Source organism: Stegastes partitus, unplaced genomic scaffold (assembly GCF_000690725.1).
Source record: "Stegastes partitus isolate 25-593 unplaced genomic scaffold, Stegastes_partitus-1.0.2 Scaffold350, whole genome shotgun sequence".
Classification (NCBI taxonomy): domain Eukaryota; kingdom Metazoa; phylum Chordata; class Actinopteri; family Pomacentridae; genus Stegastes; species Stegastes partitus.
The window spans coordinates 140,347-204,013 of record NW_007578081.1 but is presented as its reverse complement, the minus strand read 5'-3'; the positions used below and the strand labels follow the sequence as shown (position 1 = coordinate 204,013).

General features: G+C 42.4%; 4 protein-coding genes across 4 annotated transcripts; 3 read left to right on the top strand and 1 right to left on the bottom strand.

Moving 5' to 3' along the window:
* Nucleotides 1-14,198: 14,198 nt before the first annotated feature.
* Nucleotides 14,199-15,395, top strand: htr1fa (5-hydroxytryptamine (serotonin) receptor 1Fa). Its single transcript, XM_008284181.1, has one exon. The coding sequence runs from the start codon at nt 14,199-14,201 to the stop codon at nt 15,393-15,395; it is 1,197 nt and encodes a 398-aa protein (XP_008282403.1).
* A 6,374-nt stretch (nt 15,396-21,769) lies between these two features.
* On the top strand, nt 21,770-35,149 carry LOC103359008 (uncharacterized). Its single transcript, XM_008284178.1, has 13 exons — nt 21,770-21,892; nt 22,741-22,886; nt 23,858-23,939; nt 24,211-24,346; nt 24,948-25,150; nt 25,332-25,468; nt 26,926-27,067; nt 27,443-27,727; nt 27,834-28,994; nt 29,298-30,088; nt 31,152-32,218; nt 32,302-32,406; nt 34,462-35,149. Exons 3-12 carry the CDS (start codon nt 23,874-23,876, stop codon nt 32,304-32,306), a joined length of 3,993 nt encoding a protein of 1,330 aa, XP_008282400.1. The 5' UTR covers nt 21,770-21,892; nt 22,741-22,886; nt 23,858-23,873; the 3' UTR covers nt 32,307-32,406; nt 34,462-35,149.
* LOC103359009 (uncharacterized) lies at nt 34,503-43,424 on the bottom strand. The gene is made up of 11 exons (XM_008284180.1): nt 43,248-43,424; nt 41,811-42,050; nt 41,559-41,682; nt 40,046-40,198; nt 39,728-39,922; nt 38,554-38,627; nt 38,152-38,349; nt 37,834-37,971; nt 37,651-37,740; nt 36,857-37,000; nt 34,503-36,729 (listed from the first exon to the last, which is right to left on the bottom strand). The coding sequence occupies exons 2-11, from the start codon at nt 42,048-42,050 to the stop codon at nt 36,601-36,603; spliced, it is 1,485 nt and encodes a 494-aa protein (XP_008282402.1). The 5' UTR covers nt 43,248-43,424; the 3' UTR covers nt 34,503-36,600.
* A 1,293-nt stretch (nt 43,425-44,717) lies between these two features.
* Nucleotides 44,718-49,568, top strand: cunh3orf38 (chromosome unknown C3orf38 homolog). Its single transcript, XM_008284177.1, has 4 exons — nt 44,718-44,844; nt 46,114-46,289; nt 47,308-47,552; nt 48,296-49,568. The coding sequence occupies exons 1-4, from the start codon at nt 44,718-44,720 to the stop codon at nt 48,657-48,659; spliced, it is 912 nt and encodes a 303-aa protein (XP_008282399.1). The 3' UTR covers nt 48,660-49,568.
* Nucleotides 49,569-63,667: the final 14,099 nt, after the last annotated feature.

The following is a 63,667-nucleotide window of genomic DNA, read 5'->3' as shown; positions in this document are numbered from 1 at the left end:
TCCGTAGGTGTGAACATTGTGTGCTTGGTTGTCTGTCTCTAAGTGTAGCCCTGTGATAGACTGGTTACCTGTCCAGGTGAACCTGCCTTCACCCTGAGTCAGTTGGGATAGACTCCAGCCCCCCATGACCCTAGTGAGGATTAAGGTGTAGAGATAATGGATTGAGGTTAATTGGTGATTGTAAATTGTCCGTAGGTGTGAATGTGAGTGTGCTTGGTTGTCTGTCTCTAAGTGTAGCCCTGTGATAGACTGGTTACCTGTCCAGGTGAACCTGCCTTCACCCTGAGTCAGTCTCTTCTGTGACCCTAGTGAGGATGAAGCGGTGTATAGATAATCTATGGATGGATGGATGATGTAGCCTTGCTGCAAACTTTGTTGGCTCCAACTTCTCATCTCAGCTGTAAGCGTGGAAGTCCACAAGTAATTACAACTAATGCGCTCTCTGATAAGTCCAAAGTAGAGCACAACAGAATGAAGTAAACAAATAATAAATGATAGGAATCTAAAATGTAAGAAGCTTTGTCTCCTGTATCTTCAGATTTTGACCAACAGCATGAGCTGACAAACAGAGCAGAGTGTTGCACGTCTTTGGCAACGTGTTGTCAGCAGTTTTTTTAAAAACAGAAAATTTATTTCCTTTCTTGCTTTAAATGTTTTAGCTGTTAGCATGAAAAAAAAAAAGTTGTAAATGCTTTCTTGAAAAACCTGTTACTTACTGCTGTTGCTGTGACAACTGCAGCCAATTGTCAATACTCCATATGTCCACTTCTTCTTCTCCGTGGGGACAGGAGAACCACATTCCTACATTTGGAAGCAGCCTGTCCATTTTGAGATGACTCCAGTCTGCACAAATAAAACTTGGTCCACTAACGCAGTCGAGAGCTTGTGTCAACGCAGTAGTGAAGTCCCAATAATAGAATCCATCCCACCACCATAAGGAGGCATGTTATTGGTCCAAAATTTATTCTGCTGCTTGACAACGACCCCAAACATAGAGACACGAAGAACAAGCGAGATGAAGAACTCGGAGTCCTGCACCAGATGGTGTGACTCCCGCAGAGCCCTGATCGCAGCGCTGCCAAGTCACTAAGGCATTACAATAAGAAACAGGAGTGACTGAGACAGCTCGCATCCACCAAAGAGCTTGGCGAGTTCACCAAGATAATTGGAACAACCTGCCACGTAAAATGCCATGATTCAAAGGGTGCTCACAACAGATATCGACTGATTTTAGTTCTTAGTGGTTCTTAGTGCTGCACTGGCCAGCGCTGGCCCGTATAGAATTTATTTAAACCAACAGGTGCATATTTATTCTGTGAAAACGGGAAACGATAAAAGACTTGTGGATCCGTTTGCAGTGTGAGCGTAGAGACTGTGCACGCCTATTCACTGCACTGCAATGATGTAACTGTTGTCAAGTGTAGTAATTCCATTTCGGGTCACTACCAGTTCAGTGGCCAATGCAGGTCAGCACTGGGTACATTAGTTATTTTAGACAAGTGCAGTCTAGGAAAAAGAAAAAAAATCCTTTATATCGTACATAAGCACAAGTCAGGCTTAGTCTTTAGCCTGTTGAGTAATAATGCAGAATTCTCTTCTCTTCTCTTCTCTTCTCTTCTCTTCTCTTTGAAAAGAAGAAAAAACAAAGAGTATATATCATTGCATCATGTTTTGTCTGGAGGCCCTTTGTCTATATCCAAGCAGCAGGGTTCAGTCGTCTTCTGATTCCAACCACATACAAGACAGTAACCTACAAATCCACAACTCCAAGAAAGAGAGACGACAAAAACACATAACGAGGAGCGCTTTGTTCCTCAGCTTGCTTACTTACTGGGAAAAAATAAATCGCTTCGAAAGCCAGAAATCTCTTATCAAGTAATTCAATTGGTAGTTTGTAATTTATTCAACCCCCTTGCAGCTATGTCATTCTTAGCATATTTCAATTCCAAAGCTGCATGTTTCAGCACTCGCAGTCTTTTTCCCCTCACCTTGCAGGTTCTAATCATTCATCTGTTTCCAACAGTGAGGAGCATGCAGCTCGAGTCAGCAGGAAATCCAAAGAAAATTCGATCATCCTTCTTACCTTTTCGGAGGCTTTTATCATTTGTTTTCTATCAGGATATTAGTAATGCTTCGCGACGAGCCCTGTATCAAAACATTTGCATCTAATTAAAGACACAAAGGGTGGCAAAAATCAATTTTATTGCCCACCTCCTGTCAGGCGTTAATGCTTCTTCCATCATCACTTAAATTAAGATGTGATTTCACCAGAGTGAGGGTGTGACTGTAACCTCGATCCGTACCGAAAACCTGAAACTGAAAATACTGGTTAGTTTTCAAGCAAACTCTGGTGTAGTGAGCAATCCACCAGGCATGTGTCTAATACAAAAAACATCTAAATGATCCTTCACATATTTCTGTTGGGATGTTTCCTTGTTGTCTATATGAAACAGAACAAGATTAAAGGAGGACATGCTGTTAAATAACTCTAAAAACTGCATTTCCACATTTAAAAAGTGTTTTTTTTCCGCTGACCTCCCTCCATTGCTTCCACCCAGTCCATTAACACTTGCAAGGTAACTCGTGTGGAAACAAGCGAACATGGGTGGAAGATATTAGCTCATGCTGGTTTGAGGAACTACGAATGAGGTGCATTTAAATTAAATCCGTGTGGCTGCTTGTGTCAGTATTTAGAGTCATTTAGATAAAGATTCATGATGCAGGTGTGGTTGGTTCACCAGTTCATCAGCTGTACTGTTCAACCATCTTCACCACATTAGTCGAGCGTTGCAGAGAAAAGCTCAAATTATGTGTTTGTTGAAGAAGAGTCTGATGAAGTTTCCCCCTTTATGATTCACAATTGGAACCTCACACTGGGCGCCACAGTGAGCCAGAGCTAATGGACTTAAGTTACTCCAAAGTGCAAGCTGGTTTAATTAATTTACTTTTTTAATAGACAAAAAAAAGTTTTAAAAGATGCATTATTGTCACATGAACTACTTTTGCTTGTTTTCCGGCAATTACTTTCAAATTTACTGCCATCGCCAGACTAACTTCACACACAACTGGACTTCCTCGTATTATACAAGCAGCCAGTTTTATAGAAAAGCCTCCATTGGAGGTATTTATTTATCTGTCAACCTCCACTCAGACCATCACCAGTTACAGTTAATTTGTTTGTCTTATTTTAAAAGTGGAGTTCAAATAAACCTTTTCATAAAATCAATATTTGAATGCTTTGGTTAAAAGAACTAAATGTCTTCCACAGTAATCCACTCCTCCCCTCCTCCTCCTTCCTGGAAAGTCAAATCCAAATACAGGCATTAAACAGATGCAGATAGTCGCTTTTCGAATTTGCTTGGCTTAATTCCTTTTTGAGAACGCACACACGCACAAACAAACAGCTGAAAGAGGAAATGTTGAATCCATTTACGACACAGAAGTCACAGGAAATATGTTGTCGGGGCTGAAATGTAAAATAAAGACGATTTGCATGTTTGACTTATTGCTGGGTTTCAGCTGTGAAGTACTTGGTTGTGGCTGTAGGGAAGATTGTGGGTTTGGGTTATTTTTGAAGAAAATCAATTTGTCAATTCTGCTTTTCAGCAGTTAGTCTCTTTCCAGTCCTTGATGTAACCCCCAAAAAACTCACTTTTATGTGTCAAAGTTAGATATTTAGAAGTTTTTCTATTATAATAATCATTTCCTGACTTAAAATGGGGCTACAAGGTGGAGCAGTGGTTAGCACTGTTGCCTCACAGCAAGAAGGTCGCCGGTTCGCGTCCTGGGATCTTTCTGCGTCTCCATGTTCTCCCCGTGCAGCGTGGGTTCTCTCCGGGTTCTCCGGCTTCCTCCCACAGTCCAGAAACATGTTGAGGTTAATTGGTGAGTCAATTGTCCGTAGGTGTGAATGTGAGTGTGCTTGGTTGTCTGTCTCTAAGTGTAGCCCTGTGATAGACTGGTTACCTGTCCAGGTGAACCTGCCTTCACCCTGAGTCAGCTGGAATAGACTCCAACCCCAGTGAGGATTAAGTGGCGTATAGCTAATGGATGGATGGATGACTTAAAATAGCTGAGATGTAATGTGCAGCTCATGTGCTTCCTACCTGACTCTCGAGCACACCAGCTCACCTGAGACTTCACTTAAGCACCCCAAAACTACTCGAGTCTACGAAGTGGCACCTTGTAATTATGATGTAATAGATGTCAGAACCAGAAACTGAAGAAGACTTCTACAATGCCCCCTGCAGTTTGACAGGATTGGTTCCTGACATATGAACCCTTTAGATGACAGAAGGTTTGAGAAGGTCTTTGGTACTGGACTGCTGTGGTGTTGACTGCTTGTTTTGCTCATGAAGCGTCTTCTAGCATATATTAGAAAAAACACTTCATGAACAAGTAGTTAAGTAGGGTAAAAAATAAATATATCACTTTAACTAAAGGGGGTCTTGAATCCAACTCCTATTAAAAAAACTCCTTCAAGCCATCTAGACCCCAAAATATGCTAAAAATAACGTGTGAAAACAAGTGAAACACCTCCAACAACATTTTGCAGATGGCAAACAGGTGGCACTACGATTCCTGCAAACATATTGCTGTTCCAGCCGATTACATAATCAGCATAAAACGCCAAAGACCCCGAGCTAGTGGGACCAAAACAGAACCGCAAGAAAAGTCATCACAATTTAGTCATGAGTTGGCAACACAACAAAGAGTTACTGAACCAATTTTGACATTGTTAAAGGTGGTAATTATGTATTTGACGGCGTGTGTTGATGCCTCTTACTCCGTTAAAAGTCAATCCTCTTTAGAAAAACAGTAATAAAGCATCATTTAACATGTCTGTCTGCGGATATATTTATCAGGAGCTTCCGAGTCCTGCTTTTTGCCACCGTAGTTAAAGCTTTAATTCATTAAGACCGTACCTTTCCCCTTTAACAACACGATAAGTGGCCATAATAATTGTAACATTTCGGTAATTATAGAAAACTACATACCAATTATGCGAAATATTTAAATAAATACTCTCATTACCTCAAAATACCATGTGGCTCTTTAACCCTAATTTGTTGAGCGATAACAACTTCTGCTCTTTCCTGGCAGTAGCTGTAGGCAAACAGATTTCTTTGAAGTAAAATGGCACAGCTCCAGTGTCAAACTCTGGTTTCTCGCAAGCTTTCCTGACAGCCCACCTCTTTATCTCGAAATTATCTGTTAGTAATAATGCACGAAAAAAAATACATAACACTAATCCCAGAGAAATGTATTATTCCCCGCTTTGCCCACCTACTTGTTCTGTCACAGTGCGCTGTGTTTGTCTAAAGGCTCGTCCTACACTGATCAAGTGTAGGATACACAAGAAAGTGCCTCCATTCCTCCCGAGCTAAATGAAATGAAATCTAACGAGGAGACATATTATGTAAAATAGGCAGCATTATCCATAATACAAACTTTTTTAGTTTAGTAATTTATTTCTCTTCCAACTCAAGGTGCTCTTTGTAATTAATGAGCAGCGAGTACAATTCACACCTTCGTCTATATTAAAGCAAGGACTGGCTGTTGCCAAAACACCTTTTAAAGAGTCTAAATTATGTAATGAATTATAAACAGAGAAATAAACGCTTTAATGTCGCAGTATCTTGCTTGAAGGTTTAATCTGACAAATATATACACAGGTTTTTATTGGAATGTATTTTGGTTAATTGTTGAATTATATACTTGGGATGTTTTTTTTCCTTTTGAAGTTTTTTTTGTCACCTTTTAATGGTGACAGTTTTACGTGTGCCAGTCTGTTTCTTGGGCATAATCCCAACAATTAGTACCAGTTTATGTGGACAAGGACAATGAGGACGTTTCCAAGTGCAGCCACATTTTTATTTTGGTTGAAATATCTGCAACAGTGCTTTAAAAAAGGTCTGGTGATGTGGCATAACTGTGGGTGAAATAGCTTTGAATGGGCAGTGTCTGCTAATGTGCATTCAGCTGATTTATTGAATGCACATGTTTTTCTTAAATACTTTTAAGGGCGTTTGAGGCTATAGTATAGTGAAGTTTGGGATGAACAGTATCCATTAAAAAGTCTTATTTTAGTCCTTTTAGTGAGATTGAGTGGACAAATTCTACTTTGTAATACCAACAACAGATCTCAGTTGACTCATGTTCTATTCATCCTAATATGACTGATATAAATGAGATATAGAAAATACAAGAAACATAACTCATTTATCAAATACACTCATACAATAATTGAACCTTTATGAAGGTAGGGTTCATATATGAGGAGTTCATTTGCAAGAACAGATAACTCCATCTCCAAATGACATGACAAAAATAGAGATAACTTAAGTTTGATTGATATTGTTTCAGGTAGACGATGGAAAAGTGGGTTTTCTGACGGTTTGTGACGATGGAGTCTGCATTAGTTCTAACTAGATGTACCTAACAAACTGTCAGCAGAGTGTAGACACCGTGTGCTCGGCTCACTTCCCTCAGTAACCCGGTGATTTGGACAGGATTGGGTACTTGTGCTGTCAGGATGTTCAGCGATGTCGAGGGGAAAAAATGAATTTCACGCAGTCGTGTGTGTGCCCAGCGCCTCCCGGATGCGCTGGTTGTTTGTGCGCTTGTTTAGATACGTGAGGCTGTGTGCCACGAAGTCAGAAATGTCAAAATCCTATAGGGGGCTTTAATCAAGGTAAACAGTGGATTAACGTGTTCAAAGACAATGTGCTTTGATTCGGCGCTGCCACGCTGACGGCTGCAGATTAAACATGCCACCAGTCACGCTGCCTTCAAAGGGGCCCAATCAATTGACGGGGAATGCCTTCATGCAGCCCAAAAGACACTCTTCCTGACAAACGCATTAATTTTAAACTCAGCATAGACTGTTTTTGGCATTTGTCGTTACAGCCACATTAAACCTGTATTGTTGATGCATCCAAATAAGTATTCTGGTCGGACATTCTCTGTAATTCACTGCACACCAGACAAAGGCTTCTGTTGTTTTCTATAATCATGTCTATTTGCATTGTGCAGTTGCTGTAACACATTCAGTATTATTTGTGTTTGCTTGTAAACTCACAAAGTACATTATGAGTGACTTGGTTAATGTATTTCTATAGTGCTAACTTCAAGCTGTGGTGAGATCACTGTACATAGAGGAGCTCAGCAGCATTTCTCAAAATCATATCAGCAACCATCCATCCATCCATCCATCATCATCTATACACCTTAATCCTCACTAGGGTCATGGGGGGCTGGAGTCTATCCCAACTGACTCAGGGTGAAGGCAGGTTCACCTGGACAGGTAACCAGTCTATCACAGGGCTACACTTAGAGACAGACAACCAAGCACACTCACATTCACACCTACGGACAATTTACAATCACCAATTAACCTCAACATGTTTCTGGACCTTGTGGGAGGAAGCCAGAGAACCCGGAGAGAACCCACGCTGCACGGGGAGAACATGGAGACTCCACGCAGAAAGATCCCGGGTCTCCCCACTGGGACGCGAACCGGCGACCTTCTTGCTGCGAGGCAGCGGTGCTTGCCACCGCTCCACCTTGCAGCCCATATCAGCAACCATAACAACTATACTTTTATGATGAATTTGCACCTGCATATGCATTTTGAGGTAAAATAAATCCCACTTAGATCATGTATTCTGTCAACAAAATGAGTGTATTGACATATCTGGCACATTGTTGATGATGAAGATAGTTGCAGTGGTCAAAAGTTAAGGTAATATATTTTTGTTTTTCTGACTAAATGTCTAATCTTTCAGTATAATATAGACTCATTGTGACTAGTTTATTATAATGGTTGTGCTTAGGCACTCACAGCACATGGTTAATGTAGGTAGCAAAGTAAAACTTTTCCTTTAAATACCTGCTTTTAAATCACTATCACAAAAATAAATGTTGATTCCACCTGTGACCCACTGATGGAATCATATGAAAGTCCTTGCGTTTAAAGTATTATGAACTCTGTTGGAACATTTCTGTGCAAAACTACAAGCCGATCAGAGTTAGCGATGCGTCTTCCATCACCCAGCAGCCATCTTTCTGTCAGACAGGGTAGGAGGAGCTAATGTGACCGACTCTTCAACCCACCTGTGTGTTCAGTTTTTCTCTGCTTTTTCTTTACTCAGAAGACATTATGCCTTTTTCATCAGTGGTGACCTCGACTGACGACGCCACGCTTGGTTTGGATCTTTTGGACCCAAAAAACAGCCACAATTACCTCCTATCGTCAGAGCGCAACAGAAATCTTTGAGATTGCCACATAAAGACACAGAATCAGTCTTAATTTAATATAGAAAAAAAAGCCTTCAGTGACTTGAACAAACGTGACTGAAACCACAACCTCAGCCAAAGTGGTTTTGTTGACTGAACCTTAAACACACGTGAGGCCAAGGATGCAAACCAGAGTCGCTGCTTTGTGCCAGCTGAAAACTATTTGAGATTGAATGCGACATTTTCACTCATACAGATTGTATTCAGTCTCTGACCTTGCTGGGATTCTTTGCTTCAGTGCAGCCTCATGGGTGGGTTTCTCAGCCTGAACTGCTATTCTAAGGCCCCAGGTTCAGGTTTGGACTTTGACGGGGCCAAACCAAAACTCTAATTTTATTTCTTTTGAGTGATTCAGACTTGTCTTGCTGTATAGCCCAGTTGTAAGCTCACAGACTGATCAGCTGATGTTCTCCTTTAGATTGGAGCAGAATTCACGGTTCCCTTAATTATGGACAGTCACCCTGCCTCTGAAGCAGCAAAGCATCCCCAGTGACAAGACTCCTGTCTTCCAAATGGTTAACCTCCATCAAACACTCTCCCAGGAGGTTTGAGGGTCATCAAGGTGTGTTGTGGCTAAATTCAGATGAGCCTGTTTTTCTGGGTTAGTCGTAGTTTTCCTCCCACCACTCTTCCATGACATACTTTTTTTTTTTACTCCTTTCAGGTAGTGGTGTCCTTTATTAAGAGATCTACACTTCCTTGGATCTTTTTGTGACTTCCTGGATACGTTGTCGCTGAGCTCTTGGAGGAATTTTGAATTATGTCGGCCACCTCTGGGTACACTCAGTCTTCGATAATGTCTCCCACTTTAGATGTGTGGAGTCCCACAGCCTTAGAAATAGCTCCACAGCCCTTCCCAGACTAATCTATTTCTATCACCTTCTTCCTCATCGCTTCTGGAATTCCTTTTGACTTCGGCGTGGTGTGCTACTGATGAGATCTTTTAGCCAACTTGATCCTTTCTGCAAATGGTCTATTTAAGTACGGATTTGACTGAACAAGGCTGGTGGGAATCGGGCCTGCGTGTGTCTAGCCCAGCTGCGACCACTTATTAATGCAATTTGGTATTTCTGGATTTAGTTTTTAAAAAAAAGAAAGGTAGTAAATCCCTTTTCACAGCCTGATGTGATGTCACAACAGGATAAGCTGAGAGGAGCGAGGGCAGCGGCAGCTCGGTCGGATTTAAAGCTGCAGACGCTGAAGCAGCCCTTTTGGAACGGGGTTAAAACCAGGGGTAGCGTAGACATGGTGGATTTAATGATCTGTGCAATATGTAGAGCTGAAAGGAGCTGGAGGACATGGGAAACCTTTGAAAAGCTTTATTTTACTGAACATTTAAAACTTGTGTTATTTGGTTAGTTGGATTTTCTTTGTTTTTTTTGTTTGATTTTGTTAAAGAACTTAAATGTTTTAGTCTGGGATGTGCTTAAAAACAGCTTAGAGGTTAAGTGTCCACATGCTAGTGCACACGGATTACAGAAGATATTTGTATAAACTCAAACAGAAAGGACAAGCGGACCTGTTCTACCAGTGTACATACTCTACGTTTAAAGCATGAGTAGTCACATTTTTAAAAATATGTGCATAGTCTCCCGGATTGTCCAGTGAGGGGGAAGAAGTCAATGCATTTCAGGTATTTAAACACATCAGTAGACTCGTATTATCGTGCCCAGCGGTCCATTTTGATTCACGTCCTCGAGGCGATTGTCAACACCGAACACCCAGTCACCATTATTACTTCACCTGCAGTATAGCGTGAAAACAACAACAACAACAACAAAATGTACGACAGCTGCTCCGTTAGCGCCGGCGAGTGCTTGAACCAGTTCCATCAAATTCAGTCCTCGGGGGGCATCTCTCCAACTAATACCTCTATCTGCATGAAGCAGGTAGAGAGAGCTACCGGCGACGTGGCGGGCGTTTGCTTGGCGGGCGACCCCGGCTGTGACACGCATAAGGCGATACAGTCGAGCTTGAAACCGGGACGAGAACAGTCGACTGCTGCAAAACACACACAACGGTAATTTAGTGCTTTCAGAATAATGTGTGAAATGCAGGTTAGTTAGCATTAGATGTAAACATGTAATTAGCACATATTATCATTTAGTCATATGGAACCGCGTGTCCTTTGCTAGAGTTCTTTAATCTGCATAAAGTACTTTCAACTGTGACAGTGTGGTTAAATATTAATAAGAGCAGAATGGAAAAAAGAACAGTGGAGTATTAGGGAGGTGTTTAGTACATGCAGGCAGCCTATGCTGTGCCCTTTACTTATTCATATGATTCATCGCCATTCCATGAAAACACGATTTGCTATGTTGCTTTATGACGCTTCGGTCGCTGTTCCGATGCAGGAAGCTGGAATGAGTGTTTCACTTTTGTATGACGTTTTGCGCCACTTTACCGCAAACAAACAAACAACAAAAAAACCTTATTTCACCTCCTTACACCGTGTTCTTTGCAGCAGTTTCTCCGGCCAACTTTGTCATTTACCAACACCCCAAAATGAAACAGTTACAGCAGCAGATGAAAGCAGATAAACAGAGAGATACATCAGCAAATGAATGTGATTCGCAGTGCCCTCGCAGTCGTTTATTTTGCATCTTTCCAGAGCTGTCAGTCACACAATCGGCTTTTTCACAACTCTTCTCCCTCACAGCAACTCTTGGCAGCCTGATGTCCTGCCTGTTTGTGTTTTAGAGATTGCGCTCCACGTGACAGCTGCAGCTCTCCGGTTCTTGTAAGAGGAGAAACAAGGAGAAAGGAAGAAGAAAAAAAAAAAATCCTCTTTGCTGATTGCCATCCTTCTCAAAATTAGAGTGCGGCTAATGTTTTGCGTACACACCTTATAAACAGCATGTTAAAGTTTGAAGGTGCTTTGCCTTTGTGATTGAGCTGTGAGTGACAGGAAGTGGTTGGAGACGGATTAATCAAACTCTTTGGCATCATCTCTGAAAGTGTTTTAGCATGTTTTCTGCTTTGTCAGCCTCGTCGTAATCAGCACATTCTGAATCGAGCAGGAGAAGCCGATTCATGCAACGCTGCTGCAGCTGGATGCTGCGGTCACATAATAACCTTGCTGCTCCAAATTTTTCAATTTTGAAAACATATAGAGTAATTTGAGTGCTGAGTAAATCTGCTAATACTAGATAATGCTAATAGAGCCCATTATAACTTACTTAGCGATGCTGGTGGCTCTTTTGTCTTATCACAGCCCATCCATAATGGCTAGATAATTGGGAATAATGAAAATAATTTAGCAACACTGTAAAAAAATAAAAATACAAACTAGAAAGCTACAGTATGATTTTTTTTTAAACAATGTGGCTGTGAGTGAGTAAATGAAGCCGTTTTTCCAGCCTGCTGAATTCGTGCGAACGCGGTGGGTTTTTTAAGAGTAAAGGAGATCAGAACAGACCCGATTCATGCTGGCTCACTGGAGCTTATCTTCAGATGGCCTTGAACAGTGTGTGTGTGTGTGTGTGTGTGTGTGTGTGTGTGTGTGTTTTTGAACGTTCCAGGACAAAAGCAGATGATTTCTTTGTTGCGCGCAATGACAGGCTGACACTGTTCATGCATACGTCAATCACTGCATATGCATAAACGCTGAGACGCACACTCTGTAAAAAAAAAAAAAAAACACACTCCTCACTATGCCCACACTGTATGTCTAAATATATGTTTGTGCACAACACTGGGAAAAAAAAAACACCATTTTCAGATGCACCAGCTGAGAATGCATCAATACAGTGACAAAGAGCGCTAAAGAAACACAGCGGTAATCATCATTTATCTATCCGCACAAAGTAATCTGCATTTTAAGCACTGTTAGGTTTTCCTCCAAACTCATCTGAGGGTAAATGGGAAGGAATGTAGAGGCAGGGGAAGGCAATTTTATTGTCTTTATATACCGAAATCATAGGTATGAAGAGAAAAATAGGGTTCACTGGTTTACTTCACAGTAGCAAATCAATTTGTTCAGGATTAGATTTGCTTTTTAAATTTATTTTTCAGACAATGTGGCGTAATCACTCTTCTCAGCAAAGAGGCGGCTTTATTAAAGTGTTGGTGAAACTTCACTTTCGGAAGTAATTTTCTTGTACTGAGCCTGAAAATCAATTATAAAGCCTTTCCTAACACCCCAAAACTACTGTTTTCCACGCTGGGCATTGTCAACAGTGAGCTGGGAAAAGTTATATTGCCAACAAACTGCGAATACAGCAAAAAATAAAGCATACATAATTTATCAGAAAGAAATAATCATCCAGAGGGTTCTTTTGTGTCGGCATGCTTTATAAACGGTAGAAATCTGGTTCCTCTTATACAGTAAAATCATCGCTCGAAGCAGAGATCAGGGAGGTGACTCAGACTGGCTAAGGCAAGGCCAGTGCCCACACCTTGAATGAAGTAGTGGAACAATACTCATCACATGCCTCTGCACTGTTCTTGGCGAATTTCACCTACATATTATGTAACTGTAACGGCGATTTCACCTACATTTTTGCAACTGTTGCTACGCAGAGCTCCTCATTGTTTGCTGCAAATTACATTAGCGGGCACTTTGCCACGAGTTGCAGTTAAGTGAACAGAAACCTCTCATCTCACTCAGATGTCGCGTCGCCTCGCCACCCCACTCACCCACCCACCCGGCCCCGGACCCACCGCCTGGGACTCCGTCGGTCTCAGCAGAGACCTGACAGTTTGGCTGCCTCTGCTCCATCACCACATTAAGTAAAAGTACTGTAGTTCTTGTGTTTCTATAGCAACAGTTTCCACTCATGTCTTCAGGATACTGAGCAATGCAGAGAGCGAAGGAGAGCCGCAGTGACAGTCGTATCGGTGCATTTTGATGTAATCATAGCGCCAGCTGCTAAATTAGTGGGTGACCACTACACATTACTTACTCTACAGCAAACAGATGTATTTTTAGATTGAAGCTGCTGATGTGAAAAATAATTGCTTGGTGTTATTTGTATTTCCTGGAATGTGCTCATGGCAGTAATTTCATTTTTAAAGTGTTTTTTTTTTATACTGCATTACAAAATTTGAAAGACCTCTGAAACAGCATTTAGTCCAACAGAAAACTCACATTAATCACATTGTTGACAAATGCATTGAACTGAATTACTGCATTGATGATATTTAGAGGTACGGGAGTCACATTTTTGAATACGGTCAGCCTGAAAGGAGAATTTCTTCCTATTCAGTGGATCTGCAGTGATTCTTTGCTGTTGTATGAGTGTAGCTGTCCTTGGCTGTATCTTCACTTTGTTGCTGTTAAGTGTTTTTTCTCGCTTCGCTCTTCTGCCACTCCCATTTCCTCTCCCTTTCACAGTTTTCCTCTAACTCTTCCTCTCTCCTAGGTGTTGATGAGTGGCACAGGTGATGTGATGGCAGATCTGCCTGGCAGGACAGATCAGAGCAGACTATCTGCTGCACTCTGAACCAACTGGATGCAACACTTCACAGCTTAGACAGGTACGATTGGATCACCGGTTTCTTTTACTTTTTTGGGTTTTGAAAATCTTTTTGTGTGTAAGACAAGATTTTCAAAGCTTTGTCAACGATGTAATGCTCCGAAACCTTGAACATAGCCTTTAAACTCCATTATCTTTAAAAGCACATTTTTGAATGAAAGCATTCTTTTCATCCTGAGAAAAGCCAAATCACTGGTTGTGAAAGAAGAAGAAGAGGAAGAGGTGGAAAAAATGTATGATTCTTCCAAAAAGTGAATTTTACAGCATTTTGAAATGTTTGCTCTTTAAATTCCACCGGATTCCACAACAACAAATAAATCTAGACTTCAAATAAATGCATTTTCTCTTGAAAATAACTTGACAAATGTAACTTCTCTAACCTTCCTGTCTAATGCACAACTCTCTTTCCATTGTGCTTGCAGAATGGATTTCCCCAATTGCACTGAAGAGGTGTTTGCCACAAACAACAGCAGTTGTGACTCACTTGAGACCACTAAACTCCCCACCAGTAAAATCCTGCTCTCCATAACCCTGTCAGTGCTGGCTGTCGTGACTACATTCCTCAACTGTCTAGTGATCACAGCTATTGCAGTCACTCGCAAGCTTCACCACCCGGCTAACTACCTCATCTGCTCATTAGCTGTGACCGACCTGCTGGTGGCTGTTCTGGTCATGCCCTTCAGTATCATGTACATCCAGAAGGAGAGCTGGGGAATGGGCCCAGTGATGTGCACCATCTGGCTAAGTGTGGACATCACCTGTTGCACATGCTCCATCCTGCACCTTGCTGCCATCGCCATTGACCGCTACAGGGCCATCACTGATGCCGTGGAGTACTCTCGTAAACGTACGGGGGCTATGGCCGGTGCAATGGTGTCAGTGGTGTGGGTCTTATCTATCCTCATCTCACTTCCTCCTCTGCTGTGGCGGCACTACACCGAGGACGGAGATGATGAAGACCAGTGCATCATCGTCCACCATAACATGGCCTTCACTCTGTATTCCACACTCGGAGCATTTTACATCCCCCTGCTGCTCATCCTCATCCTCTACTATAAGATCTACCAGGCTGCTCAGACCCTCTACATGCGCCGGGAGGCTAGCAGGGCTAGCCGTCACTCGTGCATGACCAATGGGAGCATGATCCCATCGTCCTACCCAGCTGGAGACGGCAATGCCGATGGAGGGCCTCGAAGTCCAGAGCCCGTGAGCCCACCAGAGAAATCTTACTCTGAACCCTCGAATGAGGAACCTCCGCGCGAACGTGTGCGCGCCTCGGCAAAGGCTGTCCATTGCAAGTCACGCCGGCGTGAAACACGTAACGAGTCACGTCGAAGCCAGTTCCAGCAGGGACCCCGAATCTCAGGTGCACGGGAGCGCAGAGCGGCATCCACGCTGGGGCTGATAATTGGGGCCTTCGTCATCTGTTGGCTGCCATTTTTTGTCAAGGAGGTGATCGTCAACACTTGCGGTTCTTGTAGTACCTCCGTGGAAATGGCTGACTTTCTGACATGGTTGGGCTACCTTAACTCCCTCATCAACCCCCTCATCTACACCATCTTTAATGAGGACTTCAAAAAAGCATTCCAAAGACTTGTTCGGTGCAGTCATTACCTCTGATAGTCAGTTATGCATGAGTTAATCCATACACCATGTAACATACACATGCAAGAGAGAGTGAACAAATCTAGTGGCTTGAGGTCAGAGAACGCTGACTGAACACTGACTCAGTGTGCCTGAGAAGGACTCATTTCACTGAGGAAAAAGGACTGACACTCCATCAGCCACTTCAACAGCCTAAATGGCACCCGCTCAGCAATGAGCTTTGCAGCAGAGTTAAACATTGAAATCCAAGTCCTGCTATTAATAGAACAGCCGGAGATCTCCTTGATGTTAATTGGTGTGTGTGTGAAGGGACACTGCCATGTTGGTTTTTCGAGAAAATGGGCCATCGCTGACCTTTTTGAGGTCTGGGTTTTGAGCATTAGTGATCGGCCCCATTTAAAGGTCTTGAAATAGCTGACCATTATGTCTGTTCCATCAAATGACCTCCCCTCTGTCGAGTCCACGCTGCCGGCTAAAATACAGAACATGTGTAAAATACCACAGCATACCAAGTTGTTACTTTATGTGGTCATGACATCACGGAGGGTGACTTTCATCTGACTGTTGCAGCGATGATCATTAACAGAAGTCGTTGTTGAAGACGGTGCGTATTCAGCCCTGCATTACATTTCAGCAAATATTAAATATACATTTGTAAATGGTTCAAGCTTCTTGTTAGGTAACGGCAATGGCAAAATTTATTTGACAATCTACAAGTGGAAAGATAAGGAATGTGTTTTAAGGCACATGCCGCCATAATATATTCTTTTTCCACAAAAATATGTTGTATGTCCCAATACATAGTATGTCAAATGCAGTATGCCAAAAATACCAGCATGTGATCATACATTTGGTTGCATTTTGCAGTAAATGCCAGCATACGTTTTTGCCATTGTGACCTACAGTCCTCTGGGCAGCAGAAGATATGTCACATACTGTGTCCTGTGTGATTATAAGCGAGCTTGGGAGAGCGTGCAGACAGAAGACAGCTCATTTTGCACTACAGACTGAGAGGAATAAATGAGCTAAATGACCAAAGCTTAAGGCGCAATGTTATGACGAAGTGGTACGTCCGAGTTGTACGCGTACTGCATGCCGTAGTGGATACCTGGTAAAGGCAGCTGCAGTATGTGCTGAAAGTAAAAAGAAACTGTATGTAATCTGGAACACAGCTATGGTCTAATGTTCATAAACTTCATAGTGCCCAACGTTAACATACCGTGTTTAAAATAACATCAAAGAATGTCGTCAGTGTGAAGAAACTGTTCTGTGATCTTGGGTCATACCATTATTAACGCATTGTAAAATTTTAAAAAAAAAATGCGATGAGACCAGTTTAAAAAGGAAGTAGTCAACTGTCACTGCAAAAATGTTTTACTTCACAAACAGTTTAGGATATCTGGGTTACAGGTTCTACAAAACACTGCCACTTTATTTAATATTTTGCACAATCTCCTCTGTTATTTCTAAGGTGTTCATTTATTTATGGTTAGTGGAGCCATTAAACACCCCATCCTGCTCAACTCCCACACCGCGGGCAGGATTAGGTTAATGAATGTGAGAGTCACTGGTGGAGAAATCCTCATTACATTACTCCCACTCAGAATACTTGGAATAGAACTACTATTTCTTTACTGCCTCCAAGAGGGCACATGGTAATGTAGATGGAAATACTGTGGATGAGTCAAGTGTGAGGGTGTACTGTATGCCAGTGAGATGATACAAGGTGTGTCATATACTGTACTTACATTCATCTCTGGCAGTATGAGCAGCGTACTGTCTCTTCTTTTGTCTTTCACTGTCTAAATAATCAATAATAAATGGTCCACAACTGACATGATGTTTGTGACTTCAGTATTTTTTGTGTTACGTTTGAGCAGACAAGTGAAATGAGGACAGCGTCTGAGCATATCTCTTGTTTGTATGGAGCAAGTGGCAGCAGGGACAACAGAGATGACAAGTCGGTGATAAATGCATGTGTAAATGAATGTTATGTTATATTACATCAGTCTGCTGATTGGATGGGATATTTTCCATATTCTGAGGATATAATGCCCCCTTGTGGCTGCCTGAAGGACTACAGACTCACCAGTTCGATGGTGATAAACTGCATCGCTCTTTTTCACAGCTACAGCGAAGAGATTCAACGATCTGGGGAAAAATGACATTATTCATTTAGCCCCATTAATCCAACAAATAAAATGAATGAAAATTTATGTCCAAGTCCTCTCTGTCTCAAATGTTCATAGAAAAGATTTCTTATATAGGAAAATATTTCCCAGACGAGAACATTAAACCTAAAACTAAATGTTTGAATTCACTCTAGCTGTGTGATTTTTCCTGTTTCCCTTCTGTCTTTTCAGTTACTGTTCATAAGGTGATGACTGCTTGAGGATCAGGTTCAAATGCTGTCATCTAGTTTAAAAATAAGGGAAGAAAACAAACTGATGTTGTGGTGCTAATGAAGATAGAAAAGTCCTTTGGAAGCTTTTATCAGGTTAGTCCTTCTGAGATTGTCTCCTCCTTTTTTACAAAAACTGCACATCCAAACAACAAGTCCAATTTATTTCAACAGATTTTACAGAGTCTGAAATATAAAACTTAAAGGCTATAATAACAGATGGTCCGTGTCCATGTACACACAGGCTTGTGAGGTGCTTTTCACAAACCCACAAAGCCTACATCTGCTGTGAACAGAACTTGCTGCCCAGCTTGCATCCATAGTACATAAAAAGCTGCTGCAGCACAACATGCTCTTTCCCCAGAGGACAGCAGTGCAGGCGTCGGGCAGAGACTGTGGTAACGTGCACAGGCCTCTCATATGCTTCATGATGTCGATATTAGTGGAAATATTTTGATGAACAGCAAATTACAGACCCGGCACGTTAAAATGTCTCTCTCAGAGAGACTTTAAATTGTAAAACGAGACAAGCAAGACCTCTCTTTCACAGAAATATTTGTGACATGTCACACTAGGAAACTCAGCAGAGTAAATAATACATTCACTGTGCATGCTGTCACATTGTTATGTCTTACTGGGACACCTGCAGAGATGCAGCCATTGTTAAAATAAGTAATACTGTTAATATGAGTGATCTGTGCTCTTCCTATCATGACAATAAGTGTACTGTGGCATAAAATCGTGTTATTAACATAAACAAATTAGGCGTGTGTACACAAGTATTTCCTTATTCCTAATTGTTCATGTAACAAAAAGCCTTTTTGCTGCTCTTTCCTCTTCATAACCCTAATCTTTCTCCTATTTCTGCCTGTTTCCCGCTAACACTGCCTGTCTTTGACCAAAACATCCACACTCACAACAGAACACACAAGTTTGTAGTTTACACAAGTAATTGTTTCTCTGAACATGATGGAAAAATACAAGAAATTCGTATTCACAAGTGGGAGCAAAAACATTCAGTTCGGAGTCCTGTTTGCTGCCCACTGCTGGCTGAGAGTCAAGATCTTTGCTTTGACTTTAATAAATGCCTGCCACCATCACACAGCAGCGGAGACGATAAGTCTGTCCTTAAATTAGAGTGATTCACGATGACAGGATCTGATAGTAAACAATGTCCACCGACACACGACAGGTCGGCAGATTCCAGGTTTATTTTAGCAACTCAAATGAATTTAACACATTTTCTCTTTGTGTTTATGTACCAGGCTTGACAAAAAGTTACCACCGTGAGTCCTGGTGCACTGCAGGATCAGCGTCATGTTTAGAAGCTGCTTTAGTGGAGTTGCTTGTTGCAGAAATATAGACACCAAAGATATATAGGCAGCAAGATCCTCAGAAAGAAAACCTGCGTTCCCAGGAGCTCGAAAGAGAGGAAGAGTCTTTGAGTATCACATTTTATGACATACCTATGAATTGTTAAACAACTCTACCTTCTGTGTTTTCTCTGGCCATGCTGAAAAAGAATCCACAGCCTTGAACTGGTCGACATATTTCACTATTCTGAGAATTTGAAATCACCATGTTTATGATGTGAAATGCCAGACAGGACTCCACATGAGCTGCTGAAGGAGAGACACGACGAGCCGCTCTCTCTTCAGGAAATCAAACCCATCACTCAGCCGGTAAGTGGATTTGATTGCTTTACAACCCAGCAATCACGGCAAAATTTATCTGCGGTTTTCCACAACATATCAAATTGATGGAAGTAGCCTGCTAACATTTGGACAACAAAATGCCAACTGTGGCTTCTTTATTTCATTTTCTGTGCCTGCAGCTGCTCACAGACTCTGCAGAATGTTGGTGCAATTCATGCAAATATCAAACCACATAACGTCATGTTGGCGAATCAAAAAGACTGGCACTGTGGAGTCAAACTCATTGACTTTGGTTCAGTAATCCAGGATGCTGAAGCTTAGCACAGAGCTCAGATGCTGCCACTCTTGATGATGCTACACGTGTACCTGTAATAACTGAAACTGTGGAATCAACACCTTCACTGCTGATGAAGCTTCTTAAAGTACTGACAAAACTGCTGGTAAAGCTATAAACCTGCCAGTGAAGCTACTGGCACCACAAACACTATAAGGAGAAAAAAAGAAATCCTATTACCTCTCATACCGCCTGTAGGCACCGAGGTCCTATCACACCTGAACCTGTTTCATGGCGCTTATCCAGGTTGTTTTCTCCTGACTACTGCCTTGCTTGTGTTGTATCTACTCTCATCGCTTTGGATTAAAGCATCTGCTAAATGAAATTATAGCATTGTGTGAGGAGGCTGCTATAAAGAATACAACGGCTGCCATCAGGCTGTTCATGCATACAAATAAAAACTGAAATTAAACTTTACACTGTAAAAAACGTATTATTTATTTATTACTTATTATTTAAGTAATAGTTATTACTTATTATTATAACTATTTTCTGTCAGTTTACTTACTCTGTTGTAATTTTATGAACTGTTATTTTATGGATTTTCACTGTTTTGGTAAATTACAAATAAATAGTATTAAAATCACAAAAAAAAAGTATCACTTTACACTTTTAACCTAAAAAAAAAAAATTTGAAAATAATCTCCACACTAAAAATGTTTTTGTTCTTTTACAATGTTTGACTGTAAAATTGCACTATTTTATTGTATTTAAATCAGCTAAAGATAGATATTTTAACACTATTTTGTTGTTGTTATTAGAAAGAACAATTATTTTTATGGACTGAAAAATGGTAAATATTTTTAACTGTTATTTTAAATTATCAACAACACATTTACAGTTAAAGATTTTTTTTAAATAATGTTACAATGACGGCCATTTAAATTCACATCAATAATTCAATACATTAAAAGAATTCAGTTCAATTAATAATTGTTAACAGATAATACTTTACAGGCTAAACCTTGTATTTTACTGATTTACATTAACAGATACATGTTAATAAACTTACAGAATAAAACAATGAGCAGTGGTAATAAAGGCATCATCGTGTGTCACAGAAGATGTTTCTCAAATGACAATATTGACAAATCTCCTTATATTCCTCTAGTGTTTAGAACATTACTGATGATGATGATGGCAGGGAGCTGGAGCCCATCACTGCTGACATTTGGAGACAGGTGGGTCACATCCAGGACAGGTCACGAAGACGCCGACGACCACACAGGCTCACAACTACTGCCAATGTAGAAACACCATATGACCGTCCATGTGTAACTTCACAATCTTTGGACTGTACGAGACAGCTTGTGCATTATTAACAGAACTTATAAATATTACAAAAATCAGTAAAGTGGTATTCAATAAAGATTTACATATCGTGTATTATATATATTAAAACATTTATTTTTTAGATTGATTTTTTCTTACACACTAACTCTCCACTTCAGTGGCACCTACATACAGTATACTAAACTTTGAGGTATGTTCTCATTTATATTTTGTTTTTTACAGAGATGTTTATTCGTATATTATTCATAGCATGATTTATAGAACATGCCTTAAATTTAAAACATGGCAAAAATTGATTTCCCCCCTTTGATGCAGCATATGAAGGAATAAAAACAGACTTTCAAAATCCAGTCTGTAAAAAAACTTTAATTCTAATATGTTAACAGAATAAAACAAGAGTCTGGTTTTATTCAATGTTCAGATTTCTGTTCTAATATCAAAATTATCATAATCAGTTTGTTTTAAATATCACAATTTCAGAACACTTCGGTTACATAAATAATTACCTAAGTTTATGTAACCTATCGGGGAAATCTCATGATGATATTCAACAGGTCAAATTAGACCCTGCTCCCTTGTGATAACTTGCCCCAATACGTTTGTTTCGACGCGGTTGCCAGATTGGTGGAGCCTTGTGGGGGGATTTGGGAGGATGCCTTGCAAACCTGGCATCTTTGACTATGCGCTGGATACAGCAGACAGTATGGCGGACAACGAGAGTGATTTGGAAACAGACGGGCTTGAATTAGCCCTGGACACGTTGTGTGTCAGACACTGCAGCGACGAGTCGTCTCTGAACAGCAAAGGCTATTGCTCTGAGTTTTGTGAGGTATGTTGCGGTCATTTTGTCGGGCGCCCCGCCGAGTCGGTGTGTGTTTATTGCTAACGCTAGCTAGCCTCGCTAGCTAGCGTTAGCCTCCAGACTAGCTCTATTTATGGAGTTGTGTATCAAAGACGGTGGCATAGCTCACCAGAAACTAAACACAAATAGTTAACCAGATTTTGTTAGGCACAAACTGGGCTCCTGGTTTGGAAACGCCACGTACTAGCAATGTTTTCTACCTGACAGTTGATAATAGTTAGCTTTATAGCTGGTCAGTTAGGCTAAGCTAGTTAACCCAATGGTATGAGGTTAAACAGTGTATTAGTATGAGGGAGATACAGCATGGAGTGATGCTAATAATTAGGATGCCGGGTCAGGAGAACGAGAAAATGATGTTTCGTGGTCACTAAGTTGGATTTAGCCACAAGCAGTAGCGTTTTTTTCTTTCTCTCTCTAGCAATACAAGGTGCGCTATGTTTTTTTTTTGTTTGTCCCCCCCCAGAAATACTGATAAACGCAATTTGAGTTATTTCACTATCCGCAATAAAAAGATAGTGTCAAAGATAAAGGGGAAAATGCAGATGTGCAGTGGGATGATTTGGACTTTCTCCAGCCATCAGCCATGAGCATATTGTTGGTTAATTTAAATCATAGCAGCACTAATAATGAAACTTCAGATTTCCCTTTTATGAGCTGATAGATACCCACCGTTATGTCACGCACCCAGAGTGGTGAAGTTGTGAAACTGTGTCTGAAACCACACACACACACACACACACCAGCTCTGAAACTGAGTCACTGTGTCTACATTGCCGATAATATTTCTGTGGTGTTTTGTGTTTGTCCCTGCACAGTTGGTCGAGGAGTACACGGGACAATGGCAAGTTCCTCTCCCGCAGCTGAAGGTGCTGCGGACGGCGCTCAGCAACTTTACCAAAGCCACCACTGCCTTCCCTGATGACTGTCAGCACATCCACTATGTTCTCAGCAGTCTGGCCTTGTGAGTAGTCTGTTAGATGAAAGCCTTTGCTGAACAGGCTCGTTGTGTTTTCATAATTCTGTTTTAGGGGGAGTGACTCTTGTATGAAGCCCATGTCTGTTTTTATTTTTATGTTGGGTAGACTTTATCATTTCATCGGAATAGCTTATGCTTTTGAATAACAAGTTGGTTAAAAAAAATCAACAATACAGGATGGGTTTGTCTAACTTCAACGCTATTTGGGAGAAAAGAAAATCTGTGTTTAGGAGTGTAAGATATTCACATTTGCACTACAGTGGATTCAGTGTTTGTGAATGTTTTGAGATGTAAATAAACTTGCAGTATAAGTTTTAATGAGATGTTAGGGTCTGTGAAGTAGAGGTAATTATTTGACTTGGTCACACCATAAAAAGCTGTGTTGTTGAGCCACATTTGAAAAAAACGAGTCAAAATTGTGAAAATATCTGCATGTTGTCTGCTGAGGGTGCTGATTGACAGCTTCCACACCGGCCCCAGTGAACTGCACCAGCTGTGTTCACAGGCGTTTCACATGTTTTCAGCAACCGTATTCTGACGTGTAGAATTGTTTAGAGACAAATCACTGAATTTGCTTTATACAGACTTTAAGGCTGCCCCTCAAGTAAACTAAAACTACACCACGGACCATACCGAATGTGGGAACCTTGTACCCTTGTTGGGTAGAGCTGGAGCGTACCGCTTTCCCATAATGTCTAGCAGCTGTAGCAGTGTTATATTTTCTGCCTGTTTCTTTTAGAACAAAAACACTGGAAATACAGCTAATGAGTATTTTAGCTGAATCATCTGCTGAGTACGAGCTCAGTAATGAGGTCATTGTCTACTCTTTGACCGTAGCAGTTGTGTGGAATAGAACTGCAAAGGGCTTGATGAGCTGGATTTACTGACAGAGCTGTCATCCCGTTTACTGTGAGACGATTTTTTGGCAAACTAATTTCTCTCTCATTGTCTTGCAGGAGCTTCTTTGAACTGATGCTGTTTTTCAGCAAGGAGGAATTTGTGGAAGAGCCTTTAAAAGACATCCTTGATTCTTTTCAGGTAACAAAAACTGACCTGCTGTCTCAATCCGTATTTTTCTTACTCACACAACACCCTTTGATAAAACCCAGCCACTGATATAACTGTGCTCAGTTATAAGCTGAAGTTATCAAAACCACTCTAACTCAGCCAGGTTGGTCTCACACCAGAGTTTTTTGATCAAATTAACATGACAAGTAAGGACCAGCCCATCTTAAACCTTGTTGCGATTCAACATTCACAAAAAAGTGGTGTGTTATTACCAAAGTTATTGAATGGATTCTCTTTGCAGGGGTGCCACTGTCAACTCCTGCGGCACAGGAACATCTACCTTCAGCATGTGAAGCAGATTATCAAAGCAGGAGGCCCGTGGGAGAGTCCAGTGCTGCAAGGAATCCTAAAGGGGGCAGTTTTGCCACCGAATGAGGGTAGGATCACAGTCCTATTTAGTTGCTAGTATTGAAGAATAGGGCATACATATAGCGAGCACTGCATTGTCAAGTAGCGCACCACTATTCTGTCTTTTGTCATCAGCAAACATAATCGGTTAAATGGAAAGGTACAGGTAGACGAGGAGCAGTGAGCGCTCACAGTTCTGTGGAGCAGCCGTGTTCATTAGCAGCAGGTGTGACAGGTTGTGTTCTTGTCTCGCTCATCATTCATGAAGCACTACTGCAGCGTCACTAACACTGTCAAGAGGAGAAGCTCAGTTTCTGTTCAGTTATTCCAACTTGTTCTTGTTATAATCACTAGGGATGTGTGCCGTTACTCGACTAGATGATCAGACGTTGCTGCCCTCGCTAGTCCCCACCAGAAAGATGACTATTGTTGGTGTTGTTATTATATATTCTTTAAATATTTGACCACCACGGACCAGTCATACATTAAACCTTTATATCATAGACTGATAAAGCTTACTGGCTAGTACAGAACGCTAATGAGAACAACATCGGTGTGATTTTAAAGTTACTCTTGCTCACTGTTGTATGTAATATCACATACATTAACACATGATTCTCTGCTGTACAGTTGAAAACTACTTGAGCTCAGAATTGCCAGTGTTCTTGGAGCTGCGGGTTCGATATCTGCAAGCCTGTGAGCGAATGCAGGAGGCCATGGCTCTGGCTAAAAGCTGCCTGGAAAATCGTGAGGCTGGAAAACATCTATTCTTCCATCAGGCCTACCTGACCTGCCTCTACAAGGCCTCGCTGCACGAAAACCTTCACAAGGAGGTGAGAGATGAAGAGCAGAGTGGAAAGCATTAGTGGCATGAGATGTTGTGGGGTTGCCCTTTTAGATGGTGGACAAGGATGGAAAAAAGTACTGAACAAATGCATTCTGTGGTTTTTCTTATTTGTTATTATTGTTGTATTTTTTTCAATAACGTTAGAATCTTTATATGTTGTTCCTCAGATGGCGGAGATAGATGGCCGTGATGCTGTGGAGATCATCTGCAACACCGAAAGTGTTGAAAAAGATGAGCTGCTGTTGTCACTGTGTAAAGCTTTCCTCACCCAGCAGCTACACAACGGAGACATGTACTACATCTGGTACGTATGATCTTTTTATATGTACAGCGGCTTTACAAATTTCCCAGAGTGTGAATACTTTACAGACACGCTTTGTTCTGATTATTTTATCTTTAGATTTCTTTTGTAAATTAACTCCAAATCCAAATTTGAAATCTCTGCATCCAGAACCTTAACCCTCTGAACCCCAAAGCCTACCAACAGGTTTGAAAGGCAGCTTCCTGATGGTCCTTTCACAACTTATCTGTGACACTCTGTCCTGTATGAAAGCTTAACCAAACCTAAGCGTGCTCAGAGCAGATAGGAGTCGTAGTAATAGTCGTACAATATCTATAGTATGTAATGCTGTACATGTTGATTTCTCCAAGAACTTCCTTGAATTTAGCTGCATTCATCCTCCTCCCAGTTCTGACCAGTCTTTGTGTCTCTGCCACTGAAAAATACTCCAGTAGCATCGCGCCAACACTGTGCTTTACCATAGGGATGGTATTACCTTGGTTATGACGGGAGCCTGTTTTCTGCCAGACACGGTGCATCAAGTTCTGCCAAAAATCGTCTCATCGCTCTAAATTTTTATCCTCATAGATACTGTTTGGCACATGTGCTCTGCCTTTTATTTAAAAGTAGCTTCTGTTTAGCTGCTCCACCATAAAGGCCTGGTTGATGGGGTGCTGCTGCTGCTCTGGCAGGTTCTTCCATCTCTGCAGAGGACTCATGAATTCATCCTCCCTGAGGTTTTACCAAAGGGATCAATAAAGTTATATCTATCTATCTATCTATCTATCTATCTATCTGAAGCTCTGTTGGACTGGATTCTCTGACCAAGGTCCTTCTTGCTCTGTAACTTATTGTGACTGGTCAGCTAACTCTAGGAGGATTTCTGTTGGTTCCAAACATCTTTCATGTCACAAATATTGGCAGCACTTTGCTCCTGCAAACACCTGATACCTTTGCCCTTGGTATAGTTTTACTGCAGCTCAGGTTTTTGTCCTGACATGCAGACAGAAATATGTTACCTCATATACACGGTGCTTTATTTGAACTCTGTCCAGACCACATCTCAAGGATAAATAAAGCAGGCAGTATACACTTGATCACAATCTGCCGTTCCACTGGGTATAAAATACGTTTGTAAATGAGAGAATTTAGTTTTAGATTCTTAGTTTGCCATTAATAGCTGGTCAATGTAAGTGAATTCATTGAAAGTATTGTCTTCAAAAAGTGTGACAAAAGTGAAGCAGTCTAATTACTGATCACTAATGCTACACTGGAACAGTTGATGCTCCTGCAGATTCTCTAAAATATGTAGGGTTGGCTCAGTGTGTGTTGGGTAGATCCATAAATATGGCAGTAAAGGGAATTGTTGCCATGGTATTTCCATTATTATTTTAGGAATTATCACAGTTGTTTCCTTATAAATATACAGTATACACGAGCAAACCTGCTCTGACTTGTCGCGCTCTGCTGTTGTCTTGCAGGGACTTGGTGTTCATCTGGAGCAGGTTGCATCTAAGGGCTCATCCCTCCAGGCAAGGCTTTCTGGCTGAGTGCTTACAGCTCGCCTCCTCTGCTACGAATGTCAGAGCCATCTTCCCCTTCATCAAACTGGTCACTACAGAGGTGAGGCTCCAATCACAGCATCATCTTTTTCCAAGTCGGGCACCGCACAACAAGCAATAGAAAAGCATTCTGCACTTTGTCTAAAGCTTGTATCTGAAACATGTATTACCAGGCAAATAACCGACGTAGATCTTGTTCCTTACTTTGTCACTCTGTGCAGAAAACAAAGCTTTGATCTGGTGTTTAAAGGACAGTTAAAACAAAACCTGTTCGTTTTATCATATCTGAAGATGTTTCTTTGTGTTAAACAAATGACGTGTAATCAGTGACTGTGCTATCAAATCAAAGCTTTTTTTACTTTGTCTCTAGTCATTTGATTCTCCTGTCTGCTGTTTTCACCAGTTTTATTCTCTACCGTTTATTTTCTTTGAATAGCTTGGTGTTGATGGAGTCCAGGTCTGTGTGGAGCTTTGTGCCAGGGCCTTGCAGCTGTGTGACATGCAGGCAGACACTGTAACCCGGTCACTGGTCTGCAAGACCATCGCGTTCCTGCTGCCTCATGACCTGGAGATCTGTCGAGCATGTGCCCTTCTAGTTTTCTGCCAGGAACGAAGCCTTGAGGCATATCGAACTGTCTGCCTGCTTTACATGCACCCTGACCAGGAGCCGCATCCACACAACAGCCCTGTCCGCACCAGTGTTCGCTTCCATATTCTGCAGGTAGGAGTGGGAGAAGAGCATCTTTAACATCAGAACATGTCGTGATATTCTGGATATATTCACATTACGATTCGTCACCAATGTGTTTTAAATATTTGTTTTTCAGAGGCTCAAGGAGCGCCTGTGTTTTGACCCCGAATTTTGGAACCTGCTCACCCTCAGGACTCATTGCTTGGAGTTGATGAGTGACAAGGTCATGAAGGCTGCTGTTCTCAGTGAGATGGAAGAGGAAGAGGAGAAGAAATACAGCGAAGAGCTGCTAACAAATAACTGTGTAAATGACTCATGCACTCAAGATTTCCATTCATGCCACTGCACTGACGCTGTATTGGCGAACCAAAACCTCCCAGAAGAGCAAACTGTTGATGAAGAGGCTAGAAAGTGTGTTGCTCCATCAAATAATGCTCCTCTGAAGAGGAGAAAATGGAGGAGAAGGCTGCGGAGGAGAAAACAACCTACATCTGATGACGAGTTAGACGTCTGTGATGATCCAGAGATCAGCTACAATCTGGAATCCACCTCTTTGAGCAATAAGCCCGTGTACTCGCTACGACGCAATCACACTAACATGGAAACTCCTGCTTCTGTAAAGCTCCCTCTAAACCGCAAAAGAGAATACTTGTCTAGATGTGTTAAGAGCCAAATTTTGAAAAGGAAAGGTCGCAAGAAAAGATGGTTGCAGGGTCTTCCAAGACTGGACCCAGTACAGACTGTCAAAGAGATAAAGGTCAAAGTTAGAGGAAGGAAGCGGGGTCGGAAGCCTTTACCAAAACTGGAGCTCTCTTACCCTGAAAATGAAATATTCCTTACCGAGGAGGAGTCTGGTTTTGAGGATAACACTGACACAGAGGACAACGAGCCGGAAATGCCTCACCTGGAGAACGAACTTGAACACAACAGTGAACAGAAAGAGATTGAACTTGATCAGATGGATGACGCTGAGAAAGAAAACAGACAACACACTGACATCTTTTGTAGCAGCAGCCTCAGTGAACAAACCCAAGAGGAATCCCAAACACAGTTCATGTCCCAGCTGTGTGAAGGTCCTCCTAGTGAGCTTCACGCTGCTGTAGAAGCTAATCCTGAGCTGGATGGTCCTCCTTTAGAGCTACTGGACTGTCCAGTGGAACTGTTACACAATTACTCCCTTAAATCCAAAAAGCTTGACTGTGAGAAGCCTTTAGAGTCTGCTGCATCTGAGGAGCTTAATGGCAACACTGAACCGGAGCCCCACCCAGCAGTGGAAGCCAGAGTCTCCAACACTGAGGTAAATTATCAGTCCTAAATTAACAGGTTTTTCCTGATGTAAGGCAGTAATTACTAGACACATGGTTTCTAAATGGGTCCGTCTCTTTTTCTGCTTGTCAGACGTAACGTCGCATTAGCAGCACTTAGCTTTGAATACATTCAATTGAAACTGTGCTGCGGTGCTGTCAGTATGTCCGCACAAACACTTATACTGACTCTGCATATAAATAAGCAGGACTGAAAGACATGAGGTACTTTCTGACACTCTGCTGACTTTTTCTCTCACTTCTGAAACTGATTTCACTTGTTTTCTTTTATCCAGGTGAAAGCCAAGAAAACATGGAAGGACAGAGTTCTCCGCACTCAACAGTATGCCCATCTGATGTACCACTGCAACGTCTGCCACAAGGACTACAAGGGCTTGAATGTTATGAGGCACGCTCTGTCACACCTCAAGAGCAGAAAACTGAGATGTATTCTGTGTGGAAAACGCTTTAAACAGCTCCCCTTTGCCAAAAAGCATGTCCTGGATCACATTGATGCCATGTGTAAGCAGAAGCCCCCTGATAAGGCGCCAACTACTGAGGACACGCCAGCTGCTAATGGCGTCGTAGATAATGTGGAAAATCAGTGTCAGCCTCAGGACGAAAATCAGAGTTCTATTTCTGATACCGAAACTCCTGAACAGAAACCTGGAAGCAAAATGAAAGTGTCGAGCCTCAAGAGGGAAGAACGAATCATCAGGAACCTCCGTACGCTCATCAAAAAGACTTCTGTGCTTCACAAAAAATGCAAGAACCCTAACATGAATATATTCAAGCAGGTAGACTTCAAGGACGAGCAAGTAGTCATTAAAGACGGCCTGGTGATTGTAAGAGATCCATCAGTGATGGAGAAGGAAGGAGAGGAAGAGGGGAAAGAGATGTCTGCAGGAGAAAACGGCTACGGTTTGGACATCACGTATCACTTGTGCCCATCGGAGTCCTGTGACAGAGTGTTCCTGAGGATCAGCACCACGCTGACGAAACATGCAATCAAGTGTCATATTAATGAAGAGAAGGTGCTGGAGAAGACTTACGTTTGGGCCAAGCACAAGTGCTCCCTCTGCCTCAGGTAGGAAATACTGAACATGAAGCATCACACACTTATCTGGACTTTAGCATGACCTTAACTTTGTAAATGAGCCATCCTGTTGCTAAGAAACAGCCAACAGGTGGTTGCTGTTTAGCCAAAGTCAATATTGCTTTTTATTAAGAATTAGGAGATGAATACAAATTTAACACAGAATACAAAAGGAGGAACTGAGGGCAGATGGTGCTCTTTGAACAAAATAGATTAAACTAACAAAAGGAGGACTTCTACCAGACGTTATAAACACACTTACGTATTACCTGCATTAACCAAAACATGACCTCAGCCTACGCTATTTAAAGCAAAAAGTAAAGAAGGGAGTAGAACCGCTGTTTAGTGCTTAACATATTTGGAACTATCAGTAGTTCTCAATCCAAGACAAAGTCCCTAAACCAGCTCAAACCTCCTTCCAGAAAACTAGTGTCTCAATTCGTGATTCAACAGAGAGACGTGTAGGGAGCCTCACACCAGAGTGACGGCTTGGCAGCGCTTCTACATCAGGTAGAGACTGAAGTGATTGGAGGTCATGAAAAGTGTTGCTCCAATCAAGCAGCTGGACTTTTTCATGTGTTCAATGTTGACGCGAAAGCGGCCAAACGTTCTGTGGCGACTGTAGAACGACAACATTTCACTCAAATGCTCCAAAGTATGAGTTCACTTCAGATTCTCTAGAAATAGGAGCTAAGTTGTAATACTGATATCAAAGGTGTCAGTTGGTAAAGCTGTGGGAGAGGCAGATAGTAGATGGTAGTCGAGCCTAGGACGTAAAGACGCAACCTCCAGTTTCAGTTTCTGAATTTTTAATCTCAAGTGTGAGAAGGAGCGCGAGTACAATAATTAACTAATTTATCTGCTCTATTATTTAGAAAAAAATGTTTTACTATGCAGACATGGTTAAAAGATGGGAAAAGTTTTACTGTTCCTGCTTTTATTTACATATATACTTATTATTTTTTTAAATTTTTTTTTATGATTTGACCTTGCTTAAGCTTCTTCACTCGAGTCTGATCTTAGAATAACTGGTGTCTGTTCTTTTCTCCAACAGGCAGACTCAGTTCCTTCAGCATTACAAGGACCACATGAAGCTTCACAACACTCCTCTCCCGCACTTCTGCTACCATCTCGAGTGTGACCAGCGCTTTTTAACGCAGCAGGAATTAAAAGACCACGTTAGCACTCACCAGCCCTTCAGACCTCAGTGTCCGTTCACGGACTGCGAGAAGCTTTTCTCGAGTCTTCAGGGCCTCTACGACCACGAATGGAGACACTACATTCCAGCTCCGCAGAAAGACGAGCTTGAGCTGGGACCCAATAGACAGATAAAGCAAAGTGCCGAAGCTCCGTGGAAGCAGAGGGTGAAGGTGGAGGAGATATGGCTGCAGAATAAGAAGGGCCAAAGGGAGAGTCCCACTCCTGATGTCGAGGCGTCTAATGTTCAGGAGCTCTGGGACAGTAGCAAAGCTGAAACTCAAGCTTGTGAAGTCCTAGACAGCAATGAAAGATCTGATCACTGTTCAGAGAAAACAGCCAGTAACGAGCACACTGACGACAGCAAACCCACCGTCAATGGATATGAAGATGTGGCAAGAAATGAGGAGCCGATGTCCACTTCCCACACTGCTGCTGCTGATGCAGCAACCACCCCCAGCAAGAGGTGTCGGAAACGAACCGCCATGGACTGGGACCCCATAAACGTCCGAGATGTGGAGGATATGTCCACTATGGCCGAGGGAGTCCAGCAGAACATGGGAGAGCCGCACATCGCCGAGCACAAAACCTTCAAGCCCGAGGATCCCTCCTACGCAACCTTCGTCAAAGCCCCGTTCATCAGGCCGCCGCCCTCCACCTACCTGGATGAGTCCCTGCTCTCAATGCGCAAGAGGAGGTCCGTAGACGAGGCTGCTCCCCGGAAATACGTCTACTGGAGTCATAAGAAGAAGAAAGACCCCGCCCAGGAGAACGAGCAGCAGGTGGTGCAGGTGGAGCCTGAGCAGAAGACCAGACATCGCTGTGACAAATGTCTGTCCTCCTTCAGCAGCTTAGAGGAGCTGCAGAAGCACCAAGCCCTCAACACCTGCTCCGCACTCTTTGGCTTCGATTCGGACGATGAAAGTAAGTGTTAAACTGTTGCTGCATAAATACATCCAGCCTTTTCTAAATCTGAGCTGATGATAAACTTTTTTTTTCATTTGTAGGTTAGTAGTGTGTGAAGCGGACCTGCGACTGGAGCGACCACCTGGATCAGCAAGATAAACGAACACTGGAGCTCTTTCTCAATCCTCAGTTACGATGCTTGTGTGGTACGTGTGCCAAAACGTCTGATTGGATATTAACTAATACAAGTTTTGAAGCAATAATTTTGATACCTAGAACGACTATAGTTTTGACACCATTCTCCTGGAATCAGTGTGCGCTCTGTCGAGTCGACAAAAGACAAACAAACGTGTGACAAATGTATGCTGTATATTCTCTTAAACCTGTGATAAGTCAGTATTTATTCAGCCTTTCAAAACACATCGGTCATGAAAACTTGTTTAGTTTTCTCAGAAAATCCAGAAGTAACTCTGAACAATGCCGGGCAACTAAGAGGAAAAAATAGAATAACTTCCCTGGAATAAAAGAAAACACAGCACGCGTGTGTTCTGTGTACAAATAGTTACAGTCGTCCTCAGATTTATTCTTCCATTAAAGAAAAGGTGAAATTCACACTCAAATAACTAGAAACTGAAAAAAGTAATAATAAATAAAAATTTGCAAAATTATAATTTAGTGAAATGAGATGTTGCTTTGGATTGTGGTTAAAAAGAATAATTTAAAAAAACAAACAAAATACCTGTCAACAGGTGCAGAACTCTTAAAGTTACAGAAAACACCTGATTGGCTCAAAGGGTCGTTCAACTAAAGATTAGTTTATGGGTCCCATCATGCTTGTTGTTTTTTTTTATTTTTATTTTTTTATATTTCTGTTGAACCACAATTCAAAAGCAATGTCATGATGTTCATTCAATTTTATTTATTATTACTTTTGTCAACTTATGTCAGTGACAGCTGTTGTTTTCCTTCTTTAATAGGAGGCTATGAATAAATCTGAGGACATGCAGCCATAAAAAACCTCAGCGTTCCTTTTTACCTCCCAGTTCACAATGAATTAAGAACTTTTGTTATGTTTTAGCCTTTCATCATAACTTATAATCTACGTCTCTTTCGGTTAAACACTCTCCTATGATGCTTGCGTCCACCTATAAGCCACACGATGCTTTATTAGGTGTGATTTGCACCTGAGGACATACAAATCATTCAATCACATTATTATTATTTCTGTTAACTGGATTGTGATTTTAGTTCATTTCAAAGCCAATGTGGACAACAATAGTTTATTCCTTAGCAGAATAATGTATTCTAAAAATACTGGGTTGAGGATTGAACTGAGTAGTTTTACTCCTGCCCTGCTGGCTGAAGCTCTCGGTGACAGAGTTCTTCCACGTGTGGCCCCCTTACTGTTCAAAACCACGACTTGCAAAACGGCCTGTCCATAGAGGATGGATTGTATATGCAGTATGTCATTGGCAGAGTGTGCTGCAGTGTGCAAACTATTTGTGATGCTCTGTCCGCTTCGCACGTGTCGTCTTCCAAACGCAGCGCACGGACCTGTGGAATCATAGAGGATGTATAAAAGGCCCATAGACGGTAACATCAGGTCCTGTGTCCACTTCCCACAGATCTATGCTGTTAAAATGTGTTTCCACTCTGAATAAAGCCTCCAGACCCCCGTCACATACAGACAAACTCAACAGGAGGCGTTTCTGGGCATGATACGTGTGTGCTGCTGCTTCAGGATTTTCAAGGTCGGATTTTCCTTTTGTTGACCCGTCTCCTGGTCGAGGAATGACAACAATCATGTAGAGCCGCGACCAAAAAGTCTGAAACCGTGTAAATCTGCCTTCGTACTGTCCGACTAATTCTATGTACAGTAAATGAATTATGTACGATTTTATTAGTGCCAAGACTGAATCATGCAGTGTTCAGGCTGTAGGAATATACACACTAAAACCAGTAACACAGTACCAGTTTCTCCATTTATAAGTCAGCCAGTTTTTTCGCAACGATTGTGTATTTCATGATGTAGAATATTTGGTTGTTGTGTATAAACTTTTCAGATGTTTGACCTGTTTAATAACTTTTTAATGTCATGTTTTTATGGGACTGTGCACTTAAACCTGCTTATTTATATGTACAAATGTCAATAGGTCGGATTTGTAAAGACAACGATGATTCCTCGTCTATTTTTCTTAAAGAAAGTGATTAAATTTGTTTGAATAAACAAATGATGAAACTAAACTTTTATTTTGTTTCAGTGTGAACATGAGAGCGGTGGTGCGATGAAAGAGAGAGCAGACTCAGTATATCCTTTTAATTCAGCATTGCATATTTACTAGTCATGAACATATTGCTTGAACCCCAGGAAAGAGGAAAATAGAACGATTATATTAGAATTGCTTATTTAGAAAAGTTTTTGCATCACATTTTCCTGATACATGAGGTATTTTTTTTTGTTTTTTTTGTTGAAAAAGTACAGGGAGCATCAATATATGTAAATAAAATCCTTTGTCTTCTCTTCACTTGAGTCCACAGAGTAATAATAAGTCAGTAAAGGTGCACTTTGTCGCTGAAGGCTCGTTTTTAAAGACAAAGAAAACGTGCCGCCGATCTCAACATCTCTGCACGATTTAGTCATCAATTTAATTCTGACTTCACCGGACGTGGAACTACTGTATTCTGATATCAGGTTTGACGCTTTAGGTCCAACTATTTCTTATGGCTAAAGTTTACAGGCTAAGAACTCGACGCAGCGACACAGAAGCGGTCCTGCTACAGGCCAGCATTCAAGATCGAAGGGTTTCCCAGCAGAGCTCATGCAGCGATTGCATTCCGGCTCTGACACATGCTCATCTAACCGCTTGCTTTGGTGCTGCTTGTAGCTTTAAAGGAAAAAAAAAAAAACATTTCCAGTAATGTGCAGAATTAAAACACATGATCTCCAAATAAACACAGACAGTACAACATGAGCGAACAACATGCAGCTTACAGTGCATCGAGGACATCAGACAACCTGAAAACTGGCTCCGCTCGAGTTCTGCTTTGACCTGAGATAAGAAAAATTATGAAAACAACGCCCTGATGTGTGGGCAGCACGCCGGAGAACGCATCGTGACTGTTAAAAAGTGATCGTAAAAACATTTAAGGCCAGGGAAAAGTAAATTTTGGTGTTTTGTAAACCTGCTCAGATGGAAACAACATACTAGCAATAAATGAAAACGGCTGTTATTTAATTGTGATCAGCTGATTTAGTAGAACTCTCGACCGGGTTGAGTTTTTTTTTTCTCAGTATTTGCAGACATGCTGGATTATTCACATACAGACCGACGATGAACATTTGTCTGTGGAAAAAAGTACAAACACGTTTCAGTAGCATTCAAAGTTGGCGATAAGCATGCAAAGTGTCCGAGTGCATCCCAAATGGGCGTAGTTCTGGTAAATATGTCAATAGTTCACAATTGTGTTTGTTTTTAGTAAATAGCTGTGCTTAAAACACAGCAGTAGCACTTTTTCTTTTTTTTTTCAATTTACAGTGGAAGACTTGGATCAAAAAAGATGGTTGAGCATCCAGAGAAAAATCATTCAGTAGTTGATCACTGTACTCCATCTTGTGCCAAACAAATGGGAAGAAAAGTTACAGCAGCAGCAGCAGCACCGAACCAGGTTTTATCTGTCCAAAGAGCCTGATAGTAGTTCAACTGCACACGAACCCAGATTTGTTTCTTTACAAAGCTTTAAATGAATTCCCTTTAAGTGGCAGCTATTACTCTCTTCCCTAGTGAAAGCAACATCAACACTGTTACCTGTGGGGTTAAAAATGTGGAAGTGATGGACAGGCTCTGCTCGTGAAGTTCAAAGGGGTTGGATATGGCTTGTTGAGGCTGTGTTTGGATTGGTTATCCTCCTCATCTGCTCTGATTAAATGCTCCACGTGGATAAACTAACATGATCACAATAATCTATGACTCCTGAGTTGCTGACACAGACACAGACCGGAGGGAAAATGAGGATTAAAGTTAATAATGCAACACGTTTAACGTCCTGTTTTATGCTATTAATTACGCTGCTGGAGTATTCTGTGTGCAAATCACTCTGTTCTTATGACGTCTAACCCATAAAACACGACGTACTATTTATATATGGCATCCGAAGATGAGGTGTAAGGGCTCAGAGTAAGACCTTAAAGCTTGAACAAGCCTTCAGGAGAAGTAGAATCTGATGATACAGTGCAAATACGCCCCCCTCACCTCTGGGACTATTGTTTTTTTTTTTTGCATGGACTTCATTTGGTGCACGCTCCATCGCAGTCCTTTTGTTTTTAATAGACGCAGCTCAGTAGAAAGTGGATAGATGCAAAGAAACATAGCATATAGCTGAGCGTGTTTGCTTGTGCATGCTCAGTGGGTGCTGTTGACGCTCCAGTCATAAGGGAGGAAGCTGACTTTGGTCTTCCCAGCAGACAGGACGCCCTGCAGGCTGGTCTTCTTCGGAGAGTCCCCCATGTGCTCCAGCACCCAGTTCAGCAGCTTTAAGAGACACAAAGCAGAAGAGGAAAGCTGATTTTTGTTGCAGCAAGTGAATAAAAATCTAACCAGAGAGATATTAATTCACTGTCCCTATATTCACACATGAATGGGCTGGAAGCAGCGTTACCTTCTCATCAGTGCCTCCAAAGTCGGCCTTGTACCACTTGAATATCTGACTGAGTCGCACTTCTTTTTTCCCAGAATCCACCACACAGGCGTCATCGTTCTCCAGGAAGGCCTCGGCTGCTGTGCGGAGCTGGCTGTCAATGTCCTGACAGGTTGGAGGAAATAAAAGCTGATTTATGACCAGTCCAGTGTTATGAACACATCAGGGCTCCAGACTCACTTCTTCACTGGTGGCACCGACTTTCTCATCAGGTCACACCTCCCACTTTGTCACAGGCAAAACATAGAACTTGCAGGACGTCTTCTTATCGATAGACTCTACAATTTACTGATGGGCCCTGAATGCCCCACATTGCAGGCTGCGGTAGCTGCTGTGGTGTGCTCTGATAGGTGTGCGACTTTAAAACGAGTGAACCAGGTGTTCTAATGTCAGATTTATTCAAAATGAAACCGAGGGATTTTTCTTTACATGCACCCTTTTCAGTGAGTGGGAAACATTTTTAAGCGTGAACCGCGCAGCACACCGAAGTTATAAACGTTCTACTTTCCACCTCTGTGGTCAACACAGCAGCTTCCTGTACCGGTTACTGCGACACCATTACAGCTTAATGATCATCATGCACTCACACCAATGTGACCACTTGAAATTTTAACACCAAAAAAGGTTGCATATGTGACCGCTTTGGTCGCAGTCTGGAGCCCTGAGCATGTTGTACAGTAAATGATAAACTGCCTAAGATGTGCCCGTTACTTACGACTAATTACACAATGAAACCAGAACCTGGATCCACTTACCTGTGGGGTGTATGTTTTAATAGGTGGGCAGCCCTTTGCACCACAGTTCAAGGCAAAGTGAACGAGGGGCTCAGCATCTGGAAGCGCCACCTAGTGGACGACAAGGGAAGTGAGCATTAGTTACAGCGAGCTCTACCGTCCTCTAGTGGTATTCAGGTGTGACTGAACAGAAAGTCTGAATACTTGTAGTCGGGGGTCTGTTTTGGAGAAGGGCCGTCGGAGCTGTGCCATGCCTTTTCTGTTCCCTCTCAGAACACCGTTCTCAATGTCTTGTAATGTGAATACTTCTCCTCCAATCAGGTAGCTCACATAGTTGAAGAACTACGAAACGGCGCAGAAACACAACAGTTAATGCCATTCATTCCTGCTGATGGGGTTTAGCGTCAAATGAGGTCTTTAAAGATCCAGGAACATCTGCATTGCTTCATATCAGTGGAACGGTTTAAGGACGAGACACATGATGGTTTTGGGAAACAAGGCAGCGTTTTTAAGGGAACCTACTCTGTATCTTTGCCACATGTTGGTGGGAGCCCCCAGGCGAAGGTTCCCGTGGATGACTAAGGCATTGTAGATGTTGATGAAGAAGGCCAGTTTCTCCTCACGGCTCAGGGAGAGCAGCTCCACCCTCTGCAGCTGAATGGCGAGCTCAGTGTACCGCTCAAACGCAGGGCTCATGGACATGCCTTTGTAGTCCACAGACTGTAGGAGCAAGCACAACAATACATATGATATATATAGGATCTAAAGTAAGCACAGAATTGATCTTTCTAAAGACAGGTCCTGACAGCCTTTAAAACTAAACTGTGCTCTGCTCGTGGCACAGATTCCTAAACAACCTGCAGCTACAGTCACGTGCCCAGATGAACACATGTAATGAGTCAGAAGCCTCAGTGAGGACGTTACCTTGCCATCGGCAGAGAGATGCTCCGAAAACAATTTCAGAATCATGTCCCGTAAAAGCAAAGAGAGCTCAGCAGCTGTGAGGAGAGACAGAGAGAGATTATAACTGTTTGTTATGGTCAGCTGCTTTGTCTGGTGATACAAGCCAAACCAATATTTGAATGTTACTAACACGGACATACAAAGAGCAACTGTGTCAGTAAAGCCCAGAACCCGTCAGACATTCTCCATCCACACAGTTCATAGCCAAACTTCCAAACGTTAAACATAAGTTCAGACAGTATTTGTTGGTTCTAACCGGGGAGCAAAACATAAGAAGGCAGTGAAAGTGTGGAAAACCTTCTAAACAGGAGAACGACATACAAGCTGCGATCAAGATCAGGCGAACTTTGGTGCAAATTAGATCGTGACGCTTGCAGCAGCAGCGGCGGTGTGCAGCAGAGAGCAGCCGTTAGCCTCTGGAGGTGAGCAACATTCAGCGAGAAACACCAAGCAACAGGGCTCACCACCACCACCAGGGAGAGAAGAAATGAAACCAGAGTGTTAATTTGACAGAGCTGCAATGGAGTGTTTTAGGCCAGTGTCTCCTCTAATCCGACTGAAACATTGGAATAAAATAACTCCACACCATGTGAACAATGTGTTCTGCATCAGGATCCATTCATCAGTCGTTCATCAGAATCACAGGACTTTTACTCAGCTCGCTCAAACAAAGTCAGGCGATATATTATCATACATATTGCATCATTTCTGACTGAATTAAAACCAAAGCTCCATTTATTAGTTTTATTCTGAAGCTTTCCACTTTGTCCTTATCTGCTGATAGGTTTGCTTCGTTATCTCAGTGCACTAATTGTGAATTAAAGTTAAAAGCTCCACGAAGTTATGTGTTGTTTTCTTTTTTTAATACAGAATTTTGTGAGGTCATAAGAAACTTCTGCTCATGCTTTGTCGTCGTTGAGAGGCTTTTATCAGCTATACCATGAACGCCTACTTCAGCTCTTAACATCACAAACTTCACCAGCGTGAAACACAAACCCAAGCAAACCCAGAAGGCCCACACACCAAACCAGCAGCCAAGAAGTAACAGGGGTTAGAGAGCACTGAAGGACATCACTCAGCGTGAAGCTGGAATGCGATACGTGTACAGGCCGAGCCAAGTCCAGCCCTGACCTACCCTGTATGGGGCTGCAGCTTGCAGTCTGTCCTGAGTTGAGAGCTGAATGAGGGTCGTCCTCCAGCAGCCTGTACAGTGCGTCCATGGAGTCTTTTCCTTCGCCAAAACTGCCATCCTGCTGCCCACTGCCATGTACACTGACCATGTACTTCTTCTGCAACAATGCCTGGCCTGTTTTACAGGCCTCGGCGCTGGCTAGCACACACATGGCCACAGTCAAGTGTTGACAAAGCTGGATCTGACTAAGCGTTCTATGAATCAGGACTCTGAGACAGATCAGTTTACTTCACAACAGAGAGCATCTACAGCCTTACTTACCCATGCCCTTATCTTTCTGCAGCCAGTCAACCAGCTCACTGCCTGTGAAGCTCTTTTTGTGTAAAGTCAGTCCCTTCCTATGACAGCCAATCACACTGCCATGTTTCAGGTCCTGTACCAGGTCCGCCAGCTCATCTTTCTCACACATAAACTCTGTGAGGGCAGGAGCATCCCAAGCCAAACATGTACAAACACAAAGAAATACACATGTTCAAACCTCGATAGAAGACTAGTGTCCAGCATGTGAACAGTAACAAAGTGTTGCCTGGATTGGACCGAGTCACGTCTTTCTGCTTTATTTAGGGAAAGAAATAAAATACTTCAGACAAACTGAAACATGTTGTGCTGCTCAGGCACGTGAATGAACGTCTTGTTCTCTACATGCAACGGGTTTGTTTTGACTGCTGGACCGAAGCAGAGAGAAGAAAGCTCATTTGTGCTGTCAGATAAATTATTTGTGGACGCAAATTACATTTTTGTGCTCTCAAATGAATAATCTATGAACACAAACTAACATATCAATACGACATTAATACTTTCTGCCAGCTGGATGTTAAGAGGTGTCGACGATAACACAATGTTGTTCAAAAGGCAAACTGCTGCATCGAAAATGTAAACAAAACTGCTATCCGAGCGGCGCAGTTACATTAAATTGATAAGTTACAATAAATTTGCTCAGTTTTTTCGTTAATGCATTAACATTAAGCTCCAAAGCAGATTGTGTGCTCGTCCTGTTACTGAGACAACTCCAGTGTACAAACATAAAAGGGACAAGTAAGACTTTCGAGGGGTCAAGAACCAGTGAAACTAAAGCAACTCTCTACAAACACCAATAACTAACTCGTGATGATGTTGCAAGACCTCAGAGCCAACATGGAATTTAAATATTTTTCCATAAACATCTGTCTACGTTGTCCAGGGAAAAGACTTTTTCACTTTGTAGTGAGCCTTATAATCACGTCTAATGAGGTTCTGTAGCGCAGCCTGGTGCTGCTCGGCTCATCCACAGGATCCAGTTCCCTGTATCAACTATCAAGTATGTGGGCAAGAGATGAGCACGCACACACACACACACACACACACACACACACACCTGCTGTTACCTAAATATACCAGCATGTCCACATCAGCCAGCAGTATTTCATAACCGCTCATTGTTCTTGGCTCATCCTCAAACAAAAATGACGATGCAAAACCGGCCCTGCTGCCTCTGGTCAGTGCCGACCTTGGATGTAGGAAGAAATTTGTTTGAAACTGTAGTTGTTGCTCCAGCTGTATTTAACGTGGTTCACTGCACGATTTCAGGGGCCATTCCGGAGCAGATTGAATCAATGTGACTCAGATCTTCTGAATCATTTCATGAATGTTGTAGTTATTGCACCAAAATAACAAAAAGCACTGAACAAAAATATGAATGACAGACACGGCTTTCATCACAGAATAATGTCTGCTCCATAACTGGTACTGCTAATGACCTAAAGAAGGCAAAAACTCAGCACAACAAATCCCTCACCTCCGTCAGTCTCGCCAGCTGGATCCTCGGACTGGTTCTTGTCGGGGTCGGGTAATGGTGGCGCGTCAGCTGGAAGAGGCTCGTCCTTGACCAGACTCACCAACCTCTGGAGCTCTTCAGGAGCCTGAGAAGGTGAGCAGCAACTTATTTGTGTTTTCATTTTTTTAATATTAGCAGATGCAAGGAGATTTTTGACACGGTTTAAAAATAAACATCACACAGTGAGTTCACTGGTCAAAGTTGTTTTCTCACCAGTTTCTGCAGGTCGTCGTTACCCCCGACATGAACGCTGTTAAAGAAGATCTGAGGGACTGTGCTGCGTCCAGTCAGCTCCTTCACTCTCCCTCTCAGCTCTGAATGAACACCGACGTCCACTTCACTCACTGGTACTCCCAGGCGCCCGAGGGTGGCCTTGGCCTGCACACAGTGTGGGCAGCCCTGGATGGAGTACACCGTGACCCGGCCGAGAGCGCTGCTCGCAAACTCCCCCATCTGCAGCAATCAGGAAAAAGTCAAGAGAGCAACATGAGGAATTTGAAAACAGTTTATCTCTGTTGGTCCTCTTTCTGCTCGTGGATACTGAGTTATCAAACACGAGTCCCTACGTAAACATGCAGTGGATTGGATCCGCCTTTTAGCCTTAAACTGAACCCTGTTCTGGGGCAGCAGCTGGACACACAAGTTAATCTTAGCAAGATATGATATTATATACCTTTGCTTCTCAGTGTGGCTGTGTAGACGTGTGTAATTGCATACTTAATATGTTGTACATGTAGTTTTATGTTAATACATGTGACTTCACCTATATTAACTTATTTCAGCAGCAGTTTAGCGTGGTGTCCTCTGGGCCGCTTGCGGGATTTGATCCGTAACTTTACAGCCCTTTTAGGAGGTTAATGAACTGTTCTAACATGAGTCAAAGTCCTTGGCACGGTTCATTTCTAAACATTTCCTTGTGTTGAAATCAGGCATGCGTGTTTCCTTGTGTTGAAAGCAGCCCAGCGTAGTGAGCATTTCATCTGCAATGGGATTTGTGTGAAGTTAAGCAATGACAAAGTTCCTCATTCACTCTGACATAACCTCAGGCCAGCAGTCGTTTATTACTAATGAAGCTTTATCAGGTGGTGGATCAGGACACACCCTGTGTTGTTTTGACTTTATAATCACAGAGAAAAGTCCAAGGTTTTAGCTTTAATGTAGTTACACAGGTATTACACTTTACAGTTTATTTATGCATGCTGCTTGTGCATGCATGGTACACTGATTTTAAATGAATGAATAAATGCCCTTTATTGTCATTATACAGTGTACAACGAGATTGGACATGATTATAGCACATTCACATGTATTTTGATTTTATTTTAAGAAGTTTACACTGTCCCAGATTTTGATGGAAAATGATTTTTAAATGAACTGAAACATCTCTGGCAGGTTATATGAGGACGTCTATTTGTAGAAAAGCACTTAAGACACAAGTATTGTATTTAAACAAACACGTTATTACGAAACTCCGGAAAAAAACGAGTTACTTTGAGTGAACAGCAATTGAACTAACGATAAAACCGTGCTGTTTTGCTAGCATGTGGGCTACAACACTATTTAAAGCAACATTAAGCGCACACTAGCTACGAGGCTAAATTAGGCGATAACAAGCGGAGGATATATTAGCAAGTGATAACAGGACGGTACCTTTCGGGGTTCGGCTCCCTTTCTGAACGCGGGAGAACAGTAATAAAAAATCACAGAAGGGATCCTCTTGGCCACTTTAATTAGAACATATCACACGATGAGTGAGCGTAGCGCCAGCTGAAGGGCTTATCTCGCAGGTAAATTGCCCGTCTGCCCCCACTGTGGCTCTCCGCTGCGCAGGCTAGTCCACATTAGCTCTGGTAGTCAAGCTAGCTCGCTCGTCTCATGATGCCTTCAGGTGTTGCTCGTAAATTTACATTCTTATATCATCACAAACGACAATTTTTTTTTTGACATAAAGGCATATCTTTTGCTTTTGTAAACTCAAATCTGACTTTAAGGGTATAATAAAAACTGTAGTTTATACCTGAGCCTAAAGGATTTACCTTAATTGTATGCAGCAGCGTATCCTAATAGACACAACAGAAGATGTGACCCTCTGTATTTATCTGCCCTCTCTTCCTTGTCACCTGATCACACCTGGAAACATGATATCATATGAAAACATGACTGAATTCTGGTTAGACGGTTAACTGTTGAGCCAGATCCTGGAGGTGGCCTCGCTTTTATTGGTGAAGTTGAACTGAAAGCGAAATGAAATCACAAAGCAAATCACCATGAGGGAGAAATTTCAGCACCCCAGCTTCCATGGTATATAATTACTTGGTTTAGCAAGTCACAAATTTTGAGTGTGAGCTCAAACTTGATAGCCTATAATGTTATTCAAAATTAATTATTATTTATCTTGCAAACATAAAAAGTGAAAATATTGTACAAGCTACTGCAAAACTGATAATGAAAATTCTGGCTTGTGGGAACAGATAATCAGTGAAAATCAGTTGAAACCACAGCTTGTATGGGAAAGATTTTCTTTTAAAAATCTCCCCAAAAGTGATGGTGTGGAGGGAGATAAACATAACAACCCCTTTAAGTGAGCAGATTCAAGTAATGTCATAAATGAGTATTAAGTGCTGTTTCTACAGCTGTGAAGGCAGCCAGTGTAATTCATGCTGCGTTCGGACGTTTCCAAAGTTTAATTCCAAGTTTAAAGCTTCCACGACAAATGATGTGAATGTAAACAATCAGATTTACTGACTGCGACAAACTTGTCTCCTCATGTAAAGAAGCATATGACTACTTGCAACACCATCTGGATTAATCAACAAAACAGAAGAAGGTAAATGGCGGATATAATAGGCTGTCACAGAGGCTCGGCAACGTTTTTGGACGCAGCCATAATGAGTTCACTCTTAAAATCTAGGTTACCATCACAGTTCAAACTTTAAAGGCCTTTTAATCCCACGCTATCTGGAAGGCTTCCAACTTCCGAGTCCCTCTGAACGCAGCAGTAGCACCATAGCAACCGTAGCTTTGCGCGGACCGAATCCGCACCGACGCTTGTTCCTGTACGGACACATTTCTGTGCAGGACACAAATGGACGAAAGCAGTTAAATGTTTGTTTTGCGAAGATGCAAGGACTAACAGAGACAGAGCGCGTTGGATTTACAAAAATCCTGAACTTAATGAGCAAAAGTGACCTTCTGTCGCTCAGTGACACGGTGACCAATAAGATGATAGTTGTGGAAAACATCTCAGGTGAGCTCTCGATGTGTAGCAGCTAGCACAGGAAGTCAGCTAACCGAGGATGCAAAGTCTGCCAGTGAGGCTCAGAGTCTCCTCAGCCGTGAACTGAGATATTTGTTTTATACTTTAACCAATAAGGAAATAACTATTTGCCAGTGTTGTGACACCAGGGATAGAAAAACCGTCATTTCCGGTGTTATGTCGCGACTACCTAGCTAAAGTGCACCATGTTAAGATAATGAGACTTTTAGTTGTCTGGGAGGATTCTCAGTCACCCAGGTCATGGTTATCCTCGTAGTTTAATCGTCGCAACCGGATTTACTTGAGTTCCTTGAAGACGTTCCACCTCTCATCCAAGAGGCTTCATCAGTTCTGACTGACTACTTGGGAGTTCCAGATATACTTAAGGAGCCACTAACACCTGAGTTTCAGTTGGGGGTTTGTTGTTCCCTTGTTGTAACGAGGAGGAGGAGCAACAAACCCATAATGGAAACCGAAACTCAGGTGTTAACAGCTCCATAAGGATATCTGGAACTCCTATCTAGTCAGTCAGACCTGATGAAGCCTCTTGGATGAGAGGTGACGCGTCTTCAAGGAACTCAAGCAAGTCTAGTTGCTATGATTAAACTACCAGAATGAAGAAAATGTTCACTCCTGGCACTTTTCAAGCCCTTAACTATGATGAGATTGTAATGGTGAAGCCATTCAGAAGTGGTGGGAACTTTAAAACCAACGTGAAACCAATAAACGAACATGGGGTGGGTCACTGCTTTATCATGTTGCCTGCCGTATTTACATCAACATCAATGTGTTTTTCTGTTTGGGTTGTCAGTAAACAGAACCAGGACTGAAACTGCAGTCACTCACATTTCCAAACTGCCAGTTTGCATCACTACACTACTGATTTGTGTTGTTGTCTGACAAACTAATCATATAATCAGTTAAAAGTGACGGGTGTGCTGTGAATTTATTTCTATGTAAAATAATTAAGAGAAGGTTGTAAGTGATTCAAAGTTCTGATTTCACACACTCAGAGTCTTTTTCCTGAAGGGGCGTGGACAGCAGCAACTCAGCTGCGTTTAAGGCTGCAGACACTGAAACAGCCGATTTGGAACAGAGCTAAAACCAGAGCTTATACAGTCACAGTGAAACAACCCATCTCTGAATCAGCTGAAAACATGAACGACACACTTGTTGTGAGACTTTGGTTAAGTTGCAGAAAAGGTGCACAATATAGGATCTTTATCTTGTCTTGTACTTTCTGTTTCTTTGTCAATGTAGAGGCTACGGAGACAATCCTCTCCTTCACTAAAGATGCTGAAGAGCTCCTGAGAAGGAAGAAGGTTCAGCGTGAGCTGATATTTAAGTACCTGGCCAAGGAAGGGGTGGCGATGCCCCCAAACAGTGAGAAACACCAGCTGGTGAGAAGGACACTGCAGCTTTGGTCGTCAGCAAAGGTAAGAAAAGGAGGTTTGACATGACAACGCAAAGAGGACTTAGCCTGAGACAGAGGGGGCATTACAGTGTAATTAACTGTACACAGAAAATGGTGAATAACTTGAAGTCTAATAATATGAAACCACCATTTCTTGGCATATTTTCCTTCTTTCTTACTAATCAGAAGCCAGTTTCCAAAAGCTTGGTCAATGATTAAGCTCTATAAACTGGTCTCTGTCTCTATATCCTCTGAAATGTGCAACTTGAGCTCTGACTTTGCTCAAACACTTTAAAACGTCTCTACGCTACTAAATCACATGATGAAGAAAACACCTTATAGACATTTAAACAAGGTAAAAAAACAAACAAACAGATTTTCACCAGAGTGGGTCTTTATTATATGTTAATAACTCAATACATGAAAAGTAGGCTTCAGAGGTATGTGGCAATGTTCATTTATTTAATACCGGTGTCTTCATCTGATGATTACAAGGAAGACAAAGTCATAATGACACAATTTGATCTTCTGTTAAAGCTGTTCAGTGGGACAGTTTTCAATGTTGGGAATTTATTGCCACATAAATGCTGGTGTCATTAAAATAATGCTTTGTGCTCTAAATACACTGGGCTTTTATTCTCTTTACATCGTAGGTAGAAGCACCAGCAGTTGTTGGTTTAACAACGAAATGACCTTTAAAATAAAGCAGGGCTAATGTTTTAGCATATAGGCCAACTTAAATCCATGCTGAATGGAAGTTATTAAAAAAAATCATCTTGTCACAAGCTTTGAATTCTGAGCAGGACTTGCTTTTTATTTTCCCCAGAATCAGTCTGAAGACTTTTCCGTATGTGTGCAGAATAAGATGTAATAAAGGTCGTAGTGGTGTTTCAGAAATGACCAGTGCTTTGATCTCTTGCTACAAGGAAAAAAAAGGCTCCCGGTTCGGCGTTTTGAGGCTTTTGTTGTTGGACCGTAGTTCTTGTAGTGTTTAGAGGCCTACAGAGCAATGTGTCGCAAAAACCTGTCATTCCATTAAGGTTGTAGTTGACGAGAGCCATCGAGGAGACCCAGATGGGAACCGAAGGCAACGGCCCACAGAGACAGCATCAGACTCCACGGATATGAAGGCTGGGGTGGGCTTTGACCCGCTGGTCCTCGGGCAGCAGTTCTGCCAGTGGTTCTTCCAGCTCATGAACAGTCAGAACCCGTCACTAGGCCAACAGCCTCAAGACTGGGGACCACAACACTTCTGGCCAGATGTGAAGCTCCGCCTCCTCTCCCGGTAAGAACTGCATTAACAGTGATATACAGTATGAAACAGAAATGGTGACACCTCAGTGCAATGTCACTTTGATTTTAAATGATCACCAACAGTGGTTGCCTTACTCTTAAAGTGAACAGTAGGAATTTGCTCTTATGTAAAATTAAAAACAAACTAAATTGAAAATACAGATTACACAGTAAGAAGTCAATGCAATAAAGGGTTTTGATAGTGTGCTTGAATATTCCTCCTCTGTCAAGTTTTTATAAACTGGGAATCAATTTGCCAGCTAAGACTTTGGTATGATTAGGGACAGGTAAAGATCATTTTAGATCCATGTCCATGTAGTCAGGCTGAATGGAAAACACTTTGTACTTGTTTTTTTTGTCAGTAATCACAAGTTCTCTGACCTGTATGTCAGTGATCACAGGTTTATTTACTTTTGTTGCTTTGAGTTTGTACTTTGTGGCCTTTGTTTTTAGCATAGTGTTTCAAATATTTGTTTTTGAATGTTGATGGTAAACAATACTCCAACTTAGAAATATTGCAGTTATTTAGGGTCATACGGTTACAGAGTCATTGACATTTAACTGATATAGCACAGGGCTATACGAACTGCTGTTGTAATCTGCACCTTAAATTAATAATTCAGTCAAGACCAGTTGATACTGATGATGTGACTCTGTGGTTTGCATTTTCTTACCTACACGGTAACTTGAAGGAGAAAAATAACCCAAAAACTAACTCTGGTGCATCGTTTTCAGAACTGGCAGTGAACAGATGGAAGACTTTCTGGGTGCTGAGCTAGTTAGCCTTCGTCTTTCGGCCCTGACCAAGGAAGAGCGCCTCCTCTTCTGTCCAAACCTGGAGCCTTTCGGCCTCAAGGCCCTGGTCTCCCCGCACGGCCTGGTGCTGGTGGCCGTGGCCGGGACCATCCACAGAGATGCAGCCTGTCTCGGCATCTTCGAGCAAATATTTGGCCTTATTCGTTCCCCGCTAGACCACAACAGCTGGAAGATAAAGTTTGTCAACCTGAAGATTAAAGGACAGGAGGCCCTCGGGGGAGCGGAGGTGGCAGCGCCTGCTTTAAGCTACAACTCCAGTGAACTGCAGCTACTCTGCAGCTGATGACAGTCAGGATGGAGGTTCCTTTTGACTGCTCTCTTTTACTGCGTGACCACATCACACTGGCAGGTTGAGGTCAGATTTTAAACGTGGCAACTTTCCTGACAAACCTGACTTTTAACTTAAGCATCATGTCAGAATGTACGGGTGGTTGGACACTATTCCAGCAATGATGCAACTTTAAAAAAAAAAAATGGTCCAAGGTAGGTTTCTTTTTGCTTATTAGAAAAAGCACACCTCTGTTGCCGCTGTTCTGGGACCACTTTGTTAAAAGGTTAAACATACTCTAGCTTCTTCCAAAGCATGTTGGGCTTTGGCAGCCTGTGCCTTATGCGATATCTGATATAGTCTTGGATATGCTCGTGTAAATATATGACGAATTCCACACAAAGACTTCAGTGATTGTTGTTGAGCTGTAGGTTGCAAACAGAAGAAATGTTTTGTTTCTTCATTTGACAGTACAAAGTCAAGTAAAATTAATTTTGTGTTGTATAATCTGAGGCCTCTGTGTTTTCATGGGATGAGTTAAGGCCGGGAATGTTTACAGATTATTAGTTTTAAGCAAAGGTCTGTGGTGGATCGGGAAACATGACTAAGTGCAATATACAAATGGCATAAAGTGCAATTTTTTTGACAGATGTAAAACGTGTCACAACATAAATGAAGCATTTGTGGTGCTACAGACAATCCCTGGCCTGTAAATCATCATCTCCAGACGAATCTGCTCATCACATCATTTTTATATCCGCTTGATTAGAGAAGAAATGCAAATATCGACAGTAAGATTTTCACTCGTATCACAATATCTGTCAAAATAATTGCAATAAGTTGTTTTATTTTTTTTATTTTGCCTATCATTCAGAACCAGTGGTGGGTATGTCTGATATTAAAACAAATATGTTCATCAAATGATCTGAAATGTTGTTTTTTCTTGCAGGTTTATTGTTGAAACACATTGAAATGCTGGGGCTGATGATCGTGTAGTTTGTAGACACTGGTCTTTCAAATCGTCACCTCCTGATGAATTGTGTCTTATGATTAATTTGTGCTGTTTAAATTTTTGTTATCTCTTCCTCTCACAGACAATAACACGATGCCTGTTGGTGTAATGCGTACTGCTGAGTCACCAGCCGTCGTCTCGATCAGCTGCTTCACTACATCAAATATTGTTCAGAACATTTTGTCAGAATCGCGCAGCTGTGGGGAAACATTAACATCCTGTAGTTTGTAAGAGCACGTGTTTGCTTTCTGTGTAATTCAGCACAAAATTTGCATGAGATTTAAGACTAATTTGTCCCAAACTAAAACACAGCAAGGATCACTTTGAATCACTCTGCGTCCTCATAGAGTCCAGATGCTGTGCAGTCCCGTGGCTCCTGGTTAACTGTCGCTGTGTTTTCTAAGTTCCACTCCTCACATGGCAGCAGAGGGCAAACATGTATGCATTGAAGGACAGCATCTTGATCAGTTTGCCGCTCTGGGCGTGCAAGCCTGACAGCTCTGCCACTGGCTGATATCTTGTGCCAGAGTCCATTAAATTTGACCAGTTTCGTGCCCTTTAGGCAGGTTTGATTGCAGGTGTCACTACAGGCTGGCAGCCTGCCACACCACGCTGGAGTGATGTCACCGCTCGGTCCGTCATCAGATGTAAAAATACACATTTATAAACTCTGGTCAGGAAGAACAGCTCCACTGTTTCATGCCTGACTGTTTTTACTGGCCAAAATGGCATATGACATGCATAAAGCTCTTAATTCTTCAGGATAAATATCAGGAAGCTCAGGGTGAGTATAATGCTCCATTTACATGTGGTATTGGCGTGTAATGTGTACCTTATTGCTGACATCCTACCCACTGGTGTTGAAATGCTTTCTTGTTTTTCCAGTTGCAATTTATTCTGATCTCAATATGCAAATCGTTAGGGCAGGGCTGACTGCTTGTCAACACACATGGTGCGATCCAGATCACATGGAGACGGGGGGTATTCCAGCCTTGTCATCATTAACACAGATCCTCGGTGTACAATCAAACACTGAGCAACAACAAATGAGAGGCGATGTCAGAGTCCATTAGTTTTAGAAATGAAGGCTTGGTCCCCACAGCAGCTTCGCTTGTGTCTCGATGGGGCTTTTAAGCCACATTTCAGCTGCACAATGCAGCTTTTGTGCTGATATGTTGTACAGTATATGCCTCATTATGGTGACACAACTAAATAATTAATCAAACGCTCCAAGTTGACTCCTTTTTAATAAAGCGGATCTGTTTTTTCATTGATTCTACTCTGTCATCCTAGGCAGGGCCTGCAGGACCTGGTGGGGCACAGAATATGCCAGTATGACTGTGTGGCTTTGGTGGGAAATGTTACATGTGGGAAATTATTCTTGGCAGCCTCTTTCAAAGGCCCCTGGAATAGTTAATATCTGTGACTGTATGGGTCGGAGCCGCACGGCCCTTTGTGCTTTACAGGGCCATAGTTGTGGTGAGGGGAAACCACTGCAGCCATTGATCTCAGCCTGTTCACCTCTCAGAAAGAATAATAACAAGCTGCTCGCCTTCTGTCTTTATGGCACTTGGCTTCCCTGCGTTTTAATAAGCGGTTTGGGCACGGGCGCAGCTCTGACGCACGGGTTCAAAAATACCGCTGCAGTGGCGTCTGGTGATGGTTTTGACTCCGGAGAGCTTTTTCTTTTTTTCCTTTCCCCTCCTATTATGGGGAAGTGTGTTTCTCATAAAGAAACATGCTAAAACTTAGATCCATGCCTCTTTGAAATAGCTTATGGGTGGTGAACCATGGAAACTGCTGCTTTAATTGTGAAACCATTTTTTTTCTCCACTTTTTACTTTGATTGTGACTGATTGGATGTTCATCGTGCTCCGAGAAACAGCCTCATTAGTTATCAAAGATGACTTTATTAAAGGCTTCGTGCTGACATTCTGATGGCTTTACAGATCTATTTATGCCAAAGTGTAGTTTTTAAATATTACTGGAGCATTAATTCTTGAAGTAAGGTCCGGGAATACCCAGGGTGCTCTCCAGCAGTTCAAGGAATTCTGCAAGTAGGTCCAAGCTTTTAGTGCAAAATGAGGAATTAATTTTATTTCTATAAAACGATCACACTTATGTACTATGAGTAATTAGCGGCTTTGCTATATGCTTCCACCGTAAAGAATAAACGTCAACACAGAACTACTATAAAGTGTTTGTCTATAGGTAAAAGTCTTGTTTATTTATTTTTACAATCTGATTTGGAACGGCATACACCGTGTTAATTATTTGTTTTAGGCAGCAATAAGCCAACACGACTTGACCTCATGACAACATGAGGCCAGAAGAGGGCAGACACGTTACACCAGAAAGAGGAAAGACTTTGATCCCTATTTATGAAAAGAGCAAGAGAAAAAAAAAAATCCTTTTAGCACTATTGAGGAAACTCATCAATTCACAAGTGCAGTCTGAGTGAGCTGATGCTACCAGGCAATTTCTATCTGGCCACATCCATGAGGAAAACTGTAAATTTCTCAAGCTCGAATTGTCCTCCATTAAAGTAATGGGGTTCTAAAAGAGAGACACGTTAAACTGTTGGCTTTCATAGGCACAGAAGCACGTATTTCACAAGTTATTGAAGTGTCAGTAATTTATCTGTACCGGCGACGGTGCCAGCGACGGCTTTAACACCGAATTCTCTGTAGTCTTCATTCTGTGGACGACAAAGCACCGGCTTTATGAATGAGAAACAAATCAATCAATAGGCAATGATATTTCTCCTGTTGACAAAAAAAAAAAATGCTGCTGGAGGAGAATTCAATCAAACTTTGACAGCGTTGTCATTTTGTTGGACTTGCCCTCCAACCCCGCAGTGTTTCATAAACCGGTACGCTCCCAAACTGCACCGAAACAAGCGCCTAACTTGTGGAGGAGGAAATGAGGTCAACAGTGTTTGGCGTTAAAGCCGCAATCCACAGTTCTCAAACCTAATACTTTATCTTTTTCTGAGGAAGGGTTTTATTTTTTTCTCTCTTGGGGTTATGGAGCTGACGGGGCGCTGCGGTCGTTCCTGGATCTTTAGCTGAATTGTACTGCTCTGCTTCTACACGTGGTAATTACTGCATTTTAAGCATAGCTAAAGAGAAAGACATTATATTCCACGCTTGCCACAGTGTAGTAGTAATATCCTGGAAATCCCCACTTAGACTCGAGATGCATGCAAAGTAATAACATTTACATTTTAAGGGGATTACACAACGAGGTAATAAGTTCACAACATGATGTACAATCGTGTTTGTTTGACCCCAGCTGACCTTTACGACCTTATTGGGAGTGTACGCGGGCCTTTATTCTCTCCGTGCATCGCATATTCCCCCTGTCGCATCTGTCTTTATTTCATTCCCCCATGTCTGAGCTGACATCATTGCCCCACTTTAACGCAAATTGTTTTGGACCGATGAGGCAGCCGTCACAGTTCATATCAGCCCCTCTCTTGGCCTGGCAGTGTACCCTTACACATGCATCATTATCTCACGTAAACAGTGGAAACGCGAGACCGTCGGGGGAACAAACGCCATTCAAGGCAACAAAGCGAGGGCTGAGTGAAAAGATCCTGGGCGGTGACACTGTCGTTTAGCGTCAATTAAAGGAAACAACAAGCAGAGCCGTTTCTGAAGGCAGCTGGATCCAATGTGTTTATTTTTACTGGGGCAATTATGTATGCTTGAAGGAATGAATGCATTCAAGGATGTTTCAATCAGAAAAACATGGAGGCAACGCAGGGGTAACAAAAAAATGTCCCTCACATTGAGATGTACTTGAGTTGAGCTCGCACACAATGCCCTCCCCTCCTCTCTCTCTCTCTCTCTCTCTCTCTCTATCTCTTTATGTTCCTCTATCTCTCTCTTTCACACATAGTGGCACCACTGTGCAGCTTTGCAATGAGTCCCTTTCGTATGCAGCGCAGGGGCCCCCGTGAGTTCCTTCCCTTGGCTCTCAAACTAAACAGAGAAGATGGTGTTATCTGAATGCTGCCAGGAGGTTGTCAGCTTGTATTGGGCCGGGCTGACCAAGCGGCCGGTTGGCGGATGCGTGTCGGTGCCAGGCTCCCAGCGCCTTCCCTCCGCGGACATCTGCTGCGTGTGGAAAAGCTGTGGAGTTTGTCTGTGGTTGCATCTTAATCCTCCATCTCTTCAGCTCCAGCCATGCCTGGCCGAGCAAACCAGCAGCTCTGCTCACTTTGCTTGTATTAATTGCCCTTGCCTGGCTCGCTGTTTGCTTCTGATTACACTCATTAATTTCAATTCCCCCCGGAAGCCGCTACCACCGTGGCCGCCTTTGGACGGGCACGCATACGTGCGCTCATTCCCACATGCGTGTTTTGATGTGAAGAGTGGCGAGGGGAGGGTTAACTTTGACCTGTAAGTGGAGCAGTAGGGAGGAGCCTGGAGCTGGCTGGTTGATGAGCAGCTTGTAGAAGGGGTTGTAGTTCAGGTGTGGCTTCCTTTTTCCTTAACCTGGGATGCTAAGCTTTGTTTATTTTCCTATTTATGCGTTTTCGTCCTCAGATTTCTTACGAAAATATAGCCGCTTGTTAATTTTTGTTCTCATCATATATTAAGTTTAACCATGCATATTTAGTTCATCATGCTTTGTCCGTATACAGTGATTCATCTTCATAGCTAGAACTTATCTCACATGTTTCGTTCCCTTTGTTTAGATGTCAAACTACGCAACTGACAATTGTCATCATCCTCAGTGTTCAGCTCTGCAATAAGACTGTCAATCGAATCTATTTATCTCTTGTGTTCTTTGTGTCAAACCGCACAAACACAGTGTTTATCATCACCTGCCAGCGGTTCTGGATGTATTCCATATATAGACAGGCATAAATGCATGTTTGAATGGGCCGTGCGTTCTGTGTGCGCTGTGAAGTATTGAATATTCTTTAAATTGATTTTTTCTCTCGGCACATTCTGCTCACTTGGCACACTCACCTAATGCTGCAATTATGGTTCACAACGAGGTGGAGGCAGCTTCATTATAACAGCATTTAAGTGGGCGGGGAAAGGTGTCGCGCTCACGTCCGTCATCTGAAGATCTTTTTTTTATTAAATATGATTTGTTGTTTTTCAATTTTCTCTAGATTAGGGGGATTTATTTACAGTAAAAGACAAGACGATGTTATCCGGCAAAAGGTGAGAGAAGGCCACTTCTGGTTAGATGTGAGTCTGGAAGAGTCAGACTTGCTCTCTGTCATTAGCTTCATGTGGCAAACTTTACAGTGACCGTATGCACAGATGCAAACACTTTCACCGTATCGCTCTCTGTTATCAGTGGCCTTCCATTTGTATGTCATTAGCAGCTGTGACTTGTGGCTGGTGACCTTTTTCTACCTCGGCTGCTTTCTCCCTGTGAGGCAGGGAACAATTAGCCAGTGTCCTCATCCCACCAGTTGGACCACATCTGGTAAAGTCCCCACATCTGGGCTGGTAGGGTGGCCTTGTAAGTGTCACAGACTTGGTTCAAAATAGCGAGGGAGGAAAAAAAAATCAGCGCCAAACCATATTATTACCTTTTGACTCATTAAATTTTTGAGCTCATATGCAAACACTTTCCATCAAGTAAATGTGGCATAATCAGCTGAAGCACAGCGGCATTCTTAAAAGCCTCTTTTGAATAAACACAAAACTGTCTGTTTATGTGAAATACACAAGTATCAGGCAGTTTAAACATTTAAAACCAGAACGCTGCCACTTCCAGGATGACACATTAATCACATGCAGTTTCAAAATGTGTGTTTCTGTGATGTCCAGAGTGATGATCGGCTTGTTTTTGTCCGATAAAAGGAAGGTGACACAGCGAGCGTGGCTCAGCAGCCGCTAAGCCGGATCCACAAGGAGCAGTAAACTCTCCCATAATGCCAAGCTGTGTGGCCTCTTGCCTTCTGTCACCCTGTCACCTCAGAACCTGGGGTTTTCTGGGAAAGTCGGGCTTCTGGACTGACTCACCAGACAGCTGTACCTTAAAGGGCCTCGTGGGGGCATCGCCATGAGGGTCACTGCCCTGGGCTGTGATTTGACAGCCAGGCACAAATAAAAACCCCTGAAGCTTGACAACTTCCTTGCTGAGCCCACGTAACCCAATTAGCGCACCAGTCCTCAGTCGGAGAAAATGAAAACATTCCGGACTCGAATTCCCAGAACGACTGTATTCGTTTATTAAATCCATTTCTTGTTCTTCCTGAGATTTTTCTAGGACTGATTTTAATGGTTCACCGAGGAGTCGCTCCACGACTCAATGTCACGCCGGCGGGTTGCAAATACACTGTACTCCTGGCTGTGCTGAATCCTGCAGACAAGCTCGAGCACTTCACATCATTACGTTAACCTGCTGCTGTCTTTGCAAAGGACACCCAGGTAATGAGCGCAGATTGCATCAGCTCTGCGGGTGCTAAAAGTCTACATTACCCAGTGGGCAGTGTGAACCGCGGGGCTGGCGGGTGAAGGCAGAAGTGAAGAGAAGAATCAGCGCTCTAGAAGGTCATATTGATTGATAAAGAACCCCGTGGATTGGGCTGTGGCTTGCTCACCCCCCATGGCGTGTTTGTTGTGGGATAGCAGACAGCAGCCCGAAGGCCCCGAACAACACAGATGGGCAGAGAAAGACAGTGAAATCAATGACTGTCTCACAAAGGGCTCTTATAAATTCTTCCCAATCATCTGAAGTGGCTCCCTTGGCACTTCTATTTGCACTTACTTTCAGTGGAATAAAAAAAAAAGAACAGAAATTTGCTGAAGACAGGAAGAGTAAGCAAGCACCTTCTGCACTAAAACAGCAATCAGCGACTGAAGAAAGATTAATTTTGGCATCAGAAAGCAACTCATAGAAATACCACAGATTCCACCCTGTGAAAGATGAGGTTGATAGAAAATGCATGGGAGGAGGGCTACATTTGCCTGTCGAGACCCGGTCCCCGGCGTCTTCTCGCTCCCTCGTGGGCTTCTGACAGAGCCAGATAGGCCTCCTCACTACTGACAGCCAAATGTCCTCATCCATCCTCATCCGAGGGGCCCACAGGCATCATCAACCCCGTCTAAATTTCCCCCGGTGAAACCCCAAAGCAGAAATCTCTTGCCCGGAGCCCAGCAAAGTGATGGAGCTGGGAGTATCCCTGTGGAGCCTCTGTCAATATGTCATCATCGTCATAGCTGCCAGTTGGCTGCGTAGTAACCCGCTGCAGATGTGTCAGCAAAATAGTCTCCATTTTTATTATTATTTCTTTCCACTGAATATCCATTGCAGGACACCGTCTTTTTTGTATTCACGCTGTAGGTCATAACTCAGGCAAGCCCATGATGTGCTTCCCATTCTTGTGATGGAGAGGCATTTGTGATGATGAACGGACACACGGGGGAGCGTTTGTTTTGTTTAAGAGGGGGAAACTCTTAGCCGGGTGGAGCCGCACTCGCAGACGTAAGCACTTCTCGTCCAACCTGGCTGTGCTGACAAAACAATTTCAGCTGGTTTGGAGAACAAACCGAGCGTTTCATAGGATTATACACCTTCAATACAAATGTAGCACATGAATTATTTAGTTTTAGCTGTGTGTGTGTGTGTGTGGAGCTACAAGGGGAAATGTGAGGCTTTTGACGATGAAAGAAATACTTTATAAAGTCCCCTCTTTGCGACGGAAAATATAATATTCATAAAAACCTTTAAGCAAACCCGTATGGAAGAGCAGGTATGGAAGCATCCAGCATACACGCTGCAGAAGACAAACAAGGGTGCTTTTAAACTTTGGGAGCGACTGTGCTCGCTGAACAATAACTGTTGTTTTCAATGAGGCCATCCAAGCTACTGTGATTTGCAATAATAGTCCACGACGGTAACATTCAAGCCGAATTGAACAATATTTATTCATTTAGACCTGAAAGTGCCCTGTAAATATGAAACGCTCTGCTAAAAGCCTGGAAATCAAAGTAATATCACGGCCATTTGGCAAACAGACTCATACTCAGAGGAACATTTCTTGGCTTCTTATCATCAGGCTCGAGACATTAATTGTCTATACTGCATTTAGTAAGAGTCATAAAGAGGCAGAGGAGAAAAGAGGGACAAAGACAGAAAGGGGAGCGGCGGATGGAGAACAAGTGAGTCCACTGGCAGCGTGTACCTTTCTGCCATATTACAAGAAACTACAACTTTGCAGCTATTGTGCAGAATTAATTCTGCGAGGAGTCGAGGAGGAGAGCAGAACAAGACGACACATGTTTTCCTTGACCTTCCCTGCGATGTAATGTAATGCACAGCTAATAGGGGACAAGATGACTCTGAGATTTCATTTCAGGAGCAGCAGCGGTAATGGCAGAGATGATGATCATGGCTGCATTACATGCAATTGGATTTAAAATTTTAGATATTTTGTTTACTTCCCAGATGCAAAGATAAAGCCTGTCCCCCTGGCCAGAAGCTTTATCTGTAAATTGAACATGTCCAGACACGTTTGACCGGCTTCTGGTCCGATGCAGTCCTGTGTTTGCTGGTTGAAACTCTTCCGACTTAACGTGACACTACAGCGCTGACTCGGACAGGATTATATTCATCCAGCACACTGGATTACGGGTTGACAGGGCAGGAGGCTGCTCACGGGGTGATGTGTGACCTCTGACCGAGGAATGTTTTTCATCGTCGGCTCATCCATCTTCATTTTCTCCTTGCGGTTGCTCTGCTGTACGGCATTAATTCAGCTGGAGGTGTTTGGAGAGCTCGCCCCAGTCAAACTAAACACACCCAAGTTGTCTGAAATGACATCCATCAGTCAAACTTTGTTTCAACAACGGATCAGGTTAACTGATGCTCTCGTTTACTGTGAACTTTTAGGGATCGTATTCTTTAGTTTTCTAAAATGTGGAGTCGTGCTTTTTTAAAAATGAGTCCAGGAATACAGACGGACTATGAAAACACTCCATGTTCTTTACTGTAAGTCAATTAGTCTTCAGCAAAACAGGTTTTTTTTATTTATTTTTCTATCTTAAACTTCAGGCATTTCACTCCATCTGTTTTACTTTTGGACTAGTTTAGCTGTATGTGCTTTCATCTATGCAACTTGTTAATACTTTAATTTATGAAACAGTAATATGCAGAAACAAAGAGAAGGAGACACAAAGAGCGTCACAATTATGTGATGTGTTGCCATAAAGTTTAACAGACTGGCCCTTTGTCACTGAGCAACACATTGTTTGGACAGAATTTTTATTCTTTGACTTTATGGATTAAACAAACAATACTACAGAGGTTAAACTGCATTCTGCCAGATTTTATTTGAATGGTTACGTCCAAATCCAATGAAATCGATCGCTGGAGGAAAACTGCCATCCATCCTTTGTGGTGAATAAAGTCCCAGCTGAAGTCTACAACTATCATTTAGACGTCTGCATTTCTGCCCGGCCTTCGTATTTTTTTTTCTTTTGCCTTCAGTTTGTTAGGAAAAAAAATGCAGTGAGATAAAGGTCATGCGATGGATCGTGGCCTGTCAGGAATAGTCCTGTTGAGGGAACCTTAATAAAAAGAAAATACAATATATTGGCGAATGAATAAAAAAAGGAAATGTTTGAAGAAGTCACTAATGATGATTGTTTGCGTGCGTCTTGAGCCGCGGTGCTCTAAATCAGTTTACGCTGAATGAGGTGGTGCCTGTTAGTCCTTATCCAAAACATCGAAAGGTGACTTTGTCCTCCTCCGACTCTCCAATCAGGTCCAGGCTATGACATCTATTCCCAGCCATGTTTTATTAATCCATCTGCATCCCCCAAAACTAGGCCAGTCACACAGAGCCCAGACTATCCACTTGTCCTTTGTACAGCTGGTATTACTGCTCAGAACAGTACTTATTTCATTTTTGTAATGAGAACTGTCTATCTGGGGGGGGGGGACAAGTGGCAGCAAAGAAAGGCCTACAGATGGACAGCGCGCCGCCGAATGTCTCTGCAGCATGAATACACATTCTATCGATGTGACGACGCGGTTTTGGGCACGGAGCTGCACAAATGTGTTTGCGATGAATTTGAGAGGCTCTTGTGTCCAAACAACAGTGGAGAGCCGCATTAATTCGTATGACTCCTCTCTGCACTCTCCCCAGCCTTCGCCTTTATAAATGCCACGGGGCACGCACTTCGTCTAGACGTTCGACCACACAAGGCGACGCCGGTTGCCCCCAGTCTGAGACACCGCCATCTGCGTGTGTGTACGCCGCCTGGTCTGTGTATACCGAGCGACTTAACACAAAAGGAAAAAGAGATTCATGCGGCACACATGTGAACCACGTGGCTGTGACAGAAAGAGACCGAGTGCGAGACGCCCCCTCTTCCCTCCACCCACCCACCCACCCCTGGGTACAAGGAATCCGTGGCAGACGTGTCACCCGCCCTGGCTACTGCTTTAATTAAAGCCCTAATGATAGGCTTTCAACTGAGAAGCAACTTATCATCACACATAATCGCTCGGCACTAGTTAGCGCTGGCAGAATTGCAACCATCTGCTCGGCTAAGAACACATTCTGAACATTCCTTATATAACAGTAGTAGCGCCTGTACAGTATTTATATTCGGAGACCCCCATTATGTTAAATAGCCAAAAATAGATTAATCACAGAAAAAAAGAGGAAAAAAAATCCTCCTCTGGGGCTTATAGTATTACTGCCGTTGAAGTTATTGAGGTGGCACCAACTACTGATTGTGTATTTCTTTTTTTATGTAAAGTTTTCACCACTTTTTAGACTCACTTAGACTCAGGGAAGCGAAATGATGAACTTTACAGCAAAAGCCAGCACAGATGTCGTGGCATATTGTGTGGAAAACTCTTATTTATTTAAATGGAGAGCATTCAGGTGCAGGTTTTTGTGTGTTGTGTAGTTCCCACTTGTGTATCTCACTCGAGACCTGTGGGGGTGTCGCCGGTGTCGGTGGAGGCTTTGGCTCCTCTGGTTTCCTCCATGGTTTGGACTCCTTCTGGCACATCCCACAGATGCTTGATCAGTTTGAGATCTGGGGAGTTTGGAGTCGACGCCTCGGACTCTTTGTCGTGTTCCTTGAGCTGTGTGATGACCCCTGAGGTCATCTTGTGTCTTGTGGGTGGTTCTAGTTCGGCTATTGGTTCTGTGAGTGGCTGTTTAGGGTAATCAGGAGCACCTGTGACACCCAGTGTGTTCCTGGGTTACTTAAGGACTGACTGCAGTCTAATCTCGCTCTACTCTGCTTCCCTCTGCAGGTATTGCATCGGTCTGGTTATGGGTTAGTTTTCTTTGTTTAGGACGTTTGCATTTACAACACTTGCACAGACATAATTCATGCATACATCACGCACACCACTGACTTCATGTATTCTTACAACCCCATATTGGTTTGGTTTTTAGTTTGATATAATTTAAGGGAATAAAGATAAGCTTTAATTTTGAAACTTGGTGTGTCTCTCCTTTTGTTGCGGCCGTCTTGAGCCAGGTCGTAACAGCTGTTGGAGCTGCTTTTGTGGAGTGGTGGACTTCTGTTAGCATCAGAAAGTGCTGCTGCCGTGCTTGAACCTCAGCAATGCTTAAGCAGATGCATGTTTTCCAGCTGAACGTCCATTTGACATTTGGGGTTTCTCGTTGTTAGGATCCCCGTTAGCACCAGCATAAGCAGTACACTACAAATTAAATCATACACAGAATTATAAATCCATCATTATTAATCTAGAACACATAATTCTTCATCATAGACGTACGATCAGAATGACCTTACAAAACATCTTTATCCATCCTGTTCTTCAACCAATTGAATCCAAGAAAATAGGGCAAATTACTCACAAGCATTACATTTTATTCTGAAACACCATTTCCTGTCTACACCTTCTCAAAAACTTATAAATATTGTTTCAACAATACATGTTTGGGTCTACATGTTAATTCAAAGGTCTAACGTCTCTGTTTGTTTGTTCATGTGGATAAATCAGTGAATAGATGCATAGATGGGCAAACCAATAAAACATTAAACACTTACATCAAAGTGGGAAAATATTTTTCATAAGAAGAGGAAAAAGTGTCAAGTTTTCAAAGACGGATCACAAGTTGGGTAAAAAAATATCTGCAAAACTGGATATTTGATCAGTTTTCAAAGCGAATGAGATCCTAAAATGGTAAAGAGGCTTTAAATTACAGCCACATAGCACGCTGTATAAACAGAACGACTGTTTGATCGAGAGCACGAGAGAAATCTTCATTCTTCACAGGCAGATTGCATACATTTCCCCTAAAACGCATTCACAGAGCAGGTTTTTTTTAAAGTGATTTATTGTTTTAATGTTTGATTTATGTTTGTTGTTCTTTTTATGTTTGATTTGTTGGTATAAGCTAAGTTAGCCGGCGACCACAGAGTGTTTTCACACTTTCATTACGGTGTTTCGCTCTGCGTGCACACAGCAATGAGATTTATTTCCAACGAATCAATCCGAGGTCAAATAAGGAGCACTTAGGGATTATTTACTCGCTCTGAGACACAGTCATCGTCTAGCTGACAGAAAAGCTGCACCCTAAGAGCTGATGTAATTCTCCTCCATGCTGGGCGCCTCAAATGCTCTGCTGATAGAAAAAGCTTTGGCACAGCAAAGTGATGAGAGCAGCTTGCCGCCCCTGATGTAAATCCTGCCCCTGTTTACTGAGGTTTCCTGATCAAAGGCGGGAGGGACGGTCGGAGGGTCGCGTGGGGAGACGTGAAGTGAAACGGGGAACTTGCGGAGTTGCAAAGCTGAGTCACTGTAGGTGTGTGTTTGAGGTGCTGTTAGGTTAATCGTGTAAGTGTGTGTGTGTGGGTGTTTAATGTGGGGGTCTAATGGCCCGCATTAGGCCGAGACCATTATAACGTTTGCCGGTCTGGGTTCATATCAGAACAGGTCACTCGCTGAGGCTTTTTAAGTATTGCGGTAATACGGCCTTGTTTGTTCTGCAAGCCTCCTACTTCACCATGAGATCAACCTTTCCATTATGCTGCTCTTTATCATATTTTTGCTTTTTTTTTTCTTGTCTCCTTCAAGTTCACTCTGTGGCACAACATCTCCCCCCCTCCTCCACACTTTCTGTTTTTGTCTTTGTGGTTCTCCTGCCGCCAGCTGAAAGTGAACCGAGGATGACTTAAATAAAAAAAAGAAAAAGGTTTACTGTCTGCACTGTTTGACAAGCTCTCCCTGTGGGGCTCTTTAATCATTCATGCTTCATTAACTGGCTATCTGTTATCATTTTGCATCTCTCTTTTGAAGGGGATGAGAGAGGTGGAGGGCGATGTGGCAATAATCAATTTCCCCTGTAACACAACAGTAGCATTTTTATCAAGCTGAGCAGAACGAGGTTCAATAAAGCAAACTTCTGGATCTCAGAGGAGGTCAGCGGGAACCTGCCGGCCACAGACACGCAGCAGTTGGTTCACAGCTTACGGCGTAAAGACCCCGCTCGTAGGTTTGCTTTGCCGTCTGAAGTAGCGCTGCTGAAGCTGTAATTATACGGTAGTTTTATTATATGGTGGCGCTACAAGGAAACAATTAAAGTGCTAACTATCAGGTCTCACATTGACCGACCTCCACAGTGACAGATGTCCACAAATTGCTGTAGTGTGGTGTCAAGACAGGACACACAGGTTGGATAACGAACTGAAGGAAAAACAGACACACAACCAAAGAAACTGACCAAGTCCACTCTGATCCATCTGTGACTTTAACCACCTTTAACCAGCTCGACGTTAAGGTGAAGACTGGACCAGATATTACAAAAGACAACTTTTAGTAGACCTGCTAAACAGAAACACATTTCACAATCAAAGAAAATAACCTTCTCCGTCCTTGTGCTTCCTTCTTACTTGTCCTGGGTAAATGCTCTATTGTTTTATATTTTATTTTTTATTGTTTTAGGTTCATATGTGATAGATTGACGATATCAGGAAAGTGATGGTGGCTGTAAATCCATCTGGTAAGACAAAACAGCCATTTGACAGTGAGTCATAGC

Excerpts from the sequence above, each read along its gene's own strand:
- htr1fa (XM_008284181.1), top strand. The coding sequence starts at position 14,199 with ATGGATTTCCCCAATTGCACTGAAGAGGTGTTTGCCACAAACAACAGC.
- LOC103359008 (XM_008284178.1), top strand. The coding sequence starts at position 23,874 with ATGCTGTTTTTCAGCAAGGAGGAATTTGTGGAAGAGCCTTTAAAAGAC. Across the intron at positions 24,347-24,947 it reads AGTTTTGCCACCGAATGAGG|TTGAAAACTACTTGAGCTCA; the intron begins GTAGGATCACAG and ends TCTGCTGTACAG. Across the intron at positions 25,469-26,925 it reads GGAGACATGTACTACATCTG|GGACTTGGTGTTCATCTGGA; the intron begins GTACGTATGATC and ends GTTGTCTTGCAG.
- LOC103359009 (XM_008284180.1), bottom strand. The coding sequence starts at position 42,050 with ATGGGGGAGTTTGCGAGCAGCGCTCTCGGCCGGGTCACGGTGTACTCC. Across the intron at positions 39,923-40,045 it reads GCAGAAAGATAAGGGCATGG|CCAGCGCCGAGGCCTGTAAA; the intron begins GTAAGTAAGGCT and ends TGTGTGTGCTAG. Across the intron at positions 37,001-37,650 it reads TTAAAACATACACCCCACAG|GACATTGACAGCCAGCTCCG; the intron begins GTAAGTGGATCC and ends CCAACCTGTCAG.
- cunh3orf38 (XM_008284177.1), top strand. The coding sequence starts at position 44,718 with ATGCAAGGACTAACAGAGACAGAGCGCGTTGGATTTACAAAAATCCTG. Across the intron at positions 46,290-47,307 it reads AGCTTTGGTCGTCAGCAAAG|GTTGTAGTTGACGAGAGCCA; the intron begins GTAAGAAAAGGA and ends CATTCCATTAAG. Across the intron at positions 47,553-48,295 it reads AAGCTCCGCCTCCTCTCCCG|AACTGGCAGTGAACAGATGG; the intron begins GTAAGAACTGCA and ends CATCGTTTTCAG.